At 31.4% G+C, this 71817-nt stretch overlaps 8 protein-coding genes across 12 annotated transcripts; 5 read left to right on the top strand and 3 right to left on the bottom strand.

The window, feature by feature from the left end:
- Positions 1-2050: 2050 nt before the first annotated feature.
- LOC106770624 (DNA damage-repair/toleration protein DRT100-like) lies at positions 2051-3950 on the top strand. The gene is made up of 2 exons (XM_022784826.1): positions 2051-3769; positions 3915-3950. Exons 1-2 carry the CDS (start codon positions 2051-2053, stop codon positions 3948-3950), a joined length of 1755 nt encoding a protein of 584 aa, XP_022640547.1.
- A 2188-nt stretch (positions 3951-6138) lies between these two features.
- On the top strand, positions 6139-8492 carry LOC106771102 (multifunctional methyltransferase subunit TRM112-like protein At1g22270). Its single transcript, XM_014657006.2, has 2 exons — positions 6139-6283; positions 7759-8492. The coding sequence occupies exon 2, from the start codon at positions 7806-7808 to the stop codon at positions 8172-8174; it is 369 nt and encodes a 122-aa protein (XP_014512492.1). The 5' UTR covers positions 6139-6283; positions 7759-7805; the 3' UTR covers positions 8175-8492.
- Positions 8493-11322: 2830 nt separating this feature from the next.
- LOC106770625 (probable leucine-rich repeat receptor-like protein kinase At1g35710) lies at positions 11323-14379 on the top strand. Of its 2 annotated transcripts, none has more exons than XM_014656424.2 (2): positions 11323-14037; positions 14158-14379. In XM_014656424.2, exon 1 carries the CDS (start codon positions 11402-11404, stop codon positions 14033-14035), a length of 2634 nt encoding a protein of 877 aa, XP_014511910.1. In that variant the 5' UTR covers positions 11323-11401; the 3' UTR covers positions 14036-14037; positions 14158-14379. The 2 variants fall into 2 exon arrangements, with proteins under 2 accessions (XP_014511910.1, XP_022640626.1); XM_022784905.1 differs by having other exon boundaries at positions 11323-13004.
- Positions 14380-14988: 609 nt separating this feature from the next.
- LOC106769650 (probable arabinosyltransferase ARAD2) lies at positions 14989-18287 on the top strand. Its single transcript, XM_014655357.2, has 3 exons — positions 14989-15688; positions 15807-16060; positions 17432-18287. The coding sequence occupies exons 1-3, from the start codon at positions 15070-15072 to the stop codon at positions 17981-17983; spliced, it is 1425 nt and encodes a 474-aa protein (XP_014510843.1). The 5' UTR covers positions 14989-15069; the 3' UTR covers positions 17984-18287.
- Positions 18288-20431: 2144 nt separating this feature from the next.
- LOC106772061 (putative 1-phosphatidylinositol-3-phosphate 5-kinase FAB1D) lies at positions 20432-31154 on the bottom strand. Of its 3 annotated transcripts, none has more exons than XM_022785479.1 (13): positions 30864-31154; positions 29404-29661; positions 29264-29297; positions 28524-29180; positions 27254-27398; positions 26844-27185; positions 25222-26064; positions 24674-24990; positions 24188-24314; positions 23898-24035; positions 22121-23446; positions 21567-21833; positions 20432-21032 (listed from the first exon to the last, which is right to left on the bottom strand). In XM_022785479.1, exons 2-13 carry the CDS (start codon positions 29642-29644, stop codon positions 20709-20711), a joined length of 4761 nt encoding a protein of 1586 aa, XP_022641200.1. In that variant the 5' UTR covers positions 29645-29661; positions 30864-31154; the 3' UTR covers positions 20432-20708. The 3 variants fall into 3 exon arrangements, with proteins under 3 accessions (XP_022641200.1, XP_014513694.1, XP_014513696.1); XM_014658208.2 differs by having other exon boundaries at positions 30859-31154; XM_014658210.2 differs by lacking the exon at positions 29404-29661.
- Positions 31155-47509: 16355 nt separating this feature from the next.
- Positions 47510-52270, bottom strand: LOC106770862 (angio-associated migratory cell protein). Its single transcript, XM_014656694.2, has 11 exons — positions 52141-52270; positions 51766-51937; positions 51518-51562; positions 51150-51269; positions 50859-51004; positions 50562-50709; positions 50380-50463; positions 49868-49983; positions 48921-48985; positions 48072-48162; positions 47510-47976 (listed from the first exon to the last, which is right to left on the bottom strand). Exons 2-11 carry the CDS (start codon positions 51893-51895, stop codon positions 47752-47754), a joined length of 1170 nt encoding a protein of 389 aa, XP_014512180.1. The 5' UTR covers positions 51896-51937; positions 52141-52270; the 3' UTR covers positions 47510-47751.
- A 575-nt stretch (positions 52271-52845) lies between these two features.
- LOC106771190 lies at positions 52846-55445 on the top strand. Of its 2 annotated transcripts, XM_014657115.2 has the most exons (6): positions 52846-53016; positions 53096-53228; positions 53337-53440; positions 53762-53933; positions 54186-54326; positions 54453-55445. In XM_014657115.2, the coding sequence occupies exons 1-6, from the start codon at positions 52967-52969 to the stop codon at positions 55122-55124; spliced, it is 1272 nt and encodes a 423-aa protein (XP_014512601.1). In that variant the 5' UTR covers positions 52846-52966; the 3' UTR covers positions 55125-55445. The 2 variants fall into 2 exon arrangements, with proteins under 2 accessions (XP_014512601.1, XP_014512602.1); XM_014657116.2 differs by lacking the exon at positions 52846-53016 and having other exon boundaries at positions 53160-53228; positions 53286-53440.
- Positions 55446-59196: 3751 nt separating this feature from the next.
- On the bottom strand, positions 59197-66035 carry LOC106771909 (somatic embryogenesis receptor kinase 2). Its single transcript, XM_014657954.2, has 11 exons — positions 65512-66035; positions 63958-64090; positions 63766-63837; positions 62984-63127; positions 62758-62829; positions 62599-62670; positions 62409-62521; positions 61881-62012; positions 61456-61797; positions 60324-60718; positions 59197-59836 (listed from the first exon to the last, which is right to left on the bottom strand). Exons 1-11 carry the CDS (start codon positions 65594-65596, stop codon positions 59522-59524), a joined length of 1875 nt encoding a protein of 624 aa, XP_014513440.1. The 5' UTR covers positions 65597-66035; the 3' UTR covers positions 59197-59521.
- Between the last annotated feature and the right edge of the window lie 5782 nt (positions 66036-71817).

Raw genomic sequence — 71817 nt, forward strand, 5'->3', positions numbered from 1 at the left:
TANGTATGACATTCAGTCCAAATAACATTCAACATTTATATTATTAGAAAATAAACAAGTACATTATTTGGTAACATATAGTCATTACAAGGATGAAATGTCACACGCAAATTGGGTTGTTGAAAATACAACTACACCCTTTCATGAAAACTTCTACGGTATTGTCATGGTTGTGATGTTGAACCTCAAAGACAAGAACGTCTCCTTCCTTCAAGCCATATTGCCTGCAAAAATCTTTCCAACCTTTTCCAAACTTTGTTGAATTTCTTGAATGTGAAACCAAGACCTTGCACATGATGCCGTCGTTATGACCAAGAAGCACAACCTCTGTGAAGCCTCTGTTCCTGATTTCATTCGCAAATGCTGTGCGCAAGTNCTGTTGAATGTTGATGATTAAGTCATTGACATTCAGAAGTATTAATATTGATGAACTGTAACATAAACAACCATCAACAAACATCAACAAACATCAACAACCATCAACAAACATCAACATTACTCAAATATATCCAACAAAAAATTATAACAGAGTTCAAAATACTTACATCTCCGGTCCTCAATATTTGTTCTATTGTTTTCTTCCTTGCATTTAACGGTTGCCAACTCCTAATCCGTGGGAACCTCCTGTGACTTGGGAACCTCCTGCATCACCCATACCCATGCCAAAAAAAACGCAATTTTTACATCGAATGTAACACTTACTTTTGGTTTTGGGGTTGCCATTGGACCTACACCAAAACAACATTTACCACAACATCGTTACACTTTGTCAATGAAACACAAGTTAATGAAGCACAGAAGAAGAGGAAAGCGACAAACCACTTACCAAAGTAATTGTTGCCGCTACACACCACCACCACGAAGCACACACAAAGGGCTCTTGAAAAAAATTACCACTGTAGCAAAACGTCTTGGCGAGACGAGACCCACACCACACCGAGACGAGACCCACACCACACCGAGACGAGACGAGACGAAACGACTACACAGAGAGGGCTTTCGATGCACCCAACACCGAAAGGGCTTTCAACGCACCGAGAGGGCTTTCAACGCACACAACACCACACAACAATGGTCGAACAAAAGAGGGTGTTTCAAGGCACACAATGGTCGATTGGAAGAGACCAACAAGGAGAGCGCGAGAGAGACGAAGGAAGACCCTGTTTCATCAAAAGCACCGAGAAATAGAAAAGAAACCGCGAAATTGAAAATAAATCTAATTTCATTCCAACTTTGCCCTTCCTTCAGAATTAAAAAGAATATATTTTTTAAAAGAAAAACACCCAATGACACATTGACACCTGTCCAGTGTCAAAGTAGTGTCAAATAAGGGTGTTGAAATATCATTTCGCCTACAAAAGCAATGTACTTGAGAGGAATTGTTTAAAGCGACTAACCAAAAATGGTTAGTGTTTGTTGCACATGTTTCAAATAGTCAAAAACAACGTGAATAACAAATGTAAAATGAATCCTATACTTAATAGACACGATATGTTACCATTTTTCTCATTAACTTTCTTTCCAAAACTAGTCAAAAGTAACACTGTGAAGTACCTCTCAGAAATAAATTGAGTTTTCAGTGTGAAAGGTTAGAAAAACAGAGAAAAAAAAATGCTTTGGTGTAGGTTTCATTGAATTACTGCTAACTCTATAATAGAGGTAGTACACACTTATGAAAAGATAATAAAACTGTCTTATTTAACCAATAATCAATATGTCTTATTTCTTTTTATTTTTCTTTCATGAATCACTATTTTATTTTGCTTCATCTTTCATGTCTCATGTTGACAAAAATAAACACTTACCTTTTATCAAGTAAATATACATAAAAAATTTAGAACAAAAAATTCTGAAGTATTGACCGGTATGGTATGGACACCACCCGATGAAATTTCTTTGTACAACTCGTTAAAATACATTTTGGTAAACATAATTTTATTATGGATAATAGTAATGATTATGAAGACTAACTTTCACTTGTATAAATATGTTACTCTGAATGAAGTTGAAGTCCATCCCTCCTACCTTGCCTTTTCTTTCTCTCCTAACCATGGATACATCTTCTTCTCCATATGCATTCATCTTTGCATGTTTGCTATGCACAATGATGTTTCATGCTGGCACTTGCAACTTCAATAATCGCTGCAGCAAAAAAGATACACAAACTCTCTTAAACTTCAAGAAAGGAGTCATGGATCCATCAGGCGTACTTTCTTCATGGTCCACTCAACAAGATTGTTGTGAATGGAGAGGAGTTAAGTGTGACACAATCAACAGTAGAGTCACTCAGCTCAGTCTCCCATGTTCTACAAGTCTTCCTAATTATATTGAAAAAGAAGATAAATCACACTGCCTCACAGGTACCTTTTCCCTTTCCCTGTTAATGGAGTTGGAATTTCTAAACTACTTGGATTTGAGAAATAACGACTTCTTAGCTATCCAGTTTGATTCTGTGCATAATCAGAATTATTATAACCTATCTGTATCTATCCGTCCTCGGCAATATCTCAACTCATCAACTCTTCGTCATCTTGATCTGGCTCTTAACGAGAATCTTGTCATAAATAGTCTTCAATTTCTTTTTCGCATCCCCTCCTTGGAATATCTTCAGATCAGTTTCGTTGATCTTCACATGGAAACTAACTGGCTTCAAATAGTCACCACGCTACCATTGCTTTCAGAGCTCTACATGAGTTATTGCCAACTTAAAGATTTGAGTCCATCTCTTCAACATGCTAATTTTACTGCACTCAAAATTCTTGATCTATCAGGAAATAAATTTCACTCAGAGTTGCCTAAATGGTTATTCAATCTTAGTTGTGGTCTCTCTGATGTTTTTCTTGGGTCATGTTCTTTAACAGGACAACTTCCTAAGGTATTGTTAAATCTTCAACATTTGGAAGACCTGCATTTGGAAAACAATGACCTCAATGGATCAATACCAGATTGCATAGGTGAACTTGACCATCTACAATATCTTTTTCTCGGAGGAAACATGTTTTCTGGATTTATTCCCAAAAGTTTGGGAAATCTATCATCCTTAACTTACTTGAATGTTGAGTCCAATCAATTCACAGGAGTTGTGTCAGAGAGAAATTTTGCCAAAATGTCAAAATTAAAGAACTTGGATATATACTCTTCACCACCATTAATCTTTGATTTTGACTCCCACTGGATTCCACCCTTTCAACTTGAGAACCTAGGGCTCTCATTTTCAGGTCCCCACCTCCCTGCATGGTTATATACTCAAAGATCTATTCAAGGTTTATCTATTTATGGATCATCGTTTCAGGCCCCAGACAAATTTTGGAATTTTGTGTCAAGGGTGTCCGAACTTTCTTTAGAAGATAATTCGATAGATGGGAACCTATCAAACATATTGTTGAACTCTACAGTGGTACGTTTGTCATCAAATGGTTTGAAAGGTTCCCTGCCTCGATTATCCTCGAATGTAGCTGTTGTCGGGTTATCAAACAACTCATTATCAGGAAGTATCTCTCCCCTCTTGTGTGATCATAAGATGCTGAATGGGAAAAGCAATTTGGTGTACTTGGATATATCTCTGAATCATTTATCTGGAGGTCTTACAAGTTGCTGGGAGAACTGGAAATCATTGATTCATGTTAATTTGGGAAGCAATAATTTAACTGGCAAAATACCCATATCAATGGGTGTGTTATCTAATCTTGCCTCGCTACATCTGCATGAGAATAAGCTCTACGGAGAGATTCCTCCATCGCTACAAAATTGCCATATACTGATCTTCAATGTTCGTGAAAATAACTTTACAGGAAATATACCAAATTGGATACCGCATGCTGCAAAGGCTCTCCAATTAAGATCCAATCATTTTAGCGGTAACATCCCAGCACAAATCTGCCAAATGTCTTCCCTCTTTATTTTGGATATTGCAGATAACAGAATCTCAGGACACATACCCACCTGCCTAAGTAATATCACAGCCTTAGTTGTCAACAATGCTTCCCACAGGGAGTATTCAACAACCCTACATTACAGTTTCTCAAATAGAAGTTTTTACTTCTTTAGAGAAAGTCTTGAGCTGGTTGTAAAAGGCCGGGTATTAGAATATGACAATAACTTGAAATTTATGAACTTAATTGATATGTCAAGTAACAATTTATCTGGAAAAATTCCTGTCCAAATGTTTAGCCTCTTGGGATTGTGTTCCCTGAACTTGTCGCACAATAAATTAACAGGAAAAATACCTAACGAAATTGGCAACATGAAAAATTTGGAATCCCTTGATTTTTCTATGAATCAGTTTTCGGGTGAAATTCCTCAGGCCCTGTCCAAATTGTCCTTTCTCAGTTATTTAAACCTGTCATTCAACAATCTCACAGGTAGTATACCATCAGGCACACAACTTCAGGGATTTAGTGAACTCAGCTACACAGGCAATTCTGATCTTTGTGGACCTCCACTTACAAAAGTATGCTTCAAGTTGTCAGATAAAGACAGAAAGCCAATAAATGAAGATGGAGATGAATCTGAATTTTTTCCATGGTTTCATATTGGTCTAAAATCTGGATTTGTGACAGGCTTTTTGGGAGTTTTCTGTGCCATTCTCTTAAATCGAAAATGGAGAGAAGCTAACGTCAAGTCTCTTAATGACTTAAGAGACCGACTTTGTGTCATGGTTGTCAACAATATAAACTCCTTCTGCTAAACATGGCCATAGAGGTAAGTAAAACCTTTCAGTCGAGATTTCATTTGATTTATGTGAGATCGTTTTTGTATTATAGGATATTTTGATGCTGAGTATTTTCTTTTTATGAAGCCCTTACATAATAACATTTACAAGCCGTTGCTGTGTCAGAATTTATGAGAACAATAATGCTTTTATTTTATTATTATCTTACATCTTTTGGTGTTTCTCATTCTTTATAGGAAATATACAGTTTTTAACATCAATACAAGCCAAAAGTGGATTATTCCTTATAAAATAAAAAACGTTAAAACATCAATAAAAGCCGATCTCTTAATAATCAAAGTGTGTGTTCTTTTGAATTGATTCACTCTTTAGACAAAACATCAGTAGATATTTTGTTTTCTTTTGTAGTAAATTTAAGACTATGGAGAGTGCGGAAATGCAAGAAGATCCGTCCTTTCATCCCATCTCACGTGTTGATCAAGAAGAGATTTGTGAGTGACATTAGTCATTTGACAAAATTACCATGTGTAACACTGTCTTTACTTTTTCTCACTTATTGTTCTAAGAGATTCTTGGACTACAACTTACCTCTCTTTCTTACGCCACATTTACTATTAATTACATTTAAGAATGACTTAAATACAATTTTACTTTTTTTTTTTAAAATAAGTTCCTGATTTTTGTCAATTTTGATCACTTTGATCTTTTTTACAATAGGACAAAATAGATACTGTTAATGTTAATAATTGTACCATTGTTACAAGGAAAACATGGTTTTATACATTCCTTTAGGTGAGACACATGTTAATATTTTTAATTAAGTTTATGTTAATTAACGAGTGACTGTTATATAATTATCGTGTTTACCTGTTTTAGTGTCTTAAGAAATGTGAGATTAAAAAGTGCAAGATTTTATTCTTAATTATGAATAAAGTCAATTATCATTATATTAGCCATAACACTATTTATATTAACTATAAAAATATAAAATTTGAATACTCGGTAAATCAATAAAATTTAACGTTAAATTTACGATATACTTAGAAATTTAATTAAGATTTAAAATAAAATTATCAATAAATAATGTATCACCTCAATGATCTTTTTATTAAATTTTTCATCAAATTATTTTCGTTTAAGAATCTTATTTTTCCGAATTAAAACTAAGTTTAAAAAAAATATTATATTGAATCATTTAACACAATGAGAAATTAAACATTTTAATAATCATGACTTTCAAACTTAATACGATAATAATTGATATGGAACGTCATATAAGATTTATATTTTGAATCCTCTAAAAATACTCATAATAAGAAAAAGACTCTGCTATTATTTCTAAAAGGCCAAACTAACATAAATTTTAAATCGTAAAATATTTTTAAAAATTTAATAATCTAAATAAATCTCGAAAATATAGCAAAAAATAAGTGTATTTTTATATTAAAATAAGAATTCCTATCTCCATGGTCTTTTAAAGAACATAGATTACCTCGTTACCCATATACCCATACCACCTCGCCGCCGCACAGAGCCGTAGTGCGATTTTGGAGCTCGCAACGCTACCGCCAACTTTGCTGTCAACGCCCTTCGCCGTAGCGTAGCCTTCAGGTACCTCTATTTCTCTTTCTTGTTTCGCAGGAATCTCTTTCTCTTGTAGGGTTCAGGGATCATAGTTCAATACTTCGTGCACGAATTAATCAACCGAAAGAGGACAAGAAAATACCTAAATTAGTGGCTTTCCTTTTTGTCTATCTAAATTAATGGGTTCAAGATTTTGAAACTTGAAAATAGTGATAGACGAGTCTGTTCCCTGTTAGCTTTGATACTTGTGCTGTTCTCCACTTTTACTGCGTACGGTCTTGTAAATTAAATCGTGAAAGGTGATTGCATGCTGACCAATTCCGTATTTTGTAAATTGAACTCTATCAATTTTGTTTGATGAAAGTCTGCATCATTGCTTTGTTTATTCTGTTTATATACCTTCTTAAACGTTAAGTGGACTGAGAAGTTTGATCAGATTGTGTATACTTTCAAAGTGGATTTTGAATATGGACCTATTGTTACGGACAGTATGATTCTGTGTTGGGATTTTAATGCATCTGTAGACTGAGCGGAACATTTAGCTAGAATTGGACTGGAATATGCTTTGGATGTGTTCTGGTCTAGAGTTTGGAGATTATGAACAAAAGAACAAGAAAATGAGTAGTTCGATTCAAAAGATAAAGGGAATTGTATCTTTTACTATAATATCTTCTAAATTATGGTAATCTGTTATACAAAACCTCCTAAGAGTCTTGAACCAATAATTTTGTTCTATCTTTAAAACTCTCCAATCAGCAGAAAGGAGGTACCACATGTGTTTGGGTCGATCCATGGCCGCTTTATTCATTTTCTGAAACAAACTTCAGTATAGGGTTGGTCTTCGGAGTGTTATCTTTCTTTTTTCGGATTCGGGTTCAACCTTCCGGTCGGACCTGAGCAACCGGGATGGTACAGGATGTATTAGGTTGGTTCTCTTGAAATGCAACGGAATTAAAAAACAGAACGAGCATAAGTAAGGAATTGGGTTGGTATAAAACAATAATAAACTTTGTCGTACAAGTTACTTTGAAAGCGGTGCTGTTCGATGCAGTAAGTGGCCTAGTTTCTCTGGATAATCTAGATAGTTCTTAAGTAAATTTAATTCTATCTACCCTCTCAGATGTTTAAGTTGCGAGTTGTTACGTGGCTACGTGAAAGAAATTCATGATGCTATGTTTATCGTAAGGTTGTTATGACTGATTGATTGCTAATATGTGATAACAATGGCCACTTAAGTGATACTTGCATAAATTGGTTACTATAGATTTTCTTAAGGATTTATTTTAAAGAAAATTAATAATTTAGCAGTGGTGATAAAACTTGTACTTTGGTAAAGAATTTTTTCCTTCTTTTTAATTGCATTTATTTTTATTTTGCTTATATATTTGATTTGTTCAAACTTCTAACCCCGTGAAGAAGCAACGAAACCGAAAACAAACTTGATTCACTGGAATTAGTAGGGATGATGCTTGATTGTGTTTATTTGTATTTTGAATTTGTAGGGCTTAGTTTCAAGTGTTGCTGGTGATATTCTGACTTGTACGTAAAGATGAGACTGCTAACACATAACATGCTGTCATCGAACATAAAGGGTGTGGTGAATGGATTCCCATTGCGCATTGAAGCAGAGAAAGTGGTGGAAAAGACTGTGGAAATGAATAGCGAGTTTCTGAAAAAGATGTTTGAGAAGGTTGATTGGAAAGCTTTTGTTGATGCATCACGGGCCATGGGATACACTGAACTACCTGAGGAGGTCGACTCTTCCATTCTGGACTCTGATGAATTTCTGAACAGGTTTCACCATGCTCTCTTGGAACTCCACCTTGAGGAAGGGGCTCTTGTTTGCCCTGAGACTGGACGACGTTTTCCTGTTAACAAGGGCATTCCAAATATGCTTCTTCACGAGGACGAGGTCTGAGTTTTGTTGTTATTCATAACCTCTACCTGTTTAGTGGCACTCGTTTTTTGGACACTATAGTTAAGAATGCTGGTAATGGAACTGCAGACTTTAAAAGATGTGGCTGTCAAGTTTACCTTCTTTTTACCAACGCATGATGTATCCTTTGGCTGGGCTGTACTGGATAGTTTGACTATTCCTGAATGCAGGTTGCATTAAACTGCAGCATTAGAAATTAGCTTAAAAAATTTCTTTACATGCTTGTGTTTTTTAGTACTATTTACTGCTTTTTGTGTTGATGCTAATGCCTATTGATTGGAGTTTCTTCCCTTTTGATCATGTCATCCCCAAAGGCATAATGCAGTGACAGTTTTGCCTGAATGCTTCTTCATTTCTTTAATCGCTCTTTATGAAAAAGCATCTGCTGGATTTTTATTGAAAAAAAAAATCAATGAAGTGGTTTATTGCTTAATAGTGAAAGCTTTCATTTTATAAGTATCATTATAATTTTGTAATTGAAAATGAAAAATCCATATAGAGATAGGAAGAGTAAAAGACAAAACGTAGAAATGAATATATATGAAAATATACCCAAATAATAAGAAAAAAAAAACACACACTCCTTTCCACTATAAAATGGGTGAAATTAAATTTATCAGTAATTGTTTCTATTTTTGAAATTATTTTAAGTATTTTAGAGATTAATATTTTTATTTTTATTTAGTTATTTATCACTTCGGTAATTAATGTTTGGAGAGAGAATTCTGTAATTTGTGTTTATCGTACGTATTCTCTTATCTGAATAAAAAATAGTTTATTCAAAAAATATTATTAGTTTATCATATTAATTATAATATTTATCATTTTTCTTCAAAAAATATTAATTAGTTAAGATTGTTTGAAGAAACACTTACGCAGTGAACAGATAACATTGTTCAAGCGAATTTGAGAGTTCGGATGAATTTTGAAATCGTGTTCGCTTGAGCCAATTTCAGAGAGCGGAAATGCGCTGATTTGATTGGATGTTCTATATTTTGCACTGTATCGTGGATCTCTCTAATATGTAAAGATTTGAGCTGATTTCTACTTAAAATACCTAAATGCCCTCTGCCAATCTTAAAAATTTCAACCCATTTTAATAATAAAAAATCCTAATATTAAAGTAAATAATAAAAGACCAAAACGCATGCAGAAATGGGGGGGAAGAAGTTTGCGGTGAAGGAAGGGAGCCTTATCCGGATACAGTGTTAACGTATCCGGATCCACGTTTTGAAGAAGAATGGAGAGGGATCCTTATCCGGATACAAGTTCCCGTAACCGGATCCGGGAAACGTTCTGCAAATGGTACCTTATCCGGATACGGTATTGCGGTATCCGATCCCACGTTCCGTTTTTGGATGGCAGGGGCTGTTTGCGGTGGCAGTCACCGATTGCCGGTGGTTTCAGACTTTGCTCCGTCGCAACAATGAAGATTGAAGATGTGTGATATCATGTTGAAATCCATGCAGCGTCCATTATGAGGAGGAATTTGGTTGTTGCGTGAATGGAGGAATTCAAAAGGGGGTAAGAGGTTGGTTGGAGATAATCGGAGATGATGGTGATTTGTGGATGCCGGTGTGGTTACAGTTGTGGAGTGTGTTGGCCGGAGAGTAATTGGCAGATGTTGTTGGGTTGAATGCAGAGGATGGGTTGTCTATTGATTGAAGGGACAGTGAAGTCTGAGATGAATTTTTGGTGGTGTTGAGGCGGTTAGTGATCATTAGAGATGAAGAACTGATGCACCCCATTAGAACCTCTGTGATTGTTGGCATTTTAAAAATATATTACATTTTAAAAAATATTTATTTTACTATATTATAATTTTTATAATATTTTAAAAATTAATTTTAATTATTATTAATTAATTTCCTTTCTTTATTAACATTTATACATTTAACTATAACATTAAAAAATAACATTTTATATTACTAAAATAATTAGGGACATTTTGGTAATCTTTCATTTCTATCAATTAAACAAATTTTTTAATTCTATCACATCAATCAAATCCTACACTAATTCTTACAAACTTTACCCTCAAATCCACTCTCAATTACCCACAAATCTACTCAAAAAAACAACAAAAAAATTACTTTCAAATCCACTCAAATCATCTCCCCCAAATCATCTCCCTCAAATCCATTAAAAAGAACACAAGCTTAATCTGAAAGACAATTTAAACAGATCTATGTTAACAAATTATTTTCAGTAAGTAATAATTGTAAGTACATATATGAATTGATAAAAAGGATAGACAAATGAGAATTTTACTGTGTATTCTAGTTTGTATATAAGAGCGAATTAATATAAGATATTTTATCGGTTATGACAAAACTCAAAATAATAAAAAAAGAAAAAAAGCATAACTTTTTCGTTAGAAAAGTTAATAACTAATAACAAATGTAATTCTATTGGTGATTTGTAATTGCTAAAAATGTCGTTATTCTATTAGCTGAAGGAAATTGATAATTTTGGGAAGACAGTTTTGTTTGACTGTAACACTAATTACCCTGCAGCAATCTTAACAATATTACACATCCAACCATTCATATAAGGTTATTGCTTGTACACTCTATCAAATTTCTGTCTCACCCCATCAACAGTGGGATTTATCCTACATTTACATTCTGTTATAATACTGAATTAAACTACTTTGATATTTATGTTTTAATTGAAATTTAAATATTAATTATAAAATATAACTTGATAGAGCTATTAATTTACATACTATCGCTGTAGAGAGGAAGACTTTGATTTTTGAAATTTCTCACTCCATGTGACTTGGGCATCATAATAAATGAGGTTTTAAGGATTGAAATTTCTCACTCCATAGTGTGGGGAACATATTCTGTCATGCGCGTACAAATACAGGGAGATTGAGCTGCACAAACAGTTGCAATGGTAATAATATTTTCTCATTCATCCTGTTATCCAGATATGAACATGAAAAATGATATTTTGACCGACACAAAAATTTTGTATTCATTTGAAATTATTTATTATTTATTTTTCACTTTTATCTTTTTTACAAAAATACAAAAGTTCATTCTACCTTTACTAAAATATAATGCGTCAAAGTCCAAACTTTTCAACAGTATAAATAGAGTTGTTCTTTATCAACTCATCCTCCCTAACTCCTTCATTTTATAATATCAAGACAAACTCAGAATGTTACAAGTGTAGAGTTCCACTCAATCAAGGTTCAGACCATGAATACATTTCCTCCTCTGCTTGCAATTATCTTTGCCTGTTTGCTATGCACAATCATGTTCTATACTGTCACGTGCAACTCCAATATTCGCTGCAACAAGAAAGACAAGGATGCTCTCTTAAAGTTCAAGCAAGGAATCGAAGATCCAGCAGGTGTGCTCTTTTCATGGTCAACTCAACACGATTGTTGCGAATGGAAAGGAGTCATGTGTGACAATTTCACAAGTAGAGTCACTTTACTCAGTCTTCCTTGTAACACAACTCTTCCAACTTACACTGATAAAATGGATAAATCACACTGCCTCACAGGTTCCATTTACCTATCCTTGTTTGTCCTGGAGTTTGAATTTCTATATCACTTGAATTTGAGTAATAACAACTTCTCAACTATCCAATTTGGTTCTCATGTGTATGCCCAAAATTGTCATAATCTATCTACTACTACTCCTTCCCATAGATGTGTAAACTCTTCAGTTCTTCGTTATCTTGATTTATCATTCAACTTTGATGCCAACACTAGCCTTCAATGGCTTTCTCATTTTTCCTTCTTGAAATATCTTAACCTCGATGGCATTGATCTTCACAAGGAAACCAACTGGCTTCAATCAGTCATCAAGCTTCCATCACTTTTAGAGCTCCACATGCATCATTGTCATCTTAAAGACTTGAGTCCGTCTCTTCAATTTGCCAATTTTACAGCACTCAAAGTTCTTTCTCTTCCTGGAAATGATTTTCAGTCAGTGTTACCAAAATGGCTATTCAATTTAAGTAGTGGTATCTCTTCCATCGACCTCGGGTCAAATTTTTTACAAGGTCAACTGCCTAAGTCGTTGTTAAATCTTCGACACTTGGAAATCTTGGACTTGCACGGTAATTACTTCAACGGACCAATTCCACATTGGTTAGGAGAATTTGAACATCTGAGATATCTTAATCTTAGAAAAAACATGTTTTCTGGATCTATTCCCATAAGTTTGGGAAATTTATCATCCTTAGATTTCTTGGCGGTCACCTCAAATAGATTGACAGGAGTTGTGTCCGAGAAAACTTTTGTCAGACTGTCAAAATTGAAGAAGTTAGGCATATTCATATTACCACCATTAATCTTTGATTTTGACTCCAACTGGATTCCTCCCTTTCAACTTGAGCGATTAAATATTGCATTTTCAGGAACTAAATTTCCTGAGTGGTTATACACCCAAAAGTCTCTTGAATCTTTAAGTATTTATGAATCATCATTTGAGGCTAGCGAAAAATTTTGGAATTTTCTGTCAAGAATGAAAGAAGTGAATTTAGAACAGAATTCGATAGATGGGAACTTGTCAAACGTGTTGTTGAACTCTACTTTCATATCTTTGTCATCAAATGATCTGAAGGGTTGGTTGCCTAGATTATCATCGAACGTGGTCGTTGCACGGTTGTCAAACAACTCATTATCAGGAAACTTGTCTTCTCTCTTGTGTGATGAAAAGATGTTGAATGGGAAAAGTAATTTGGTGTACTTGGACGTATCACTTAATCGTCTGTCGGGAGGACTTACAAATTGTTGGGGAAATTGGAAATCGTTGGTTCATGTTAATTTGGGAAGCAATTATTTAACAGGTAAGATACCACCATCAATGGGCCTGTTGTCTAATCTCACATCATTCCATGTACATGAAAATAAGCTCTATGGAGAAATTCCCTCCTCGCTGAAAAATTGTCACTCTTTGTTAATCTTCAATGTTCGGGAAAACGACTTTTCAGGAAATATACCAAATTGGATGCCAGATGCTGCAAAAGTTCTCCAATTAAGATCCAATCATTTTACAGGAAATATCCCACCACATATATGCCAAATGTCTTCCCTCATTGTTTTGGATATTGCAGATAACACAATCTCAGGACATATACCCAACTGCCTTCACAATATCACAGCCTTAGTTTCCGGCAAAACTTCACCCCACATGCTTTCTTTTGCCTTTCCCTTGCCTGATGGTCGCTACTACACCTTTGAAGACAATCTTGAGCTGGTTACAAAGGGTCAAGCAATAAAATATGGAAAAAACCTGCACTTTATGAACTTGATTGATATGTCAAGTAACAATTTTTCTGGAGCATTACCTCCCCAAATGTTTAGACTCCTTGGATTATGTTCCTTGAACTTGTCTCATAATAAATTAACCGGAAAATTTCCAAATGAGATTGGAAACATGAACCAGTTGGAGTCCCTTGATTTTTCAGCAAACCAACTTTGGGGTGAAATTCCCCAAACTCTATCAAATCTGTCCTTTTTGAGTTACTTAAACCTGTCATTCAACAATTTCACAGGCAAAATACCATCAGGAACACAGCTCCAAGGTTTCGGTGAACTTAGCTATATCGGTAATACATATCTTTGTGGACCTCCACTTACAAAAACATGCTTCCAAGATTATGTAAAGCAAATAAAAGAAGATGAGGATAAATCTGAATTCTGGTCATGGTTTTATACTGGAACAGAAACTGGATTTGGCATGAGCTTTTTGGGAGTTTGTTGTGCCCTTTTCTTGAATGGAAAATGGAGGCACGCTTACTTCAAGTTTTTCTGTTGTTTGATAGATCGACTTTATGTTATGGGACTCATCACTATAAATTCCTTCCCTTTTGCGTAGTGGTAAGCAGAAACTTTCAATTGAGGTTTCGGTTTATTTTATTTATTGATTTGATCATATTAGAGGCTTTTATATTACATGCCTGTCATAATGATAATGCTTTTATTGTATTACACCTTCAGGCATTCCTCATTCTTCAGAAGGGAAGAGAAAACAAAGACAGTGATGCAATTTTGATGGCAACGACGACCACTGTCCATTAGCTCAAGATTTAGATTTTGTTTTTATTCCATCGGGAGACTGCGATTATACTTCTAGACTTCTCTTTTATTTCTTTATTTTCCTACGTAAGGATCTTACAGTATTACGTAATTAATGGTGTTAAACGTATAGATTGAATAAGTTTCTGAAGATGTATCCATTTTCATTTTCAAAAACCTTAACTTTACTCTCCCAATTTAAGTTTCTTGTTCGTTTACAATCATAGTATTTTGTTTTTATCTGAAAATTCTTTAATTTATCTGCCACATTTTACCCTTCTCATGTTTTTCATTAATTAGTTGAAACTTCTTTATATATCTGAAAAAAATTATGTTTTAGGAAATTTACAATGTTTAAAGCTGTATTAGTTTGATTTATTTTTTATTTTTTATTTTTTGTTTTAATAAATTCCTTCAGTTTTTTAAAATTTTAAGTTCTTAGTTTAGAAAGAATAGTTTATTTTCTAGCACATAAAAAGTTAACTAAATACTTTCAAAATTTGACATTATAATATTTATAAATAAAATTCAGATAATTTAAATGTTTAATCATTAAAATATTAAAAAATAATTAAAAAGTACGTGACATTTTACTTCGATATTAATTATAAAGGAAGAGAAATAAAGAAAAAGAACATATAAAATGAAGAAGAGAGGGAGATAAAATAGAAGCTAAAGAAAGAGTATAATATAATAATATCTCTAAAATATATGTTAGATAAAGTAATAATTTTCTTTAAAAAAAAAAAATACACAGCATCTTGTTGTTTTCTTCTACCTTATGTCACCTTGTGTTCTTACAGGGAGGCCGAGGGAGAGAACAGTGAGAAAGGGATGGCAATGACGGCGAAGAGTAACAAGAGCAGCACCTCCTTAACCGTTCCGAATCTGTTTCTCTTCTTCACCCTCCTCTCCCTTTTCTCACTTTTTATATTCCTTTTCTTTCCCACCGCCACAACCCTACACTCTTCTCCCTCCCCTCACGCTTCTACCACCATCAACGTCTACGTTGCCGACCTCCCCCGATCTCTCAACTACGACCTTCTCCACCGTTACTGGACCTCGTTCTCCGACTCCCGACTCTCCACCGATGAAGATCACCGGCATCCCCCCTCCCTACATCCAGTGGCCAAATACCTGCCTTACCCGGACAACCCTCTCATCAAACAGTACAGTGCCGAGTACTGGATCATGGGCGACCTTATGACCCCACCTCAACATCGCGTCACATCCTTCGCCAACCGCGTCCTCGACCCGCGTCTCGCCGACGTCGTTTTCGTTCCGTTCTTCGCCACGCTCAGTGCGGAGATGCAGCTCGGAGCGAACAAGGGCGCGTTCAGGAAGAAGACCGGGAACGAGGATTACAAGCGGCAGAGGGAGGTCATGGACGCCGTTAGAAGCACCGAGGCCTGGAACCGTTCCGGAGGACGAGATCACGTGTTTGTGCTGACGGGTGCGTTTTGGAAGCAGTTTTTGTTTTTTTTTTTTGCGTTGAATGTGAGGGTGTTTCGGCTTATGAATTTCTAGTCTTTGGATTCTCAGGGTATTAAAACTGAAGCGTTGTTTGGCAGACCCGGTGGCCATGTGGCATGTCAAAGATGAGATTGCCCCTGCTATTTTGCTCGTTGTGGATTTTGGCGGTTGGTATAGGCTTGACTCCAGAGGTTCTAACTCTTTTGAGAGTGGTGTGGTTCCTCATACTCAAGTTTCTGTGATAAAAGATGTGATTGTGCCCTACACGCATTTGCTTCCGAGGTTGGATTTGTCACAAAACAAGGAGCGTCACCAGCTTCTGTATTTCAAAGGAGCTAAACATAGGCACCGGGTAAGTATTGGACTATCCGTTTTAATTTGGGTACATTTCGTGTGTTTTATGTTGTGCTTGCTGTTACCATCATTGGAATTGTGGGACATTGCGAACAAATGTGGCTGATGCAGCAACAATTGTAGTTGCTTGATGTTGGGATCGCAATCGAGCTTGTGGATTTTTTTAAAATCTTGTGACTTCTGATTGAGTGAGTGTTGTTCCTTTTGTCTAATAGTACTTGTTCTTGATGGGATTTTCACATCAGATACATATGGTTTATCTTTTTTTGACTTAAGATTGTATGAAAAATGCCTCAGCTGCTGCTCCTTGGTGAGGTTGAAGAAAGTTACAAATTTGAGCAGATCTGCCATCTGTGTCTGCGTTTCTACAACTTTTTTCAGAAAAGACAAGTTGTGTTGGCCACCTCTATTCTTTAGAGTATTGTTGTTGCTCAGAAATTTTTTGAGGCAAAATGTCCTCCTTTCTGTCTCTGATCATAAGACACACTCGTCCATGTTTTGGACGTTCTTTGTGATAAGAATTTTAATAATCTTAGTGTACCTATACCAAGATATTTGGCCACTTCGTATGCAACTTGAACGTCAAGTTATTATCTGTGACTGTGATGTTGCTCTATTCCTGCCTTTTTCACAAAGAGTGGGATATGTTGCTATATAGATATAGATAATCACTTCAAAGATTTTAACATAATGCTTGTTTATAATTTATAGTTGCAATATGAGCATTATGGTTTTTCCCTTTCATCGTTTAGTTTCCTACATCCACTAGAAGTTTTAATCAATCTGTCATCTGGGCAAATATAATTCATGACTATTAAATGGCATTTTGATTTACTGAAAATTCTGTTGGTGAGAAGTGTAGCGTTGTTTTCTTTGTTCTAAATGTATGATTTACCCTTTGAGAACCTACCTCATGCATCAAACCTACCTTTAGGCACTGCAAAGATATTTACTTTAGATTTTTGCAGCTGTATTAAGAGGTATTAAGGTTAAGAATTGATTTGACCTATATAATTAACTTAACTAATATATCTAGTTTTGTTAACAAATTTTATTCATGTCTTCATTTGGCCTTGGGGGGCTAGTTTGTAACACTTCATCGTCATACTATAGTGTTGGTGATAAATATTTAACATGCTTGGAGGATTTTTTTTCTCATGATCAAATATAAAACTTAAGCTAATTCATTCCACTCAACAAAGCATTTGAAAATTTTATTCCATGCCTTATTTTATTGTAAAGAGAAGCCAGCAATTCATTATACTCATCCAACATACATATGGTCATTCTGGTCCTTCGAACTGTGAAACCCAAAAACCATATCTGTTCCATGCTTTTCACATTCATTGACAAATATTTCAATTTTCAGGGAGGTATGATTAGAGAGAAGTTATGGGATCTAATGATTGATGAGCCTGGTGTTATAATGGAAGAAGGTTTCCCTAATGCAACTGGGCGAGATCAATCAATAAAAGGGATGAGAACATCAGAATTTTGTCTGCATCCAGCTGGAGATACACCGACTTCATGCCGACTTTTTGATGCAATACAAAGTCTTTGTATACCTGTCATTGTCAGTGACAACATTGAGCTGCCATTTGAAGGTATGGTGGATTATTCGGAATTTTCTGTTTTTGTGGCAACTAGTGATGCCCTGAAACCCAACTGGCTGGTCAATCATCTTAAAAGCTTTTCAAAAGAGCAGAAAGCTACGTTCCGCCAAAATATGGCTAGGGTGCAGCCCATTTTTGTCTATGACAATGGTCATCCAGGTGGTATTGGACCAGTGCCTTTGGATGGTGCAGTGAATCACATATGGAAGAAAGTTCACCAAAAATTGCCAATGATAAAAGAAACCATAATTCGAGAGAGAAGAAAGCCACCCGGTGTTTCAGTTCCACGACGTTGTCATTGTACCTGAATTTAAGTAGTTTTTATTTTTTCTGTTTTTCTTCTTTTAGAGGGACGAGATATAGGTTAATATCTGGTTCGGTTTTGGACCAATTTCTATTCTTTTGGTGAGAAGAGTTTGTTAAATCTTTAGATAGTGAATGCTTATATGTATGGTGTAGAAGTTAGTTGCCATTGACTGTGAGTAGTGTGGAACTAAGCATTTGAATCTCACAGCACCTGAATTGATATGTTTCCATGGTTCTCTTCACTTTGTATTGTAGATTGATAAGTTTTTCAGGGTGAAATGTTGATGGGTAATTTTATTGTTTATAGTTTGAGTCGCTGATTTCTCTTTTAAAAGTTCTGTTGTAATGAGAATATTTTCAATATTTAAATAAAGGAAACAATTCCATATTTTTTGTAGGTTCCTTCCTTTGGAATGAAAATTCTTGTAGGAATATACTTTTCCTTCTACAGAAACAACTTTTGGTGGCAATTTGCTTTTAATTCGGGCAATGTTTATACCTTTGAATCACTGTGGTTATATTATAACTAATTGCCTATAGAATATAGTTTGGATTGGGACAATGCTGTTTATAATATTGTGTGAAATTCTAAAAAACTTCATAAAATATTTTTGTGAATTATAATTTTGAGTTTCATTGTTATGCTGTGCATACATTTGTTTTTAATGTCATTCAATATAAGAATCTTATTTCCTGTAATCTCTTTTAAAATAATCATTATAAAAGTTGGGACACCAGATAATATGGGATTTATAATTCCAAAGTAATAATGTGGTAACATGGAAATGACAAAGTTACTGGGATTCAAAAGATCCTAAAAGTAATCCTAATGGGAATTTTTTTGGGCAACCCCATGTTTTTTTCCTGGACCTATACTTTCTAAAATTCCAATTATATATATATATATATATATATATATATATATATATATATATATATATATTGAAATTAATAGAAAAGGATAGATTTTGATTTTTCTCCGTGCTTTAAGATTATAACATCCATAAATATTTTAGATTATACAATGTATAATATAAATTTTAAAAACAATTTTATAATATAAGTTTACATTTTGAATTATATAATTTATAACAAAAATTTACATTTCGAATTATAATTTATAATATAAATTTAAGGGTTAAATATGTTTTTAGTTCCTATACTTTGAGGCGATTTTGGTTTTAGTCCATTTTCAAACTATAGTACAATTTAGTTCTTAAACTTTAGAAAACTCTGGTTTTAGTGTTTTTTATCAAATTTTTTTAACTTTATTTGTTGTTTCAAACACGTTTTATTATAGCATTTGGATTGTTTACACTGTTTAACACATTTTTACTTCAATGTTAACTGAGAAACGTGCTTAAAACAACAAATAAAGTTAAAAAACTTTGGTAAAAAGGACTAAAACCAGAGTTTTCTAAAGTTGAAGGACTAAATTGTACCATAGTTTGACAATGGACTAAAACCAAAATGGCCTCAAAGTAAAGGGACTAAAAACATATTTAACCCTAAATTTAAATTTAAATTATATAATCTCTAATACAAATTTGTAAGTCAATATAAGATAAAAAAATAAAAGAAATTTAATAAGTAACTAAGTCATTTCACTACACAAGTAGCCTCTATTTAAACATGTCTTGTTAAATTTTTTGGAGCAAATTACTAACTAACTTTGATGATAAAGTTTAAATATGAGGAAAAAGGCACATCAAATTATAGCCTGACTCGTGACCCCCAAAAAAAAACAAATAATAAACGGCTTAAATGAAAAAAAAAAAAAAAAAAAAAACCGACCGAAAAACAACGTCCGTTAGTAAAAATATAAAATATTTTTCGCATAAAACTTTATATAAAGGTAATTTTTTTTTTAATTTGATATATCATTTAGGAGTATATGTAAATAAAATATGCTTTGAAAAAAAAAATATCTATCTCTACGTTTTATCTTTGGAATTCGTTATCCATCACTACCTTTGTATTTAAACTTATTATAAGTTTCTCCTTTAAAACATATTGAAAAATAATAATCAATCATCCTTGATATAGAATAATAGTAGAATCCATTGTTCTTAGCTTATTTGATCTTAATTATTTCCCTAAGATGGATTCAAAACTTTCCTGTCACATGTCACTAAACAAGTACAAAGTCATTCATCCTTAACTCGATAAGATGAAACTTTCAATTAAAAAACCTCAATTCAAAGAGTGGCTTCATTAATATTAAACTTCACAAGGGGAAAAAAAAATTTAAAAGATAATTGTTTAATCGGCAAAGAGGATTCTATAAAATTTCCTATCACTTTATTCTATCTAAGTTTCTATTTTCTATTTCTTGTCAAATCCTAACTTGCAGCTTTTCTTCAATGTAGCAGGACTGTTCATACAAGTAGTAATAATAATTTGTAAAGAATGTGGTTTCACTGTAATATGTAAAGAAGCAAAAACCAAGATTGCAAAGGCAAGCTCTCTTCATTGATTAGATAAACCTTTACATTTACCATAGGCTTTACAAAAATTTACTTTTCTCTTACAGGGAGAGGATGGACCTGTAAATGACAGCATCCCTAGAAATTCGCTAAAAAATGCAGAATAGCAGGGCTAGGTTTACAATCAATATTTGACTGTCTATATACAGTGCTAACTACTTGCATAAATTCTCAAATTTGTATATATATTTTGGAAAGAAATCAATAGATTTGGACAGAGAAAGCACTCGTCACTCTTGTACTAGGGCTTTTCTGGGGAAGGATGATCATCATCTTCTTCCCCTGAGCAACAAAGTTTGCAAGGATTGGAAGATTTCTGAGAACACCAGTGATCTGGAATACTAAAAAAATATGTAGACATAAACTTTCTGAACCTCTTTTTGTATTCTTTAGGAGAGATTACAGTTGGCAACACATTTCTTGGCACAACAAGTGATGACTTCATCCATGTCTCAAGATGCTTGTCCCATGTATATTGCCTGAGATAATCAATGATCCCGCAGACTAGCTCGCGCTTCTGAGAATCTACTCCAACAAGCAAGGAGTAATCCATCACATTGATTGACTGCATATTGAGCAAGCAATGAAATAAACAATGTCAGATAATCAGGAAAAGAAGTCCAAAACAAATACAAATTCAAGAATAAGGGTAACGTAATGGCATGATATATATGCTTTTTATGAAGAATTTAGGAACGAATACCACGATGGATTGCAGGGGCATTTAGTAGGGAGAACTAGGGAGGAATTGTAAGAATTCCCATCATTTGAAAATATGGATCATATTCAAATAAATTGTGCTACCAAATATACTATTGGGTTTTCATTAAGGAAAACGTGGGGAAGGTTCAACACCAATAAGTTATGAACATTCCATATAAGAAAATCAAGATACTATTTCTAACTTAAAATCTTAAAAGACAATGGATACGTGGATCTTATTTCTTATATGTTTCTCATTACTACTTAATGTGACCAAACTCATTTGGAATCCTAACATATACTCCATGTATTAATTCAAGAAATTAGTTCAGAGAAATACTACAATTCAATCAGAAAAATTAAGCTTACAGGCAAAATGCTTGCAATGCAGACTTACATTCAGAAAAGATGTGTCATTCCAAACAGCGCGTTGAAGAACACGCTTTGCTTTATGACTGACATATAATGGGGAAGAGTTCATGTCATTCACAAAGTTCTGATCCAAAAGAACATCTCCATCACCATCAGCAGCAGAATTGTACCGGGCAAAAAGAGCACCTTTAAGATCATACTGGCGAGTAATATTTCGATTGTAGGTAAGATTTTCCATCACCATGAGGTCATATCTAACCTCTTTTCCACTTTTGACATGTCTTTTAGTAACCTACATTCAGATTGACATGCTTAAAATTCCCTGAAGCTAGACAATGTAACAATATTTTAATTATATATGGCTTTCTTTTGCTTTAGTTCCCCTATCTATTTGCTTTTATTTCAGCTTTAATCCCAAAAGAACTACGAAAAGCAAGATCCCTGTTGAGGGACTATAATACTTTGTTAAATGTAGGAACTAAAAGTGAAAAAAAAAACGTAAATAGGGACTGAAATTTAACAAATTGATGAAAAAGTTAGCCAATGGAAAAGAAAAAGATGCTCAAACAGCTGACCAACCTGATAGATCCCCAAGACTTTTGCAAGACAAGTTTGACTTCCAGACTCAAATGACTCTCTCATGTGTTTGAAATACAAAGAAGAAAACCCCAAAAATGAATCAAGTTCTGTCTTCTTTATTTCCTTTATGATGAATCTGTCATCAAGTGTTTTTGCAAAATAGGACTTGCTTTTTCCACCTTTGGCATCCCAATTCCTACAGCGGCTTAATGAAGCAATAAAATCAAGCTCAGATGGGCAACACCAGTTTCTAAGTTCACGAAAATGCTTGAAATAATGACATATCACTGAGTATTTTTCCCTGCCAAGTGATTTTGCACCACCCATTGCAATCTCTATGCTATGGTTTTCTGTAGCACGAGAGGCTCGTGACTCTTCTGAACTGCTTGCTGCAGAATGTACAGACTCGGAATCTGAAGAACTCCTTGAAAATGATTGTAAAGAAGTTAAGGTACCATTAGTCAAGCTATGCAAACTTTCTGATGAATTGGAAGTTATACCAGTTTCATTTCTGTCGTCCTCATCATCAACTTCTGATACCTGATATGTATCTTTCAATAAGGCCAGTGCACAAGCAATAATACTTGAGGGTTCACCCTCGAAGTCAGACACAACATAATTGTCGGTCTTGAGAGGGATATGCAACCGTGTACCTTCCTCGGTGATTAATTGATTGGCTGTGGGTATATATTCAGCAATGGAGCTGCTTACAGATTCAAATTTTGGCAATAATCTTTTCTGGAATTCCCTTATGCCTATCTGCCGAATGTCGGTAAATGGCTTCCAGAGCCAATCATTTGAATCCAGCAAGTTGGAAACTGGTGAGTTGGAAGCACTTTTACTTAATAGCTTCAAATCTGCAACTGGATGATTAGCTGGAATATCGGTAGAAACTGGAGAATTCTTGCGTACTTCAAGATGATCTGGTAACTGAGTGGAAACATCCAGACTCAATTTCAACTTTTGGTCAGAAGATCTCCTTGATATCAAATCATCAACAACAGGTACTTTCACATCCTGTGTGTTAGATGAATCATCTTGTTCATTACAGTCCAGAAGAGGTCCTCCAATTGGAATTTCCTTTACTGTTAGTTCATGTACTTGAACAGGTGTGTCAAACATAATTTCTATATCCCCATCTTGCATGACTTTCTCAGAGACATCAGATTCAAGTCTTAAGCTATCAGGTGAGCGTAATGGGTACAACCGTTGAACCCACACATAGGATTCAATCAGAAGATCCCACATTAACCGGTTCAAAGTGAGAAGTTTGAAGGAAGCCTGGTCTGGATCCCCTTTTTTAGCAATGGCAGTCTTGACATTTTCCTGTTATCAGAACACAAGAAGTCCGAGGAAATTAATACTCATCATAGTAATCACAATATGTAAGGCTTCCATCCGGAGGAAAACTTGACATGAAAATCCAAAACTCTAATGTATCACTAGCAATAAATTAAACCTGTCCACATTAAACAAAAAACTAAATCTTGCATTGGCAGTGAAACTTTGGTTAGAGCTCTACTAATAGCAATGTCAAACTTCAGACTTTTATTGCACTAATACCATCACAGACTAAAACTTCCATTCTATGTATTATTATCACTATTGTTAATGCATTCTAGCATATCAAATTAAACAAATACAAATACAAATGTAAGGTTATAGCTAGAAAAGAGAGATTTGGGGCCTGCAACTCTTATAAACACATTAAAATTAGGACTTGAGTTGGTTCCATGTAAAAAGAAATGTCTCAATCATTTCCAAACAGAAAGCTAACCTCAAACTCTTCTTGCTCTTGCTTTAACATCTTCTCAACCTCAGAAAAATCTCTAATTGATCCTCCAAGGCCATCAAATTGTATTGTCTTCAAACAGTTTGCAACTTCTCTGAATAATGATATGCCTTTCATATACACCTTAAAACAAAGAAAAAATAAAGATACTTTACATGCAGGTAATGTATGATAATTAAGAACAAAACTATTCTCAACTTATGTATATTATATTTCAGCCACTACAAACGAAAGAAAGAAATATCTATATGAAAATAGTCTAATAGGAAGCATACATTCTTAGTCTCTTTTAAAAGCCATTCTTGTCTCATTGCACCATTGAACTCCAGTTTCTGAGGAGGCATAGACACAGTGTATGTGGTGACAGAAGAATATCTGAACATAGCAACCATGTGACCTAATCTGCATGATAAGGAAAGACAGAACGAAACCCAGCATCAATAAAACCCTCCTTGAGTTTATCAAGTCACAAATCATGGAGTCTATACTTAGCACAACACAGAAATAAGCACCTTACAATAAGGAACATTCCTAAATCTTAAGAGTACTTGGGTGGCACTTCAAATTTGTATCAGCACAAAAGGAAATAAACTAAATTTTACTTAATAGCCTAATTCATAATCATCAGACCTTAGAAGTCAAGGTGACATGTCAAACAATGCATCCGTTTCTCTAAAACAAATATTGAACATGTTAAAGATAAACCAAAACAAGTACAAAGCCGATTATAATATGAAAAAGGAAAAAATAGATAGTTTTACCCAAAGAAATAGAGAAAATCCCTATCAAGAGAATGGCCACAACTCAATTTTCTGCTAGAAGAATAGCGAGAAAGGCCAAGTTCCAAAAATTTTCCAAATGATAGACTACGGGCAGTGGTAGATATCAACACTCTCTTTGTAGAACCAGAACTGCATTTTCGACAACGGCTCCACATCCAAATTTTCCCTTCTGCCTCCCCAGGCAAAAGTTTTTCCAGGGGCAACCGTTTAACTTGTATTGTAAGCTGTTTATTGTGATGAGCATAATAATAAAAGTGAGCATCTGGCAATTCTTGACATGCATCACAAAGTCTTGTCTGTATATAAAACAACAATCAATTAGAACAAAAACCTAGTCCAACCTTGTTTTACAGAGAAAATACACACAAGAATGATATTGCATTTTGAAACTTCAGTCCCTACATACTATTTAGCTATCTGTAATGTAACTATACCTTTATAAAATGATTCAGAATCACACTCTATATCATATGATTACCAATAGTCAACTAAATAAAGTAGAGGAAGAGAGAAAAAGCAATGAAAACCTGATTGAGCAAGTTGTCCTGAAGAAACTTTCCAAGTGGAATATCAAAATTGTTGTAGAACATAATATGGGAAAAATGACTTTGCTTGCATACAGTCCCTCTTAAGGCATTCCGGCTAGACATCAAGACCAAAATACTCTGAGAATCCAATACTGAATTGATATCATCTTTACTTTGGAGTTCTTTTCTATCATTATGGCCGTCTTTACTTATATTCCCACTGGAATCTATGTACACGGGGGAAGACAGGGATTGCCCATCATTAAGCGACTTCACTTCATTAGAATGATTTTTTCCTTCAATCATGGTAATTCCATCAGCCTCTGGAGAGTTTAAAACAGAAATTGACTCATCAACCTGACCATCAGGCTTCCTTCCATTGAAGCCAAAGTATGCTGATAAAGATTGATAAGGAGCAGAAGAAGCAAAGGGAAAACTATCCCCCATAACTTTCTTAAGAGAAGATGAAATAGCTGAGAACCCAGAAAAGACAGCTGGATTATATGGTTCACAAGAGAATGGAGAAAACTCCTCTCCTGAATTGTTTCCATTTGTGTTTTGTTCTTGAAGTCCATTGCATATAACAATATCAGTACTAACTATTCCATTTTCACCAGAATACTCAAGAGATGGAATGCTTGAATTAGTCGATGCTAAATCACAGGAATCTTTATTTGTTGGCAAGATATCTGTGACACTCGAAGATGGAATGGTAGAGAACATAGCTTTCTGATCAACAAGAAATGAAGTTTCAAGAATTAAGTGATATGCCATGACAACTGCACAGCGCAAGACACATTTAATCCTCTTCAGCTCATCACTATGAGTTCCTTTCAGTAAAATCTGCAATGGCAGGCAAAGCAGCAGTTAACAACATCCAAAACTCTAGACGGGAAGAAAGGCCAAACTATAATTTCATGTTCATAATGACAGATGATGGTAGAATATAGGTCAATAATAGTTGAGATACACCTAAATTAAGCACGGATTAGACAATAAATACCCTATAGGAGCATCTTAGAAATAAAGGATTATAACCAGCTTTTAACTTACTAATATGCTGATAATAATGAAACAAACATTGTTTGAAATTTCCTGCATCTAAAGTCACTCACTCAACCAATACTCCTCAGGCATTTTACAGATCTACCGAAGCAATTCAAATTTACTATGTGAAGGCACAGGAGTGGTTTTATTTTAAATATAACTAGTCATGGGTGTGAGGTTTGTTAAGATGTTCAGCATTGGCCAGGAATATAAGTGGAATACTTATTGTGAGACTTGACCATCTAGCCAAAATACACCAATGGTTCTAATCTCATTTCTAATACTTTCAAAGTGAAAATCGGTATCAATTACGTGAAAACTGCTACTTCATTGTTCAATATATTGCCATATACTGTAAGGGTAGTATGGTATCCATCCAAATTGAGGCTTCATTATCATGGCATGCTAAAGAGACAAAATGATCAACTATAGAAGCATGTGTACTTTCAAATAAATGCACGTAAAAGTAAACACGAAAATTTGCAACGTCACCAAAGAAAAGGAGTTTAGTTTGAAAGATTAAGAACTAGAATAAATAAGAAAACAGAGATTCCAAGCAACAGATAATAGCATACTGTGCAGCCCAAACGTGTAGGACAGCCCTCAATGAACATCAAAGTCTTGGTGGGCTTCTTTCCTCCTTCACCAACCCCATCATGTTCCTCCACAAACTTCTCAAAATAAACAAAATCACAGTGTCTTAGCTTTTGACCATTCAAATTATCACATGATAAAATTGGTGAACCAGTACAACGTGCAACTCTTTCCAGACGGTGAAGCTTCATATCAAACACAAGTGTCATTCCCTTTGCCAAAATTGACTCTTGTACATCACGAGAGACAGTTTTCTCCACTAATATAACATTTGGATGGCACATTTCAATACGATCCATTTTAGATTTCAGATCATCCTTCTCCTGTAAGTAAAGAAACAATCAGCTAGTGAATGGAATGTGAATAACAGAATGTAATCTAATTAAGTTACCTGGTCCATGGAGTCAAATGAGGACAGGCCATCAATAGAATGACCAAGCGCGCCACTAATCAGTAATAATCTAGGATTTTTATACTTAGTTGGCATATGCTTGTGAGCAGCATGTTTTTTGAAGACCAAACCTCTGATTAGTTGACTGCAGCAAAAAATATTTTCATTAAAATTTGCTATTATGAATCAAAATGGCAAGCTAATTTTATATGCTAGTTCATTACAAGAGATGAGAGGGTGTAATAGTAACCATTAGGCCTAAATCTACGATCCAAACTAAAAACAGTCATGTGACCCTCTTTCACGTTCATCATTAAGTTCTCTTTCAGTTTTCACGTCTTCCTTTCTGTATTTCTCACTTATCGTTTTTTTCTGCTATTTCCTTCTTTTGCATTGCCCTATATGTGGGAATCAAAAGATAAATTTAAATTTTAAAAACATTTCATAAGTCTCATTAATTTGAAAAAATTAAGAGACACGTATCAAGAATTTTAAATATCAAATATTTAATAAAAACACGATTAAAGTGTTAAAATTATATATCTATATATATATATATATATATATATATATATATATATATATATATATATATATATATATATATATATCATTAAATAATGATATAAACTTAAAAATCACTATCATGAGTATAAATAAATATAAGTATATAAAATAGTATAGTATAATAAAATTTCAACACTACATACCATTTTAGAAGGAAACATAAAAAACTTACATATAAAAGAAATCACTGGCCACAGATAAAAATATAAATGTATTTTAATTAAAATCTATTTTTAGTGTTAAAATATTAGCAACAAATATACATTTTTTATCCATGTAGGAATTGGTATTCATATTAATTTGGGTGAAGATGTGAATAAAAAAAAATATTCAATTTTAAGGAAGAAAAAAAACACAGTGCTCATTTTATATTTTTGGCCCTGTTGGAATTTGGAGGTTGGTCTTTTAAGCTTCACATAAACCTATCCTTCGGAGTTTATTACGATCAGCCAAAACCATCTTCTGGATAAGTCATAAGGTATTTTCATAAACTCTCTCAAACAGACACATAAACACTCACAACATAAGTCCGACTAAGTTGTTGATAATCTCTTCCAAACAAGACCTATAACCATTATGAATTTGAAACAAAAATTCTCTGAAGTAAAAATTCCACCATTTCCTAACCTGTTAGTGGGAGTATATGTAAAAACAATAAATAGAAATGTAGAAAGCAAATTCTTAATGAACAAAATACATTTACCTTTGGCCACGAGAACCAGCAGCAATGCACTTCACTTTAACATATCCATCAGGATTCATTGTACTACCTCCTACTGCATCAGGCTTCAAAAAAGATGCGGCTTCCCATGATAAAGATGTAACTATGTCCACCCAACACTTATCACCTTCGTCCGAAGAGGAAACACCTACAGATTTAAGAAGCTGACCAACAAGTGCCTTGAATTTCCCATTCATCATTTCTTCCATTGCTCTTAGTTTTTCCTCTTTGAACCTATAGGTCCCACTTAATTCATCCTCGGAACTATTGATAGAAATTGGCTCACCCAAGTTTGCAATCTCCATGCCGTGGTCTTCATCATCGTCATTACAGGTCACACTATTGTCCATGTCATCCTGTGGGTTCTCTGGCTCAGGAGGTTCCCAAGTTTGGACTTCCAGATCATCGGGAAGAGAATATTCAGTTTCCTCGACAGAGGATTCAATAGGGTCTTCAGAATGATAAGCTTTTTCTTCTTGAAAGTTATGCCCTTGTGCAATTTCCACATCTCTCACTGTGTAACCCTCATTGTTGTTATTGCTTTCTTCGGAATAGCTTTCCATCGCTTTTTGTGAACCATTCACCTGATAACCGAGATCTTCCACGCCACCTTCAACTGTACTCTCTTCTTGACTAGTCCTAGCACAAGAAACAAAGCAAGTATTTGAGCACAGCTAAGTTAAATATTTTATTCACAACTCTGTTTGGACGTAGCTAAGTACCTGTCACATGAGTTCACATCAACTGAAAAGTCACCTGAAATGTCAGATATTCAAGAATAACTCAGTTATATAAAACCATCTTGCAATATAAGACAAACATCATCGGCATTATAGATGAAAACAGAGGGATGGTAATTTACTGCAGGTGGAGACACAGCTATCAGTACTTTGCAATGATGTAGTTGGACTGACATATGGTGTCACATATGGACTATTACTACGCCACTTCGCATTTGCTCGCTCTAGCTTCTCTCCACAGGATTTGCAAGGCCTAATGGAAACTTTGGCATTGAACTTTAGACTACTCTCATTACCCTCTTTTTTATTGTCAAAATTTGATTCTGACAAGCCCGCACCACAATAATGGCACATAATACACATCCGATCCAACACTAACTCTGGTACAACAAAAAGTATAAGTACTGAATGAGATTTGACATTCTTTTTTCTCTTTGTTGAACTAATTCATAATCCTACTCCTACATAAAGCCCAACTAGAATAAAATAAATTCTCCAAAGAAAAGAATGTAGATGCATAAAACTCAATTTCAGTTCACTTTCCTTTTCACAAAAATGATAGTCACCAAACACAACATCTACAAATTAAAACGTGTACATAAATTAAAATTGTCACATAATTTGAAGATTGAAAAGAAAGAGGAAAAGACATATCTACCTAAATAAATAAAAGCTGAAATTCTCAATAGCACTCAATATCAAAGTTCTTATATAATCCTAGAATCAAAACCAATTGTTTAAAGACCCTAACTGTTATCATAGAGTATGCAGGATCGTGGAAAATTAGAAAGAATTGCCTGGAAATAATTAATTTATTTTAGGGAAAAGATTTTCAGAGAGAAAGAGGGAGAAAGCCCCTTGGTAAAATATGAACACGTTCAAATTCATGGACAACAGGAAAATTATCAAACATCATTTTAAGAAGTGCACCTAAGGTAAGAAATCAGCTTTTTTTGTTGTATGGATTGATGCAATAAACAAAGGAAATACAGGACAGTTTTGCAGTAAGTTGAATCAAACAAAGCTTGAGGGAAAGAAAGCATGGTTTCCATCGGGAGAGCGAAAATATAAAATATTTATATTATGACAGTGCACACAAAAAAATTATCAATTGAGGTGATATGTTTGCGATAATAATTTCTAAACAATAGCCAACATTCCATACAAGATCAAAAGATTTAGTAGAAACAACCGAGATGGCTCAGATTCAATAGTCCCACAGAAATCAATGAAGAACTACAGTTGTAGATTTATTTGCAAACAATGCATTGACAAAGAGTTGAGAACACAAAATCTCGAATTGGAACTTTTAAAATGGCGAGCAATGCGAACAGTAATGAATAAACGAATCAAAGCTCAATGTAGAAACAAAATTAGTAGACAAAAGGAAATCCACATACGACTGATCCACCAAAATCAGAAAAAACACTCAATCAAATCTTCTGTTTCCAATCAAATCTTCCATGTTAAACCGAGATTCATCCAGAAAACTGCCATTTTCAACTCCCATCAAGACTTAAAATAAGTGCATAAAATTTGATTTTTAAAACAAAAAAATAAAACTAACAAATGCACACCTTACCGTCAAAGCAAACCCAAAAACGAATACAAGGATGTGACCTCCAAATGAATCCGAACTCCTAAACCCGCAAAAATGCACTGTTTTGAGAGATAAGCAAAGAATTTAGTGTGAACGAGTCAAAGAAAGCGAGCCACATAGGCAAAGTCGCAATCTTTTTTTAGGAAAGAGAAGAGGGTAAGCAAGAGAAAGGAGAGATATGAAGAATGGAAGAATTGTTGAATGGAAGAAAAATAAGCAATGAGAGAACTGTGTGAAGCCGAGGAGAAGAAGAAAAAACGAAGAAGAAAAAAAATGTCCAAAAAGAATAAGAAAACACAAGAAGAAATTTTTCCCTCTCTGGGACCCACTCTATTTGCTTGCCTCCGAAAAATATCAAATAAATTATTATTATTTTCAAAATTTCTTATCTACAGAAAAAGTGTTACACGGTAATTATTTATGTGCTACTTGCTGGGTCGCGTGTACTCTATACTGACTGCTACATACGCTAGATTTTTGGGCTAATCTTTGTCCAAATACGTGATTATATACGCGTCATCGTCGCCAAGGGTACTTTTTCAAATTGCAACCACAACTTTCATCTTTTTAATATTGCAAGACTCCCCCATTTTCGTATAGCATACCATTCATGATTAAACAATTCTACATAAAAGACTAAAATGTTTGTAATGGTTCTGTTATAAGATAGCCTATAAATGTTTAAAAAAAATAAATAAAAGTAAAAATATTATTTCAATAATTTAACAATAAAACTCAGATCAAATTTTCCAACATCCATGAGATATTACTAGAATATTTACCATTTCAAGATCTCAGAGTCTAGTGATGCAACGAACAACAATAATTAAATCATTTGAACCAAAAGCTTACTTTTAACGAAAAAGATAATAAATAAACTTTAACATTCATGAGACCATAAAATAAATAATAAATAATCTTTAACATTTGCAACAGAATTATAATAACAAGTTCTTTTTAAGGGAAAAAGCTAGTCTTTTATAAAATCATAAGTTAAATTGTTAAGACATGTGTTTGCATTTACAGATCAATTATGTGATTAAAATATTTAATTTTTCCAAATGCACCGATATGTTTTCTGTAATAATTGATCGTTACAATATATTATTTCCAAATAATACTATTCCTTAACTTAAATATATATATATATATATATATATATATATATATATATATATATATATATATATGTATGTATGCGCATGCACAGTAAGAGACAAATGAAATCATTAATTTTCCTAATATTTTATATAATCATACTTAAGAGACGACGGTGACACAAATTTATGACGCAAATGATAACTAGAACATCGTCAAAGTAAGTGATTCATGAAATACGTTAATAAACTGAACTATATAGATTAGTTTCAATCACATGATTTCTCAAAACGGTTTTAAAATAAATCAATATTTCACATAAACATCTCAGCAACACTGAATTAATTAACTCTTGTAGAAAAAAGTTAGTGATATGAAATATGGTAAAGAAAATGTTTATTACAAATAAAATACATGAATTTAACCTAAAATATAATTATTAAATTATATAAACATTAGGAGAGCAGCACTTGATTATTCCAAAATTTTCAAACTCTGTAAAGTTTAATTTCATGGTGAATAAAAAAAAAATAATCATGAGTGTAATTTGATTTGTAAATAAATTTAGAGGGAAATTGATAAAATTACGAAGACACATGACATTGAAATGTGTTGCGGTAGATCCAAAACTATAAAACAGGAACTAAGTTTGAAATTCAAAAAAAGTAGCTACATGTTGTGAAGTGGGACCAATAAGAGAGGTCCTAGCAGATCTTTAAGTTTGAATAATTATAATAATAATAATAATAATTAACTGGTGAAAGTTGACATTATTAAGAACTTGTATAAATTGGAATTAATTGTGTTCTAACTTTTATTAGAAATTTTGTTCCTCTGATTTTGTCTTACATCTACAAAATATCGTAAATTTTTACATTTTATTAAATATGAAGGAGGTTAAGGACGTAATTTTATTTTTCAGTTTTTAAATGTAATAAATTCAAACCAACTGCTTAGTTTTAAAATATTAATGATTAACGAAAATAGAACTTTACAAGCTATGTAATATTTTTTTTTCTTAATTATTTTTCATTTCAATGTAGAATGAAAAGATAACCTAAAAAAAAAGTCAATTTTAAGTTTTAAAGATTATTTATAAAAGAATCTACACATGAGTTTAAAAATATGCCATTTGTTGGGAGAAAATTAATTAATGGATAGTTAAACTGGGCCTAATTTAAAAATAATTGTTAATATCTGGATTGCTTCTTAGATTAATTGTTCACCAAGTGTGGCCTTTTAAAATAAATTCATACTTTTCCTTTTCCAATCGCCGGTGGAAGCGCGTTTAAGATATATTAAAACCTGCACTTTCTTTTTTAGATCTCTTTTTTCAAAACTATGAACACGAGTGGAATCATAAGCCATTTGTTGTAAATCTCCTGAGGGTTTAAAATTTAAGCATCCTATTATCATTGTCAAAATAAATTAAATAAGATTACTTTGCATTATATATATATATATATAACAAAATAATTACCATTACTTTTCATATAATACTCTAAAATAACAGGTTTATGGATATTTTTTATATAATGTTTAATTCTCTCATTTTTATTTAATATGAGATTTCTGTGTGATTTAGACACGTGTCTTAATTACTCTCAATAAAAAAATAATAATAAACAATGATAAAATAACATAAATAATGTATAAAAAAATAATAATACATAAAGTTAATATTTAAAACATACAAGTACTAGTATAAATGTCATGTCTCCTAAAACTTTAACAAAAGCATATATTACATTAAACTCTGATTCGATTGAATATGATAGAATTCACATTCTTTATATTTTAATAAAAAAACAATATCTTTCACAATCTTTTTATGACTTAATTACTTGAAATCTTGTTCTATGCTGTTTAAAGTATCAATATAACTTATACCAATTTCATATGTTATCCACAAAAATAATATTTATATTATGTTCAAATACAATCAAGTCAATTTTTAATGTCGTTTAAATTGGACAAGATTTACCCTGAATTTAAAAAAAAAAAATAAATAAAAAATTGGACCTTTTGGTAAATTGCATACTTAAGTACACCATTTCAACAATAAATAAATAAATAAAACTCTATTATAAGAATTCGAGATATACTTTTTAAAAATTAAAAGTTTAAATCTTTTTTGGTCCCTAAGTTAAGTTATGATGTTTAGTTTAGTCTTCGCTCTTAAAAATGTCAACCTTTAATCCTTATAATAAGAAAAATGTATTAAATCAGTCATATTCGTTAACAAATCACAAGTTTTTTATTAAGTGATTTGTTGTTTATAACAATTTCTGTTCACAAATCACAAAATATTGGATACTTAAGTATGAAAATTTGTGATTTATTATTATTTAAAAGCAAAGAATAAACTGAACATCAGGACTTAACTTAGACAAAAAAAGTTTAAACCCAAATTAAAAGAAACAAACATTAATTAAAACAAAAACTTTGTCATATTAAAAAAAACAAATCAAATTACAAATCTTAATTAAAATCTTACCATGTGTAAAGACCGGTAACACGCCAACAATTCAAAACCTCACATCAAAGAAGTTTATAAATTCATGGTCAAAATAAAAAAGGCCACTCAAAATTCATATAAAATGAAATTTAAGTGCATATAAGAAGCAGTGTATAAAAGCCGATTAATTCAACGATTATCGGCTCATCAAATCATTTGCTCACATGCAAGATTTATCTTTGAAATCATAGATTCTAGAATGTTTGGTTTTGTCTTTTGTTAATAAGAAACTAATGCAATGAAATAATTGATATTTTAAATTTACATAATTAGTTAATGTATAATTGATCAACACTTAAAAATTAGTTTCTGGCAAATAACTGTTTATCGATTGTATCGATTATGGATATGAAGGATTGATTAAGTTTGGTATGCAACATAACATAAATGATAATATAAATGAAAATGTACTACTTGTTACATTTTCTTTGAAGCATCTTCGACACAATTTAATGCAGCAACTTATTGTTTACCCTTTTTTATTTATCCCACAATATTAGAAAATATTTAATATAACTAATAAATGTAAGTTAAAGTGACAATTTCAGAATTTCAAAATATGATAACATGTTCGTCTATAGCGTGGAACATAAATAATTAATAGTATATAATTTAAACTTAAAAATAACAATGTTTATTACATTATTTAGTAATGATTTACTTCTAAATGTTTTGAGTTGTTTTAAATTTCATGTTTAAATACTTTTTACATTATATTTTATTTAAAAAGGAAATTTCAATTTATTAGATGATGGTTTACTTTTAATGATATGCTGTGTCTAAATAAGAAAAAAAAAAGTAAATATTCGTAATTATTATATAGTTCAACCTTTGAAAAGTGATACCGCAATAAATGAAAGAATTACGCGCTAGCATAAAGTATTCTTTTGAAAGGAGCGTACTATACTACTGTACTACTATACTACTATACCCTACTAATTGAAATTCGTAGTCTCACGTACGCATCGATGGATAATTTAGGCAAATATGTTGAGGTACAGGGGTTAGATTTCAATTATGTTGAAGTTGAGGGGTTGAATAGAATTAAAGATTATTTGCGGTATGAAAAAAAAATGAATTTTGATTGTGGAAAGACGGCGTTGTCTTTTGCGTACATTTATTAATGAGGTTCCATGTCTCTTTCTTTTTCAACCTTTTTCAATATTTTAATTCTCTTTCACACCCTTTTCTTTGCAACTAACACCTTATTCATTTCACCATAAATCGTTTGTTGGGTAGAATTAGTCACTCAAAATTAAGGCAAATCGGCCATCTTTTTGGCCAACTTTCAAGGAACACGCACAACTTCTTATCACTGCATGATTTTAATAGCAGCCATTTTACAGGTGAAAAACATCAAAATTTAGATAATATTTATTTCTATATGCGTCAACCTATTTAGAATCTAATCAATCATCTATCCTTCAATTGTACAGATTCTTCTAATTTTTTTTAATAATATATCATGATTTCTATATTTATAATCGAGTACTAATAAAACTCATCTTTATCTTAATGTATTTTTTTTATTTTTACTTTTTTATTCATCGTGTGATAATTTTACTTATCTAAGTAAGAGTCAAAGCTTTGGCAATTATTAACACGTACAAAATATCACATCAATACATATCTATACATTCAAAATATTATAGCAATGTTCAATATTTCATATTTTACAATCAATCATGTTCATTAGTTCACAGATCATCTTAATAAAATATTTGATATATCGCGTCATCAGTGAATTAATATCTTTATTTTTTTTACTTATCTATATACACTTATGAACAATAATTATCAACTTAAAAATGCAGTTATATCACATAAATATCATATAAGCAACACAAATTTCTTCGATAAGATTCAACTAAAAAAACTAATCATTTTATACTTTATTTTCTCGAACGAGAATATCATCACTTAGACCGCAAACCATAACAAATGAAAGTATCAAGTTATTATAACAAATCTTATTTTGTAATCCATGCTAGTAAATAGATAAAATATTATATATATGGGATTAAATTTTATGAGAAAAATAAATAAATGGTAATATTTTGTTTATAATGCAAATATAATAATATAATAGTTATAAAAAAAAACTCTAAATCTGTATTATTCGTTTTTTTTAAATAAATAAAAAAATATACAATAAAAGTTAACGTTTATCCTCTCTAGTGTATTTTCTTGTACAATCTCTCTCAAATTTAACTCTATTCTTCTTCTAATAATACCTCACCAAAATATTACAAATACAATAATAAATAAAGGTATAAATACCTAAAAACCTTTAATATGTTATTTATCATACTCAAAACCTGTGCTTATGTGATTGATCCAGGGGTGTAACAAATTTTGTAAATGAAAAATAAAGTAAAATATATCATGATGAGTCAATTTAGTTTATTCTAATTAGTTCGTCGCATGTTGATTAAAGAATATACTAACTTAAACTGAATTACTTAAGAAATACACTTGTCAAATATAAACAAATATACAAAACTAAAACTTAGACGATAACATTTTGAGACACTGACTAAAAACAAACGACTTGTCAGTTGTGATTCGTATATAAACAACTTTAAAGTTTTGTAATGAATATAGTTAATTCACTTATACTAATGACTAAGAAGTACATAACTATCGAATAATATTAGTTTTAATTAAAAAATTAAATATTTACATGAAAATTGTAAGTATTTATATGTTTTAAAATAATAAATATTCATAGGATGATTTTTAATTTTTTTTTTATATTTACAGGATAACTGGAGAATTAGAAGTTGAGAAGATGGGTTGTTGGTGAAGTACGTGGAGTGATAGTATTGGTCCAGTTGTTGTGGTGTGATTAAAAGGTGGAAGAGGTGCTGATTTGTTATATCAGTTGAATGATTGGGATGACAGGTGGGTGGCCACGTGGCATTGTGCATTAATATAGGATGAATTATTGAGAAGAGAGTTTGTGAAGATGATGAAAATAGGTTATGAGACGGAAGAAGATAATTGGGTGTGATGCGTTTCGTGTGTTGAATGGAAGCATATAATTGCATCCATAATTGCCATATTGGTCACCTAATAATATTTACATTATTCACTCATATAATATATCAAAATTTGAAAATTAAAATCCAAATAAAACACGTTCCTCTTAAAAAATTAAAATGTCCCTATTTCAAATTATATTATTCAATGGTTTTTGTAATCAAATTTTAACTTCCATTTATGCCCATTTCAATTCTTTATGTTACTCGGTGTTCTTCTACTTATTTATACCAGCATTTAAAATATACCAAGCTAGTAAAAACTGTTATAACAAAGGTGTTTTCCTATAATTTCAAGCATTTAAGTTTCTGTTTTTCAAATATGTTTTCATTTTCTCCCCTCTATTAATGCTAGCTTGATTCTTAAAATAAGTTTTTAGAAAAAAAAAAAAAGTATCGCAATTGGTCAAATATATATGTGATTTGGTCAATTCTTTTTAAAGTAACAAACTAGATTATTAGATATTTATTTTTTAGAGTATGATGAATTAGATGAAAAAACTTACTAATCTATTTTTATCTATTAAAGGTATAATTAAAAATTTGATGTAATCCGATCAATCCAACTCATTCGTTATTGATATTTCAATCTCTCGAGAAATAATATTTTTTAAAATTTAAAATATCTTTAAAATACATATTGGGAAAGATATTTAAATTAAAATTTGCAAGACACATGTCAGCGTGTCTTTTTAAACTTTAACCAAAAAAATATATAATTAAATAAAATTGAATAGTATTTTTTATGCTGATGCCAGTATTGATTGTATGGAAATAGTTTACGTGTTTCTCGGATGAGTTTTGTGATATTAATGATATTTAGATAATATTTTGTTGACAATATTTGAATATGATGAATCACGATGTTCAAATGTTATAAAAAAAATAATGTTTAAGTATCATTATCCATCTTACAACATGACCACACAGCTTGCTTTACACAGATTTTTGTGATTACGTGGATCACTCATATAAAAGAATAAAACACAATTAATTATGGAATTAAATTGATTATGCTGGAAAATCCATGGAATCATAATCCTTTATGTGAATATTTGAGTATAACCATACATAACCAGTGATGTTAGTTTTTATCTCAATTATTTTGAATCTCTGATTGTAATTCGTAAACTACTTATTGGGTCTTGAATGAAATAGAGGATACTTTGAAAGTTTTATTTTTATTGTTTAGTACGATTGTTGCACTGAATAAAGCGATAATCAAAATTAAAGTGCTTACGATTATATATAACGTTTTAAAATTTGAGATTCAAAATATGAAAATAGTGTGTATTTCATTACGAGAAATTGGAGAACATTTTCATAGTAACAAGTAAAATTTTAAAGTAAAATATCTAAATTTTAACCCATATTTAATATGTTAACATATATAGCAATCACAAATAAATTTGATTTTATGAGTATTATTTGAATCTCTCGTTTTTTTATGAATAATACTTTTATTAGAACTGTAAAAACGAATAATTCGGCTCGATCCGGTTTGGCTCATCACGGATTGGTCATCTAGTTAACCAATCCAACTCGGCTCATTTTTTAGCGAGCCAGAAAAATTTGAAATTGGTTTGATTCACCACGGGTTGACTCACTAGCCTATTTAATTACAATTTTTTTTAATAAAAAAATTTACAAACTTTCTATATTCAAATTTAAAAAAATTTCACACCCAAAAAATGATTTTAAACTGAAGACAATTCAAAATAAAATAAAAAGTACAATATAATCCAAATGTTATCGAAAAACAAATACAAAAAAACATGCTCCTAAATAATTTCTGTGAAAAAGTGAGAGTGACAGTATTGTAAATGAGAGCAAGTTCTCTGAGAGTGATTTGTGAAAATAAAGTTACTTTTTTTTGTATACCCAATTAGTGAAAAAAATATTTTATTTGTTAGGGTTTCATAAATAAAATAATAAATTAAAAAAATAAAATTAGGTAGGTGGGTTGACGGTCAACCCGATCCACCACGGGTTCAACCTGTATGAACTANGTTTAAATGAGCCGAGTTGAAATCTAANCCATATAAAAAAAAANANNNTTTTAAACTCAACCTACCCCAAACCTATAGTGAACCAGATTCACTCAGGAGATTTATTGATTAAAATGTGTATAAGTATGGATAACATCTAATTTTTTCGATTGAATATGTATATATTTCTTCCGTCTTCTTTCTCATACTCACTCTATCTACTGCCATCTCCATTTAGATTACTAAAATATTTATAGTTTTTTAGATAATATATTATTATTAATCTTTTGTTTCCTAACCGTTTCTTTTTAGCTACCTTTTTTTTTTCTAATTATCATGACTTACCATAAAATCAAGTCATAGTTTTTTTCTCTTACCAAAACTCTTGTGCAGTAATCTTCAAATAAAGTATCTAAATTAAATATTTTTTGTTTTCTATTTGAATTTTTCTTCTATTTTTTTTTCATATATTTTTTTTACACGAGAATGCTTATTTATTTAAGTGTTCAATAACACAAATATCAAGTAATATAAAAAAAAAAATTTCTTATCATTAATTCTTGTTTCATTTAAATAACTCTTTTTGTTTTACTAAAACAATTGTCATTATCTTTTAATAGTTTCACTAGGTTGATGTTAATTTTTTTTTCTTGAATCTTTAAGATTTTTTTTTTATCTTATTGTATCATTAATTATACATTTTGTTTTTATTTGTGTTATTTCATTAAGTAGTGTATCAAATTGTTTTCAAGACACAAAATTTGATTATTTTTACTTCCCTTTCATATTTTTATTTGTTGCTTATTTTAGAATATTTTTTATTTCATTATTATAAGTGTAATTATCTTACTATAATTGTATAAAAAAATCATTTACTATAATATAATATTTTAACGTTATTGTGAATTTTGTTTATTATTATCCATCGTATTTTAAAGTTTTAAAAGTGAAAAATCTATGTTAAATTTTAACTTTTATTAGTTGAATATTTTTTTTTGTGATTTTAACGGTGTATTATAATTTTTATTAGTGTAAATAAAATATATTTCATTAAAAGTCGAAGAACGAGAGTGAAAACATATTTACAATTTTTTAAAATTTTTATTTTAACTTTCTAAAAATACTTTTTAATTTTTATCAAATTTATTTCATTAATGTTTGTAAATTTCCTACATATTTTGGTTCTTATAAAATTTTATTTAATATTCTATTCTAGAATGTATATAATTGTATATTTTTTTCTAAATAATTGATTTTTTAAATTAATTTGATAATATTATTTTTTTCAAGATTTTTTTTTATAAAAAATAATTAATTAATTCTAAAACAGTAAAACGAGTATAGATACACTTGTATATTCATTACTTGTGAAATAAAATAAGAAAAAAATATATATTTTATTAAATTTGAATATGAAAATAATGTAATTTTATTTAGAGAATAAATATAAGATAGGAAATCCATTTCCAACCTCACCCGTTATCATTCCTAAATATATGATTAAGTTATTCTGTAAACGTTTGCCTGTATTTAATATGTTACCATGTGATTTAGGTTTTTCTATATGGACTAAATCAGGGATTGAAATATTAAAGTAGTGTTGATATGATTTAGGGTTTTTTATGTTCTGTACCAAAATTGGAATTTTGTGAATCCATGATTGTAGTAAAATATGATTTGAGATTATTTTTTAAAGTATTATTTTTTAGCATCTTAAAATATCAGGAATCACCATGACGGAGTTAATATTAATAGAGTTTTATAATAATTGAACAAATTGTCGTGACTGCCCATACAATAATATAATATAATTAATATTTATTCTTTTATTATTTGTTAATAATTTGAATATATATATATATATATATATATATATATATATATATATATATATATATATATATATATATATATTTCCTTGGGAATCGGTGAACAATATATTTGAAAAGATATATAATAATCTGAACAGAATACGAAAGGAAGTAACCATCTTTTCTACTCCATACCAAACAAACCCTCCATTCAACATACCACCTAGTTATCCAAATTATATTTACCTTCAAAATTAAAGACACCACATCCTTATAATTAATAATAATAATAATTTATATTTTTAATTGTTTAAGTTTATTGTAGATAATATCATGTTAGATTTTGTTTGCATGAGTTTTATATAATTTCTATATAAAAATATATATTTTCTCAAAATAAATAATCAATTTAAAATAAGTATTAATCTATTTTTGTTTTAATATAATTAAAAACAATAATTTTGGTAAAAAGTACTTTAAATCTGTTAGTTTTAGTTAAACTCAAATAATAATCAAGATAACTAAATATATATTTAATCTTTAGTAATTATCATATGATGCATCAACTATTATTAAAATACTATACACACAATACGTACAATCAGTTATGTCAATCGTTAGTAGAGTTAAAGAATTAACAAAATTAATTGTTTTTCTTATTATATTTTTAAAAAGATATATTAATATCTTTATACTGATGGAATTATTTGTATTTTAGTATAACAAGTGCAAATGATGATAATTATTAAATATTTATTATCAGGTTTAATTTTGTTTTGGTGATTGAAAGTGGCGCATGGCCTAAAATTTGGTTGGAAGTTATAGAAATTTTAAAAATATTGAATTCAATTATTTGGTGACAATGGTATCTTGAAAGCGTCACCCGTGTCGCATGATTATGCTAAGATAAGATCTCAGACAGTTTTTGTCTTCCTAACTTACGCATTCCCACGTTCAATGTATTTTTTTCCCAAAAAGATAAGTAATTATACATTATTTATAAAGGGTAATGATACATAGACAATATTTTTTGACATCATTTGAACATCAATCATACGTGTCATTTTGTGATTGGTCTAAATGCCACAATAACATCACCATGAACCAATTACACAATGACACGTATGATTATGTTCAAATGTTGTCAAAAAATGTTGTCTAAGTATCTTTATTCATTTATAAATGTGTGTAATGAATTAAAAGAATAATATTAAATACCACTTTTTACTATACTTTTCCTTTTTTTTTTTCTCTCCATGGTTACAGTTAGAATCTGCTGGTGTTATTTTATCTTAATGTAATAAATAGGAAAAAAAAAAAGTAAACTTATATATATGGCTTTATACATTTCATTATTGTGTAATTATTAATGTTGTTTTGTGTGTAATTAGATTGGAAACATGATTTAAGATTAAATATCTTACATCGCTGTCACACACTTATACCATCGTTTAAAGATTAAAACAAGTGTCAACTCGATTAACCTTTATTAATCTAACTTCACTCTTTGATTACAACGTTAAGTAGATAGCAACGGATAGAAGATTCCATGAGAAAAATAGTATAGTGTGGAAAAAATAAAATGTTTGTCTTTCAATACTAACGTAAGAAAGACAAACAGAAGGTGAAGTGTTGAGAAAAAAAACATTTTACTTAAAAGTTCAAGACCTTTTTTTTTTTAATATATATAAATCATGAATATTTTTTAATTTCAGTATTAATCGATAAAATAAATCACCAAATAGTTACACTTGATTTCATACTAAACGAAATAACTTGAAGTTGAAAGTAACTATTTTTTCACTTATTCACAGCCACTCACAACCATAACTAGTCATTAAATTGAAAATTATTAATAAATCGATTTTTTAAAGATCCTACGTCTGGTGCTTTTAAGAGGAAAAAATGTTAAAAAAATTTCAGTATAGTAAACAAATCCATATGAAATATTAATACATTATTTTTAACTTAAAACTTTCATGAATTTTTCTACTTCGAAGTAATACATTTATGAAATCTTTTACTTATATATTAATTATCTTGTATTTTTACCTCATGAAAAAACTTTAATTTATTTTGAATTTCTAACAATTTGTCTCGAACGAGTCTTTTTACATTAAAATACCGTATTTCAAACACAATACGTTAGAAGTGTTCAATCTTAAATTTTAGAAAATTTTCATTCACTTTATACCACGTAATAATTGTCTGAACCATCATTAAGACGAACTATTAGTTTTAATACTATTGTAAAGGATTTTATAAAAAAAAAAAAAAACACGTGAAAAATTTAATACCAATAAACTGTGAATATATCTATATAAAAAATCAAAAACCATTTATAAAAAAAAAATTGTGGATTTTTTTTCCTTATATATTAATTATTTTATTTATTTATACCTAAAACTTCGTCTTAAGTTCCTAATATCATGTATGAGCATATATTGCTATAATACTAATCAGATTGAGTCAGTGATCGAGATTTCAGTTAGCAACCGAAATTACTATTACAACAATGATTATTATTCATTAATATGATAATCTATTATAATTTGTTTTCATTTTTAATTTACTCCTAAAATTCATAAAAAAAAATGATGTATCTAAATAAAGAAAAGGACAATGATATTTTGACAACATTTTTTGACAATTTTTTTGACAACAGAACACGTGTCATCATTTTATTGGTCTATTTAAATTTATGTTTAAAAAATATTTAAAACAGACCAGTTACAAACTGTCACGTATGCGTTGTCAAAAAGTTGTTAAAAAAGTGTTGTTAAAAGAATAATAATCATATTAATGAATAATAATCATGTTAATAAATAATAATCATTGCTATAATAAAAATGAGGTTTAATGTCTCGATAGGTCCCTATTTTCGTTAAGAATTTCAAAGGTCATTTTCTTTTTGGGCGTCTCAATTAAGTCCTTATTTTCTTAAAATTGAATCAAATAGAACCTTTCCGTATGACACCGTTAAGAAGGGTATGTTGGCCGTGTAGTTTTTTATTACGTGGCATTGAAAATGTGACTGAATTGTATTTTTTTAATTTTTAAATTAAAAAATGAAGTATATTTTGTATATTTCATTTTTCAATTCAAGAATAAAAAAATACAATTCAGTCATGTTTTTAATGTCACGTAATAAAAAACTACACTGTCAGCATACCCTTCCTAATGACGTCATCTCAATTTGACGAAAAGGTCCTATTTGATTCAATTTTACAAAAATAAGGACTTAATTGAAACACCGAAAAAGAAAGGGACCTATTTGAGATTATGTACGAAAATAAGGACCTATTGAGACATTAAACCTAAAAATGATGTATCTAAATAAAGAAAAAATGTCTTCCAAGAAACTACAGTGTTTCTGGAGCCGAAGAATGAGTGGGGAATTGAATTGTCAGAAAAAGTATGATTGGATATTTGACGAAACTTTCGAAACATAAATGTTGTTTAGTTAAATGTCAACATAGTTATCTTGTGTAGGAAAGTGAAAGTTGCAAGTTGGAAATTTTCTTTTCTGTTGTGTAGAGTTGGACACAAATAACATAATATATGCAAGTTGCCAATAAATTAAGACACAAAAATGCTAATTTCATGGCACATTGCCTTCCATTTGGGAAATTAAGGATGCTTTCAAATTCTCCATTTCTTTATCTGCCTTCATCGTCCTTTGAATTGTCACCATCACTTCGTTTGTGACAACCCACAAACAATTAGGTTCAAATTTTCATGCATGTTTCTTATTTCACTCTAAAATGAAAATAACAAAACAATTTATAATTTAGTTGCCTTAGAAAATTTAAATTTGATTATCAAAATGCATTGTCAGATAGAGATTACAAACTTTAAGTGTGATTAGATCTCAATCAAAATCAGTCACAGAAATTTTTTAGGTTTTGTTTCTTGAGTGGATTTGAAAGAGAGTGATTGAGTAGATTTAAGAGGATTCGAAGATAATTTTTTGTTATTGTTTATTTGAGTGAATTTGGAAGTAAACAAGACTGGATTTAAAAATAAAGTTCGTGAGAATTAGTGTAAGATTTAATTTACGTGACAGATTAAAAGAATTTACTTTCAAATCGACTCTTGTTTACCTTCAAATTCATTAAAATAAACAACAACAAAAATTACTTTCAAATCCTTTCAAATCCACTCAATCACTCTTCCTCAAATCCACTCAATCACTCTTCTTCAAATCCACTCAAATGAACAAGGTCTTAAAATGAAAAATGATACTTTAACGCACATAACTTTTTTAAATTCATTTGATGCTATTTTTTCATATATTTTTTTCGAAAAATTATAAAAATTTACTTTTTAAAACCATTTTACTTTGTTAGATGTGTCAAATAAATGTCAAAATATGTAATATTCTTCTTACTCTTTTAAAATACTAAACAGTGATTAAAAAAATCTCTGCATGAAATTGAGTTTGACACGTTATTTTTTCTTTCAGAAAAAAAAAAAATTCAAATAATCTAAATTAAGTAGTGCATTAACGCGTTAAATTTTTACACAGGGCCTAAGAAAGATGTTACATAAGGCAACAAACTTCATTTACAAGATTGAAACAAGTCTTTTTCTTTGGACACAAGATATGATATTCTATCCATAAAGCTTAATGTTTAAATTGTTGTCATTTTCAAACAATATGTAAATAAATTACAAAAACAGTATATGAAATTATTAGGGCCGAATTGATTACTTTTTATTTTAAAAAAATCATTCTCAAAAATGGAAAACAAAAAATACCTGTTTGATGTTTTTTCTTTTTTGTTTCCGAACTTTACAACATTTTTCAAACATGTCTTTTAAAAGCCGAAAAACGAGAACAACGTAACTATTTTTAATGAACTCATAAATAATCTATTCTGTTCTTTCATTCTCAATGTATATCTACGTATAAAATAGATTTTTTAAATTATTAACTCTAGATATATTTAAAATTTTATAATTGTATGATGAAAATAATTTAAGATAATCTATTTTGTCGGAGTTGTCTGAAAACGACACCCTTTAAATCAAATTTTAAATTTGAAACAATCAATCACTTGAAATGAAAAATAAAATAAAATAAAAGTTAATTGTAATTAAATTAGCTACAACTGTTAATCGGACTCTTTAATTTTTTTTAAGAAAAATATTTTCTAATAGAAAAACAAATATTATATTATTTTGATGAATGCTATCAAACAAATGAGAAGAGAGTTATAAACATCATTTTTAAAGAAAAGAGACTATTAATCATTGATTATAACTTATACCGAACATATCCTTAAAAAAAAAAAAAAACTGGCAATGCTTCTCCTCTTGGATTATCAAACCTCAAACACCATAAATGAAGACCATACTCTAGTACTTTTCATACATAAGTTTTAAACTGAATTCTCAGTTTTAAAAAATTCTATTAAATGCACGCTGATATGATACAGTGTGAGTTTTAATAAGACTTGGCTCTTGAAAGCAAATAAAAATTAATTCAACAATTAATTATTTTCTGAGTTGTAAAAGATTAAAATTGTAAATACACTATTCTTTTAAAACTGTAAAATTTGTACGAGAGTTTTATAAATAATATGATTAGATTAAACTCACAACTAAAAAAATTATAATATTTTTGCATTGGAACCGTTATAGTTTTTTTTCTCATCACAAGTAAAAATGGAATAACTTGGTGCTCCTTGCCTTCGACACACGTCAGACCTGGAAAAATGGATGAAATAGTGGGAAGATAGAAAGCTTTCTTGATGATAGTGGAAATAGTGGGAATTTGGCTTTTTTTCTTTGGAAATAGTCCTTATAATCATGTCATCAAACGTCATTTTATTTCTTTCTTTTTCTTACAAAATGTATAAATTTATTTTACGACATCATTTTGAAAAATGAAGCTTAATGATCACGCACAGTTAATACCATCAAGTAGGGCTGCTATTAATAATGGGCATCTAACAGCATTCATTGGGCTTTAGCAGAATTAGGACTACTGATCGAAAAATATCCTTTTAAATTTGGCCCTTTTTTAATTTGTGAACTGCATCAACAGTTGTTATAAATTATTTACTTTATGGACGGCAATGTGATTTGATAAGATGCCGAAGCATCTTTTACAAGATTCGTATTTTGTTTTCCGGTCCATGTTAACTTGAAAATGTGAAAATCCCAATAAAAAACATGTACATCAAAGCTAATAATATGAAAATGATGTAAAACAATCGAACCTTTTGTTCTAAAATTGGCCGGGTCCAGGAAAAGCTTATGTTACTACAGTTTTTACTTTCAACATAAAAAATAACAATATGGCTTGTGTACAGTAACACCACACCTCCAAGCCAAGGACATAACATAAAGATTTTTGCTTTGATGATTGAGAACCTCAATCCTACGCAATGCTACAACAGGGATTGGTTACCGAAAATTTTCAACCTCAAAAGCACAAGCTGTTCCATCAAGCGAGGCCGAAACAAGGTAATCCCGATTAGCAGANACAGAAAGAGANTGAATGGCATCAGNGTGTCCCTTTAATGTTTTTACACATTCACCAGACCGGCTATCCCACAATCTCACCTTACCATCCACACAACCAGTAGCTACATATGATGCACCGAGCCATGCCAAACATGTCACTCCATCCTGTCCATAAGGCAAAATTCCTTTAAAGCACGAGATATAAGCAAACATACCAATCTAGTCTCTGAATGCACAAACAAAGCAAGATTACAACAAACCTCGTGTTCACAGATGGCTCGGGGTATTAAATGCTCTATATCCCAGATGATCAATTTTTTATCCATGCTTCCAACTGCCGCCCACGAATCACTATCATACAATTTCAAGGAACAAAATTATTGATTACTTAAAGCAAATTTAAGAGAACAAACTATTCAAAATTCCACCAGTATAAACTATTCATATTTGAGCAAGGTTTGGATCATTTTGCTCTCTCTTATCCCTCGGAAATAAGTAGAATTATTTCTTGAATTGGTGTTTGTACTGTAACCATGTAGCTATGGTAAGTCTAATAAATTCATGAGGCCAAGGCACTCGGTTTTCACTTATCTTAAAAAACAAACCCTATTATATTATGCCTGTCATCCTGTTATCAATAAGGGCACGCTTGTTTTGTTTCACAGTATCATTGTTTTCCCAATAATCGTATTCCTTGGAATATTATACCCAGGAATGATATTTCTATAACCATGTCTGGTTGGTATTCAATAATTTTAAAAAGAAGTAAAATTCAATTATAGCATATAAACAGAAAAGTAAGATAAGAAAGAGAGAACGATGTAGTGCAAATAGGTAGTTATTGTGGCGATAACTTCCATCCCATGGCATACCCACCCCCTTCCCACGGGAATACGCAGTCTAAAATGTGAAGGGGTCATTTTTTTGGATGTAATGTTATCAGATATATTTTCTTAATCATCTAACAAAAGCAGGAATATTTATTCTCATCATCATCATTGTCTTCATCCCTTTCAGAAAACCTCTCCGTCCATTAAAAATTCTGTTGTACACATGCGAGATTGCACATATAGATAGAATATGAGAAGTCTCTTAATCGTAACACATACCTTGGTGAAAACCCAACACACTCGATGGAATCTGAATGAGGAGCAAGGGCATTATTATCAACAACCTGTCAAACAGGAACATGTTTCTTAGAGACAAAATGGGAAGCTAATAAAATCTGTAGAATGCAGATACAAACAGACAATTAAAACAGAATAAAGAGGTGAAAGTGTAAGAATTTGCTGTCCTAAAACAGGACAAGATAGGCTACAATATTAAGGACAAAATTCTTAGAAAACTTTGGTTCCTCCATAAAACACAAAAATAGTAAAATTGAAGACCTCCTTAAGAGTCTAGCTAGGTTACAGACTGCCTAGCTGAATTAACTAATTACTCTATTTTCAAACTCAAATCCACCAAGTAACTATTATCCGTGTACATTTGAGCATGACAAAGATATACCAATATTGACCAATGTATATTGGAGAAAGGATCGCAGCTGGTTTGAAGTTAATGTCGAATTAAGCATCAGAATATTGTGAACTTTAAATTAAAACATAGGTACAATATAGTCCAAAAGTAGTCTTGCTAATCGCTCTATGATCTGATTCCCATACATGTTCATATGCTTGTTCCCTTTAGCCCTTGATAGGAAAGAGGAAATTACAAGACAACAGTAGTCAAACAAAAATTGTTCTTCAGTCAAATCTTTATAACTGACATTGGAGGCTATTATTCTTTGAATAAATGCCAAGATATTTAGCATCAATCAGTTGATTAGATGATTTTACCTCGTATTTCTTTTAAGCAACTATTGTCTCAGACATTTTCAGCAACATAATAGAACTTGAAGTCATAAGACATCAATTTTAGAAACATTATCAATAGTCAAGACACAGCCAAAGGCTTCTTAGAATAATGAGATATACCCGAAGGCAGAGACACGAGACAAGACCAATACACTAAACAAAACAGTGCAGTGAATATCAAATGCAACGAAAAGACATACTCTTCCAGTGGTAATATTCACAATATGAACAGATCCATCCTTAGAACCAGAAAGTGCGAGAGTTGAAGTTGAATTTATTGTCAAGCATGTTAATCCCTCGGTATGATATGGATGGCCTAAGCAAACTCTAGAAGGTTATCAAATGAAAATAGAAGAAAAAAAAGGGGAAAAAAAAGTTTGCAGATGACAGGAAAATTATTAAATTTTTGTGAAACTATCATGATATGATGTACATGAAGTTTTATCACATGAATGGTGTCCCTACTTCATATAAGAAAAATAGATAAAATATGCATGTGAAGTTGCTTTTAATCGATTTTAAAAATTGCTCAAACTACATCCTATCCTTTTTCCTAGTGGAAAATTCAAGATTATGTTTTCAAAATAAAATAACTACATTGAGTTGCAATGCACAAACTATTTAGACTGGAGGTATGAATAATCGGCAATATGTATTACCAGGGAATAGAAAGCGAACACAATAAAACACAAACAAAGAGCAATTTACATACCCCGCACAACATGAGTGCTTTCTGCACTTTTTGGATTCCATATTCTCAAGGTTGCGTCGTTAGATCCAGTGCATATTATTTTCCCTAAGGTATGAAGTAAAAATAAACAGACGCGTGTAAAATTATATGGCACAAATAACAACAATTAACAAAAAATGCACTAAGACGAAGAGAAATACTACCATCAGGAGTAAAATCACCGCAGCTTACACTATCACCATGACCAATAAATGTATTAAGTAAGGCAGCATTATCAGTATTCCACATCCAAATGGTAAAATCCTCAGAACCAGCTAAGAGTATATGTCCTCTTGGATGCCAACTAAGCCACTGAAAAGTTTCATGACATCTAACTTAGCAACTATTTACAACAGGGAAAAACAAGAAAAATAAGGGTGGTTTTTTCTTTACATTTCCAGTTGATATCTTCTTTTACTAATAACTACAAAATAACACCTTGTTTTGACTAACAATCTCACCTCAATGCCCCCTCCAGGACCTTCAAGTTTTTTACCTTCCAAATTTCCTGATACATCCCAGACTTTAATAATTCCATCTAAGCTTCCTGATGCCAAACGTTGTCCATCATAGCTAAAAGCTAAACTAGATACAGATTCTTCATGACCTGCACAAATTTAATAATAACGAAATCATTTGGATATTCAATAAACTGCAAGTAACATATCTTGATTTTACCAATTATTGTGCAACAGCACAGTCCTAAATGGAAAGATATCAATCCATGAGTAAACCTGGAGTCATGGAAATACCTTGAAGCTCAAAAGCCCAATCTCCTTGGCCAATCTTCCAGAGAAATCCTCTGTCATCACCACCCCCGGTAGCCACTAGGGCTGCATCAGTTGGGCTGGAGGCAACTGAGTACAACTCCCCTATATTATAAGAATTCAAGAAAACAAAGAAAATACCATAAATTCCCTGGTAATACATTGCATACATAAAAAAACACGACTTCAAAATTTGAAAAAAGAAAAAAAAAATAATAATAATGACAATATATTGTCAATAAAAACATTGAGGAACGTCTACTTAGAATCCAGAATTTGACCTCAATCTAATTAAGTCTCGGCAGAACCAGGATAGCTATGCATAAACGCAAACAAAAAAGTACAAAACTTACCAGTATGAGCGGTGAATTTGTGCACAAAATCACCGTCCTCGTCCTCTGAAATGGTTCAAAAGAATATCATTATCAAATATATCATCACATACAAACCAATACATCTAAATTCTGACACAATGAAGGTATAACAAAGAAAATAACAGTTGAAAATTTTCACATAATAGAGAAATAATACACAAGACATGCCACACAGAACCCTACTAATATTGAAATTAAGGATAGAAGGTTTTACAGCAATTCCCTACCAAGTTCAGAATCATCATCAGCGTCAGGAAGATCTTCATTATCCATTTCAACTTCATGGATAATGTCAGCCTCGTCAATGAAAGATGGTTCGTTATCGTCTTCATCATCATGAAGAGGTGGATAACTCATTGTGTTTGCTCAATTGTCAATGAAATATTTTCAATACTCAACCTGAGAAAAATTAATCATTATCATATAGCTTCTTTCTTTATCCAACCAAAATTAAATGCAAAAGTACCTTTAAGGTTTAGACTTGTGAATAATCAATAAGTACGGACCATTAATAAGTATACATCATAGAACTTAGGCTAATGTAATGATATGCAACTGATAAAGAATAACAGAATTTAGAACAGAAAGCTAAGTGAAATTACCGGAAGTGAATCTTTGGTGAAGACTTCACTTGTGGTTTGCGTGCAGTTACTTGCTTCTCTCACTTCTACAGCGACAATGGAGGGTGCTAAGTGGAAGACACGAAAACGGGTTGGCGTAGGACTGTCAAAACGACCAAACCCGCACCCGTTTGACCTAAATAGTCATAACGGACTGGGCCGACCCGGTCTATCTAAAAACTTACCAATCTAGTCCGGTTCGTTTAAGGAAAAAACGACCACAAGGATTGTTCCACCTGAACCCCCATTATTATTAACCACACCTTAATATTAATGTAAAAAGACTAAAATATTGTTCTCTACCTGAAACGGGCTGGAGAATAGAACCTCTCTGGCAATAATTGATAGGAAAATGATATTTTGACACCAATTTTTTGACATTATTTTGACACTGCACACATGTCAAAATGTGGTTGGACGATTTCAAATTAAAAAAAAAACTTTGGTTTTTCTCTTTTAAACATGTCATTGCCTCAGCTTTTTTTTAACTTGAAACCGTCCAACCACATTTTGACACGTATGTGTATCAAAATGGTGTCAAAAATTGGTGTGAAAATATCATTTTCCTAATCGAAATGTATGGCATGTTTTATTCATTTATGATTACCTTTTGTATGACTCTGAGAATACGAAGTAAGAACAGAAGCAGGTGAAGATGTGGATGTGTTTAATGAACATGAATACTACGCTTCACCCCATTCTGGTTTCTTGCTTGCTAAGCAAGGGTATCATCTTTAATGAATTCCCATTCTGTTTTCGATACTCTAATCGCTCTGCTATTTTCTATCTACACAGGTTCATTCTCACCATGCCAAAGCTTCGTTGCTTCTTCAAGAAAGCCTTTAAAGCCTCCAAATGGTACTTGCTTCTGTCTCCTTCATCTGCTCCTCCTTTTTATTTTTGTCTGTTGAAGCTATTTATTGTTTTCCATTTTCAGTGCAACCTTGCTCAAGCTCACAATTCCTCGTATAAAGTTGCTTAGAAACAGAAGAGAGGTTCAGCTAAAACAGATGCGAAATGATGTTGCTATGTTACTTGAGGCTGGTCAAGAAACCAAGGCTGTTTTTAAGGTATCAATAATACCCTTCGCTTCCACGGATGTATATTGTTTAATGTTTCTGTTTCAGGATTTTCAACACTTTTCCGCATGGTGTTGCTCATGATGATGATGATATTAGGTGGAGCATGTTATGAGAGAGGAGAACATGGTGGCTGCTCAAGATATCATTCAAATCTTCTGTGAACTTATTGTTGCACGCCTTCCCATGATTCAATCACAAAGGTTTGCAAAAGAACAAAGCAACAATCACACAACATGCACATGCATTGATAAAAGTCAAGATTCCAATATAAAAGCCTGTTTTTGATATTGGTAAGAGGGAGCAAGAACGGCATATATGAATGACCAACTTGTTTTTCGATTTGTTTGTTCTAAACAGAGCAGTTGTTAAAATGTTATATTTTGCATTTAGTTTCATACATGCAAAGGTCTCTTGGAGCTAACACTCTAGTCTGGCTGAGGACACACATTATGGCTTAATAATTTGAATGAACCAGTGTAATTGTTTTCGAGTTAGACATCTGATTTCTCAATGTTGTTCAGGGAATGTCCCCTTGATTTGAAGGAAGCAATATCTAGTGTATGTTTTGCTGCACCAAGATGCGCTGATCTGCCAGAGTTACTGCAGGTTCAGTCGCTATTTGCTTCCAAATATGGAAAGGGTTTTGTATCTTCAGCAGCTGATGTCACCCCTGACTGCAGTGTCAATCGTCAGGTTCCATGAACTTTTATCTTGGAAAAAATTTGCAATCAAGTTACTTGTATCCTCTTCATCACAATGTACAGTCAAATAATAACATTTGCATGTTTATTCAAAAACATAATGTGATAAGATGTACATTAAAAATGGAAACATATGCATATAAACATAAAATATACTCAAGTGATGATTCATGTTTAAATATGTTTTTACAAGTTGAACTATTTTCTTCATTGACATTATGCTCCACGTGAACTACAATGGCAGTTAATAGAGTTGTTGTCGGTTCAAGCACCTTCAGAGGAAAAGAAACTCAACCTTCTGAAAGAAATTGCTGTTAAGCATAATTTAGACTGGGATCCAACTGCTTCAGAAACCAAGTTCCATAAAAAACATGAGGATTTACTGGTAAGTATAGCATAGTATTACTATTTAGGATTTACTAGCCAGATGAAAAATAAGATGACTATGGTATGCTTAGTTTATTACTTCTTTTTCTCACTTCATTGTGTTAACATCTTATCTCCTTATCAGAATGGCCCCGTTAAATTTTGCAGTCAATGTGAGTCAAAACTTCCTCTTCCTGAAGAAGAACACAGTGAAATTGATCTTCACTCATCAAGCCAATTTGGATCACTTGACAAAGATAAAGCCCATACTTCATTTGGTAAAAAAGAACGTAAACAGTGCATGTCTTTCAAGCCAGCTCCCTACTTGTCTAGGACAAAAACTGAAGCCAATCTAGACTCACAGGATGTGTTGGTTGCTGCTGAAACTGCTGAAATCCGTAGTACAAAGCATACCAAGAAAAATAGAGCAAAAGTGCCAGATAGCAGCTTTGAGAATCCATTCTGTACAAGTGTTGCTAATAAATCTGAAACAGAGAAGGAACATTTCACTGTACAAAATACTGCAACTGACCATGATGGTGGTGTCATAAATGATGTGGAACATGAGCATGCCTTCTCATGCTCTCATTCATCAAGTTTTTCTTCATTTGATACGCCAAAGGAAGACTCTGGTTCTTCCCTACACAATCAGTTTGTACTGGATGACAAATCTCCTCATCAGCTTAACAGATTTCCTTCGGTGGATGCTTACTCTGATTTCTCATATCCCAACTTGCTCACCTCACAAAACCCAAATATTGGATTTCATAATTTAGATAATAGGCATTCTGGTCAAGATTGTGACAAACAATTCTAATACTACTACACATTTTTCCTTGTGACTTTTAAGTTGCTCGGGAGTGTGTATTATACTGCTGCATAAGTTATTTGGATTTTTGGTCGAATTAAATACATATTATGTCTGTCTTTGCCGTATTTAATTACCATATCAGGAGCCTCTCGTTCATTCTGAAATAATTTTTGATACGCATGTGCTTTCTGATGCATAATAAAGGCGGTCTAAATTATCGTATGCGATTATTGTAACCTTGATACAGATTATACTATTATGAAGTATTAGTATAGTTTATTTCTGTGTTAAGTTTGCGGTATGTTGTAACTGGAATAAGTCATATAAGGGACCATTAATTGATATCTACTGACATTCAGCAAGTAGTATCTTTGAATGTGTAAAGTGTTATAGGCTGTATAACAGCGTAGTTCTGAGAGGCAAGGAAAAAACAAGCACAACATTCTCATTTTTTATGTTTAAACAGATTGCAATCACCATCTTTACTGACAAATCACAATGTGCCTTAACTTGTACCAACTAAATATCTTCTTCTATTTTCCACAAAGCTTTTATTTGCCTGAAAGACGTAGCACTAAGATGCACGTTTCTTTTTATGAAGATGTGAAATGGCAAGAGAATTGCCTGAAGATGTTTTCTTTCTTTGTTTATCTTCATTCCGAAACTCTCAATCACTACAAATTTGTTGCAAGCAAAATACTATCCCATGTTTTCTGACATCATCTTTGATTAATTATAATTTAAATTTAAATTATTGTTGTGCTTAATTAAGAATAAGTTGAAAGTTGTTTTTTGTTTTTAAAGTTGTTTCCTATTTTTACATACAATATGTCATTTTGAAAAAAATGTATGAATGAAAGTATAGTATTTTATTCTCTGTTAATGCTTTAACAGTTCCAAAGCACAAAAAATTTAAACTCTCATATTTACTTTCCTGGACTTTGTAACAGGAGGCTGCATACTTCATGGTTCCTTTCTCTCTAATATTTTTTTATTAATTGAATTGCATGTGTGGTTTATATGTAGTTGTATGCTTTACCTTTTTTCTTGGTGAAGTTAACACTGATAGCTATCCCATGCCAATAATCTTTAGGTACAAGAAGCGAAATATACCAGGCTATGCCACACCACAAGCATTTAAACTTTGAATTGAAAATTTCCTGGGCCAATTATAACTACCTACAAAGGTGACACTGTCTATGTTCTTGTTTAGAACAAGACCAGATAAAGCATCACTTTACAGTGGTATTTATTACATAGTCTCATGATTTTTGTTTTCTTCTGGAGAATAAAATCAGAGAAAATAATTCTAGTGCTTCACTTTCTAATTTGCTAAAAAATCACTCAGTGCTTAGTCAAACAAAGAGGAAAATTCAAGCAGAAGATTTGCTGTTGAACTGAGGAAGGACCTTACGGTGGCATGTTCATAGTGACTGGTCAAGAGTCACTGTACATGAGACAATAATTGTGGATCTAAGACCTTAAGTCGCTGAAGACAAATCAAGTAATATATTTGTATTAGGTTTATCGAGATAGAGTTTTTCTGATAAGATATAATCTGAGTTCAACCATATGATTGACATTATTTTTAATCCAAAATTTTAATATAATGACTCAGTGAATATTCATTTTTATACGGTGTTCTGTTCTCTTAGTTCTATCTAATGTAAAATTTAAACTCATATTTGAATTTTCACTAATCTGTATACTCTCGACTGTAAACAAATCTATCATAAAACAATGTTCAACGACTTCAAATATATAAAACTAGAGACACAAAGTAATTTTTTTCAAATACTTATTAATAATTTCAGTAAAATTAGGATGTGCACATCAAGGTCCTAATATACATTGGTGCCTACCCTTTTTCTTAACTTGATGCAGATGGGTCAATCATATTGGGTAAGCCTTTACAGTTGTCCAGTCTCTTTAAATAATGAATAGTTACATAACATTTTAAAAATTAACTAAGTTTTTATTTATTTTTGTGAAGCATTATGGTGGAAGAAACATGTCAAGAAGGTGTACACAGAATTTCAAAAGATTGGAAGATGCTACCAATTTAAATAGTCAAACTGGTGGTCTGTCTCACCCTCCTCAAAATCAGGTATGAATCAATATTTGGTTTCACAAACTTTGTTGTTGTGGCTTTAATCTATTTGGTTTGGTATTTACATGTCACAAATCATTATCACTCTAACACAAAAGTACTTTATAAGGTAAGTTTACTTTCTCTAGTAAATTGCACCAAGTCATTGATAAGTGCCTACATTTGTGTACCTATAATTCCATTGACCTCAACTTTTAAATGCAGTAGGAGTGCTTAAAAATGGCTGGGCAGCTATTAGATTCAAGGATACCAACATGAAACACCTTCTCAATACAACAACAACATTAGTTTCTCACTGTTCTTCATGCTAAGTTTTTCCTCTGAGTAAGTTTCCTTTGACATTTGATTCTGCTTTTTATGTTAGGATCCTGCTTTACTGTCGTGAAGAATTTGGATAAACATTTTCTCACCTCAAAATCTTAAATTTGTGATGTTTAATTTTATTATTTGAATGCAAAGTTAAGGGTTGTACTTAGCCATTCGATTAGAATAAAGTATGAGTAGGAGTTTTGAAGGAAACTGAATCCAGTTTTCTGATTTTTGTCTTTGCATTCAACTTCATTATAGTCATCCATGTGGTGTCTCTTCTACGTAATTATTAATCTTAACACACGTGCATGTTGAATGGACACGATTGGATCTCACACGGTGTAGACATATATGTTGTCGTCTTTATGCGTGTTCTTCATTGACTTTTGCATGTCATACATGCACCTATAAATATCACACCATTTTTTATTAGAAAAAAATCACAGCATAATATTCATGATTGATTAAGAAATGAGGTTTTTTATATACCTTATCTTTTAAACACTGATTTAACATGCATTAGTGTTTTATATTCCTCTTTTTCTTTTTTTTTTATATCATTTTTTTTTCTTTTATTCTCTTGCTAGGTATGAAATAGATTTTTAAGTGACTCGAAATTATTTTTGTTTCTGAAAAGTGACAAATAAATTCTCGTGTTTATATGTATTCGACCGTTAAATTGTAATTATATATTGTTGCAGTTTAATATTAAACAAAAACAAAGAATTTATATTACATTTTGAAAAAGATACATTATGATGATTAAGATATTAAATAATTTTATATTGATAAAAAAATTGTAAATATGATTTGGATAAAAAAATAATCTAATAGTGGATTTAAAAAAAATGGAATAAGAAGAAAGTGTAATATTTGAAAAAGAAAACATAAATTAAACTCTAATTCATTACTGTTTTTGTTTTATCTTATGACAATAGTTTAACATGAATGTTTTGGGAAATTCAATATTTTAGATAAATTAAGACTTTGGAAATTTAGGGAAAAAAATCAAGAAAATAAGCTATTGCAATAAAAAAAACATGTACCTTTATTTCTGTTACTTTGATATGGTGTGTCAATTATTTAGATTAAATTATTTATGAAACATATTTAATTAAATTGACTAAACTTATAATATAAAGTATGTTTGGCCAATAAAATTTATTCATTTAAATTCCCTTTGAAATCTACTAAAATTTTGAAATTATTACCACATTAAGCTGTTTAACAAAGCTCACATGGTCACCTTTTCACTAAAATTTTCATTTTAATTTGGGAAAAACATATTTCTATTTTTCCATGAAAATAATTTTGTAGAAAAAGCCAATGAAAATATTTTAGAAAAAGAATTAGTTAAAAATCATTCCCAAAACATAGAGTGCTAAAAAGTCGACCTGATGAGAAACAGTTTTTCAATGAGGTTCTTTAAAAACATAAAAATCTCATCTCATCTTACAAGAAAAATTCCTGTGAATTACAGTCCACTTCCAAAAATCATGGCTTCAAATTTATGTCAATGTTACTATTTCCATAGTTTGGTGAAAAACTTCAACCAAATCCACATTTTACATAGGCTTTCAGCAAGAACGATCTGAATAAAATGCAACTCCCGGGGCCTTTAGGGCTACTAGTACAATCATGCAAAACATGGATGAGATGAGATAGGATATATAAACTATAGATTGAAGGAATATGAAAGAAGGGTGTACAAAAAGATTAAAGGCCATTGTTTCATCTAAGTAAAAATCACTTCATCAAATGCAGCAGATGATACAAATTGCAACTTGACAAAGCGACCCCTATGCACAAATGTAAATGAATATAATGCAGCGGACTTACAAGAGATTAATCAAGAGGATATGGCACTTGAAGGAACCAAAAAAGGAAAATGGAAAGAAAACTTTTATAGCTAAAAAACAAGTCATAAATAAATCCATTCTTTTCTTTTCTTTTTTTTTCTTCTTAATTTACTACTGTGCCCAGGTCACCTTGGACCAGATAACTCAACTGCATGCAGATTTTCAGTCGAGTCCACAATCCAGTCAGAATTGGAATGAGGGGCCAGCTCCACCTCTTGCCGGAGAACTTCCACCTTTTGCCACTCATCCCATCTCTCTGCCAAGCCATCACCTTCAAGCATTCTCACCACTTCTGACATCTTTGGTCGGTCCATAGGGGAACCTTGCGTGCAGAGCAGTGCAACCTGGATTAATTGTTCTACCTCAGCTTCTATGTAATTGTTTTGTAGATCAGGATCAACCAACATTTCAAGCTTTTTCTCCTTCAGGAGTCCTTTTACCTGTGAAAATATTCAGCTGTATTAGATTTACATACATTACAATACAGAAAAGGGAACTTTAAACAAGGGAGAAAGCTTGTTTTGGAAAATACATCAGCAGATAATTCTCAACTACTCAAACAAGCAACAACAGAAATCAAAATATAATTGAATACTTGTGATTCTGGCCTTGGCCTTGCTGAGATGCATACTTTACTGAATAAAGAAATGTTTATATTCTGAATCGTGCTTGGAAGAAGAATAGCGGTCTTAGTTTGGATTTGCAGTATTATATATTTATTGTTTTATAAGTTTTAACCATATTTGCATGTCAGATATATATCATATGCAATACACTCATCTTATGCACATCATAGATAGACACAATCATTCTTCCTAACAATAAATATAACAAGAACTGGTACTCCGGCTATTCATGAATTGCATGAAATTAACTGCATGATAAAGAGTAACAGAAACACAACATATACTTTCACGCTAAACATACCCAATCAAGCAGCATAACATCGTCGTCATTTGCAAGCCGAGCAAGGTCAAAAGCTCTCTGTCCAGTGATCAGCTCCAGAAGCATGATACCATAACCAAAAACATCGGTTTTCTCTGAAGATTTACCAGTGGATAGGTACTCAGGAGCTATGTGCCCAATTGTGCCCCTTACAGCAGTTGTCACATGGGTGTCCTTGTAATCCATGAGTTTGGCCAATCCAAAGTCCCCAACAACAGCCTCAAACTCTTCATCCAGCAATATGTTTGCAGCTTTCACATCGCGATGAATAATCTTTGGATCACAGTGATCATGCAAATATGAAAGACCCCTTGCAGATCCCAAAGCTATTCTTTTCCTAGTTGGCCAATCCAGGGGTTCTTGATGTGGAGGACGCTCTAAAATAAAGAATAATTGAATGATTAAAAATACAAGGTGAGCCAAGGATATTTACTTTAAGCATAGAATGCGTGCTACTATGCACACCTTGGGATTTCTTCCAGTTTGGCAATCAAGCTAAAAAAATAAAATTTCCATAAAACAGCATAGATTTTTTTATATCTTTACTCTATAATCTCTTTTTGCTTTGAGCATGGGAATTAAGGAATAAAGTTTCCCAATAAATGACCTATTAAAATGATAGAATTCCAAGCTGAAGGATAATAAATTTAATAATGAAGTTAATGGCAACTAACACTAGTTAAAATATATAAATTAAATATGGCCAAAATCCCAGACTCTAAATGGGTAGATGACATTAACAAGTTAAGAGAAGAGCTAAGACCAGTTAAGATTTTAGACTTGAGGAAGCCCTCGGGCTTTTACAGCTACATGTTCCTTTTTAAACCACAGGGAATAAATGTATACTTTTGACCAAATTATCGGAGAAAAAGTGCATAACTTGTTCCATTTTTTCACCATTCCCAATAGAACATGCCACAGCTTGACCACCCAACAACTGTACTACTTTGATAAGCTTATGCTAAAGCAGAACTATGGGGAAAATGGTAAATACGACAATAAGAACCTGTTCCATGCAAGATGGGGAGGGGGAGAGTGGGAAAGAATGGAATGAAGGAAATAAGAGAATCAAGGACTTGAACAACAGGTAAAAAAAATGAAACAGAAGATCTACCTCTTAAGCATGAGGCAACACTTCCGTTAGCCATGTAGGGATAAACAAGTAGCCTTTCTGTTGGTGTCATACAAAACCCACGTAGTCGAAGGAGATTTCTATGCACAGCCATGCTAATCATCTCTACTTCAGTCTGAAACTGAAGTTCCCCACCAGGTGTGCGTTCCTCTTTCAACCGTTTCACAGCCACCAATGAACCATCTGCCAACCGTCCTTTGTACACCTTACCAAATCCTCCCCTCCCGAGAATGTTCTTATTGCTGAAAGTATCTGTTGCAACTTGCAGTTCTCGTAAAGAGAACCTTTTAAGTTGTCCTAGATGAACTTCAGGATCCTCTTCAGCTGCAAACATACGCAATCAAGTCAAATTATATTCTTTAAACAAGTTCAGAAACTGTTCCACTCACTGTTCAAGTATGGCTCACCAGGCACATCAAAGAAAAACTCTTGCGGTTTCCTTCTACGCCACCAGGCAAATGCAATTGCAGGAGCAGCAAACAATAGAGCAGCACCAGCAGCAACTCCTCCAGCTATTGCTCCAGTGGCACTATTACCTCCTGGAATTACATATAGAGGAAGGTTGGATCATCACTGTTTCTTCTATCTTTATGTTTAACATAAACATTAGTATACAAATATAAACCGCGTAGGAGCAGCAATACAACCAAATCTTGAAGATATTACAAATAAAGAATTTAATCTTCAAAAGTCCACATGTTAACATAAAATGCTAGAATCTTTTCCACAGAGAACTGGAAGAGATCTTCAACACCACAAGTGAAAAAAACAAATTCAGTCCCACTAAAAATATTCATCTACGCAGGTGCGTCTCTATGATGGTCAGCAAATATAAGCCACCTTTATTATAATAAAAAAATTGAAATAGCCCTCACCATAAGCATGGAAAATCACCTTTACAACTAAAAGATCAATTGCAACAGAAGGAAGATTACCTGGGGCGGAAATTGGAGGTGGAGGAACAAAAGGAGGAGGAGGAGAAAATGGAGGAGAGCCAGGACAGGGGTGCCCAGTAACGGGTCCACATAGATCCAAGTTATTTGCAAAACTGAGACAGGAAGCACGTTCAGAAAAAACTTACAAATTAGAACCAATATGACAACAACACAAATTTCAGTACGAGACCTGATAGGAGTGAATAATGAGAAGGAGCCATTGTCGGGAACCACTCCTGAAAGATGATTATTAGACAAATCCCTACACGTGACACAAATTGAGGGGAAAACATTAGCACCACATAGAAATAATAAAGAGAGAAATACATGGCATACTAGTGGCACTTACAGAACTTGGAGAGCCGTAATATTAGTCAGCGACATGGGTATAGGACCTGACAAGCTGTTGTTGTTAAGCCGACTATCCTTAGACATAACAGGAGAAAAGAATTAAGAACCATACGGATATTAAGATCCACAACATTGCAAACACCAGATCAATCTTTTACCCTTCACCAGAAAAAAAAAAAAAAAACAGCTATTTACATGATAAAAAATTCAGAATCTATACTCACAGGAAACGCAATTTTGACAACTTGCCCAATGAATCTGGGATTGGGCCAGTGAAACGGTTTAGGTACAGATCCAAGCTCACCAGGTTAGTAAGATTCCCCAGGTCACTTGGGATAGGGCCAGTAATGTTATTGCTGTAAAGTTCCCTATTATGAAAAAAAACTTATATCAAAAAGTTACGAAGATAAAAAAATACTTAAATCAATATTCGTAAAATCAGCATCTGTCGAAAAAACAAAATATTTCGTGGAAATTCAGTAATTAGATTCAGGAGCATCCCATCTTCTGTATAAGTAAAGGATAGAGTTAAAGTAAAACAAGTTCCTGTTTTCTCATGTTTCCCTAACACCGATAAAAATCTATCCATTAGGTTGACTTGCATAGCAAACTTAAACATTAGAACACCATGTTCCCGCGAAGTAATATTCATATGAATAATCACTCCATTGAAACAACAAGACAGATAATTTTAAGTGAGGATGGAGCACCACACAGATAAGCATCATTACCTAGTCTAGCAGACTAAAAGAATTATAAAAACCAGAATAAAAGGAACAGAAACCACATATTATTGCCAACACACAACATGATCATCCAGCTGGATATTGAAGATTCAATAACCAGTACCCCATTACATCATGAACCAACTTGAGAATCACATTAATTTATAGTCCAAATTAAACAAGGAAAGTTAAGTAAAAGTTGTCGTTTCACTAACAAAGCCCATACAAAATTAATTACAAAAGAAAATAACATTGGAACATCAAATCAAGTGATAACATACAAATACTGCAAATTCTTGAGCTGACCAAGCTGCGGAACAAGTTGACCGGATAAAGCAGCATTCCCCAGATCACTGACATCATAACAAAGTAAAGATCAAAAGCAACCATTAGAGAAGTCGTCCTAAGTTAACAGAAACTATGCAGGCAAAATTAACATATATGTGACAGATATCAAGGAACAAGCAACTTACACTCTGATAACACTATTATCATTGTTGCATGTTACATGAAACCATGTACATGGATTCACGAGTGTAGGATCCCAACTTTGCAAAACATTGTTAGGGTCCTGTAAATTAGTCCTCAGACTATGCAAAGCATCTCCTGTTTCAAAGCAGGAGCACATGCAATCAGGTACTTTAAAGTTCAAAATAAGCATGTGTCAAATCCATACAGATGATTTCTTCCAGTAATAAAGTTGCATGATAAAGTAGTTAGAAATTTGCACAAAAGAAAAATATTATACCACAACGTTTGAACTAATACACGACACGCACACAAAAATAACAGGATTAAACACGCTTCAAGCACAAATTAATGCACAAATTAATGCAACACGACAATCTCCTGTAAACAAAAAATTACACTTCAAGAACATGCCATATAGGTTGGAGAAATACACTTCAAACACAAAAATCCGGATTGAAAAATACAAACAACGGGACAGGCACACACATGCGCGTAGGAATTACATTGCAATAAGATAGCATGTAGACAGATTGGAGCAGTAGGCGTTTCAAGCCCCAAAATTAAAGAAAAATTTACCTAGTTAATTGCAACACGACAGGAACAGGAACAAGCACACGCACAAATAGATACACTTCAGTGAGATAGCATATAGGTTCGAGTTGGAGCAATGCACTTCAAGCACAAAATCAGGATTGAAAAATACAGAGAAATTCACTAGTTAATACAACCTGACTGGCACTCGAGTATGCACAAAAATACACTTCAAGAATATATCACATAAATTTAGTAATACATTTCAAGCACAAAAACAGGATTATAAAATACAGAAATTCACCGATCAATACAACACGACAGGCACATGAGCGCCCAAAAAATCACCCAAAAACATATCTTAGTGATTGGAGCAAAACACTTTAAAGCACAAAAAACACTATTGAAAAACATTAAGGAGTTCGGGAGTTAATGTAACAAGACAGCACACACTGACATGTGGTAGAACACAACACAGAATATATTCTAAACGGTCTAGTAGATTATAACTAAGACTTTATTGACCAGACAGGTGAAAGTAATCATAAAGGTCGGGCACATTCCATGATAGACACTGTTACTACGCATACAAGTAATAATTCAGTACTTAATTTGAATTGCGAAGAGGTGGCCAGCAAGAAGGCATTGTCGTAAAATGGTACTCATCAATTAAGAGGAGAAAAATCTTTGAAGACTTGTTATACCAAAAATAAACAGTGACAAAAAAAGATTCCATAGGGTCACTTAGCTAAGGGAATGAAGATGGATTAAACACCCAAAGAGAGCAGTGCCAAAACAACATGAGTCTCCTTTATGAATACATAAACCCCTTCATATCCAAGAAGGAAACAAAAAAAAAAAAAAAAAGAAAGGAATCTTCTTTACCAAACTAAATAAAATCAAGGAAGCAAGAACCAAAAGTCCAAAGAAGGTTTAAAACAGCTCCCTCTTTCGGGTTTTGTTTAACAAGACATAAATAAATCACCAAACAAAGAATAATTTGACTCCATGCAAGCATTACAAACCTTCCATGTTAGCAGAAATCAGGCATAGTGGATGAATCAACAATATCCAACAAATGAAACTCAAATCCATCAACTTTCTCTCCATCAACCTATGTACTCAATAACTTCAGATCCAAACAAGACCTCCCACACCAATACACCATCACAAAAACACCCCAGTACTCTTCCGCCACCACCACTATAAATACAAACTCAAATGAACTCAAACCCTAACTCTCAAATCTCCGCCATTACCACCAGTCACACTAAACCCACACCCCGATCTCACCAAAATACGCCAATTTTCGACAACTCCAGAGATTCAAACCCAGAAACACAAAACAAGCTCTCAAAAGTTAAAAGAATCAAAACATTTTCCCTTCTCTTCAAGTATATGAAAAAATAAAAAAACTTTTTTTTTTCACTTTCGCTCTAGTTATCTTGGAAAGGAAAACACAGATACTGTTTCTCTTTCTCTCTCTATCTCTGTCAGCTGGTGAGAGTGTAAGATTGTTATCTTTTTTGAGTGAGGCGTGGAGTGAGAGTGTAAAATAGATGGATAGAAAAAGAAAAATGAAGCTGCCCGAACGGTGCTACCCGCTGCCCTAACGCAGTCAAAAACGCTCTCGCGCGAGATCGTGGAAAGTGACGTGACTCTAACATGGAGGGGCAAAACCCCGTTTTTTGGTCAAAATGCGAGTGAGTTTTCTGGGCCCAACATTACTTTTGTTTTGAGGGCCTGCCACATCACCATTTTCTTTTATTTTTTTATTCTAAGATGCTCTCTTCATTTTCCTTTTGATTTTACCTTACTTTAATAAACTCTCACTTAAATGCAATTTTATTTTTTATAAAGTAAGTTACTTTTTTTAATGCATGTGTATTTTGAAGACACTTAGAACTAATTCTCTTTAACTTAATAATAGATATTTTTATGTTATTAAAAAGTAACTTCTGTGTGTAATTTAATTTTACAAAAACAAGCAATAGTCTAACATATATATTATAAATTTATTTTATTTTTATAAGCTTTTAATATATTTTTACATTAAAATGTATATATCTTAAACAAGAGTAGGTGTTTTATAATGAGTGAAATAATAAATATTATTAAAATAAACTTTTTATTTATGATTATGATATTATGAGATGAATTTTAAAGTTAACTTCATAAAATTAATTTATAGAACAAAGTTTATATGTGTATATTATAAATTAACTTTGTTTTTGGTCAATATAATATTTATCCTAACTTTAACTAATTTGATGAAGATAGAATTGTTTGTTTTCAACCTGACATGGTTTTGCAGTCATTAAGATGGATTCCTGCCCTTGAACGTGCCTGTGATTAACCCTACCACTAGGAATGGTTCAAGCAGCATCTTTTGTTGTTTTCATCTTAAAAGTTTCTGATACAGTTCTGAAGATAGTTAAAATAAATATTTTAATTCTTTAATTTTAAATGAAGTATTAAATATCAACCATAAATTTAAAATAGTAAATAAACGGGTTATACCAGGAAACTTTACTGTGTGGAACAGATATTTGATGACTAATAAATGCATGAGCAAGTAATTTTAATGAGATCAATGGATGATTATTTTAACTCATTGTATATTAATATTTAATAGTGCAATAAATCTTAATTAACTCAAATAAATGAAATTAATAAAGCTTGTAGTCATGACTCAGTTTTTATCTTTGAATAAAACAAAAATGTCATGTGAATTACTGCTGCTATGAATTATTATTTATTTTGTCTTTCTTACCCGAAGAAAACAAGAATGCATGCAATTGTATGTATTAGGCGTGTCTTTGGTACCGTTAATATCACTGTTTCTATCGCTTCAATGGTTGCCATTTGTCATTCGCCATTGGAGCATGCAGGTGCATGCAGAGAATCATGAGAAAGCAATGATGAAAAACCTCATAGATTCGTTACTCTATGTTTGAAATTGTTTGGCATGTTGTTTTAGGTAAATAAGATGCTTAATTTGTGGTAGATGCAAAGTTAGATTATTAGATATGATTTGTTAAGCTAGGGAGAAGAATAATCAAACTTGGAATAGAAAAAATTAGGTATTGATTGAATAAAAGAAGTAACTCAAACCTTCTCTATTTTATATTTATTAAGGGCCCACCTTATTATGTATATTGTTTTAATTTATATATATTTTATTGTAATTCTTTATATTGCCATTCAATTTTTAAATGATGCTATATTTAAAAATATCCTGATAACACTATTATTATATTATTAAATATAAATGTCACAAACATTATAATGATATGTTTAATTAATGTGTAATGGACAATTTATCTACTGCATATTAGTGATGATGATTATAGTGAAGGATGTTCGGAAGTACAATTTCACTTTAGATTACAGATGTTGAATAATACCAAACAATAGTGTAAGAGTAAATTCAAATTCAAAATATTGTTGTGATTAAATCCTTAAAAAATTATAAGGTGGGTTAATATCATTTAAATTAATTAATGTTAATTTTGTGAATCAATTTAAATAAATTATTCTTGAAAGTGTTAGTTTTCTAACATTAGGAAAAGTGTTTTAAAAATGAATTAATTGTTGAGCTAAAATTAAACAACTACTAATCTGTTTAATTTAAACAGTGTATAAAAGCAATAGGGAAAGTTGAGTGGAATCTCTTTAAACCATTTGATCTTATTGCAGCAGCTATAAAGCTTGTAATAGTGTTTCTTTCACTGAATGATGATAACACATTTGACCACTCTTACACATAAATACAAAACATTAAAATAGGTAGCTTAGTCAAAGGCATGCTTGTGTATAATACATGAAATTATATGATATGATATGGTAGGTACCACACACCGTGGTACTTTAGGTTTCTATAAATAATTACTTCAAATTTTCATTTCCTCTTTAACACAATAAATACAATATTTGTACCTTAAATTTTTTTTTTTAAATATTTAATCCATTTTGATCCTCATTTGTAACTTCTAATTGCGTATTACTTAAAGAACAAAACAAGGTTTTATTTATTTCGACAAATAATTAAAATAAAAAGTAAAAGTTACATATGAATTTTGAAAATATGTAAATAGTACAAAATTGTACACATAAAATTTTAGAGATTATATATATATATATATATATATATATATATATATATATATATATATATATATATATATATATGAAATGCATTTGAATTACATTTGGGGTGAAGGGAACAATATGTTGTGTTAGATGAAATGGAAGAATGTGAAGTATGGAAACAAATTTCAATAAGTTGTGAGTGATGAGGGACCCCAACCAACCAAAATTTGCCATTTAACTTATTCCATTCTTTATGTGTCAATGAATTTTGGACACTTTGTTATTTTTAATGAATTTAACTTTTAATATAAATTTAATTTTTTATTTAAATGCCCACCTTTTCCATATGTATGAAAGATTGTCTCAAATAGGATAAATTGTTTTGTAGTTCAGTTTTTACATATTATTACTGAATTTGTACTTTAATGCTCTTACCAATTTTATTTAGATAATTTGTACAATGATTATTATAAAATTTAATAAGTTTTTTTTTTTACTATGCATTGGAAATTATATTTTAAATTCAACTTTATATTTGAATTAGATAAGACACGAAAATAATAAGAGGTTGAGGTGATATTAGTACAATATTATTAATAATTAAATTATATGAAAAATATAATTAAAAAATATAATATCATAATTTAATAAAATCTATTTATAAGAATTTGAAATTCAAACTACACATACAAATTAAATATTGCATTAATAATTAATTTAAAAGGTTGAATAATACATGATAATATTATTTAAAAAATAACAAAAATTTAAAGAAAATAAAACATATTTTATTATTTGAAATAATTAAAATAATATTTTCTTAAAAAATTGTAAAACAAAATTTACTTCTAACCCATTTTATAGTTCACATAAATCTGGATTCTAGTCCATCAATTTTTCTATTAAAATTTGATTCAATCCTTGTAACATAAATTTGTACTAATTATAGAAATTCATTGAGTTTAAAAAATATGAAAAAGAAATGAATATATATCTGTGCAAAATTTAGTGTTTTTTCTTTCTATGATGAAGACAATGTTGTAAACCCAAAATGTTAAATTACATTATTAAGATAATCACAGAACATGCAAATTTAATCATGCTTAGCTTATATTTTTTATAATAATAATAATCATTAGTGTGAAGTCGTGTTGTTGATTGAGAGCACACAATTTACCATAAAAAATGTTGTCCTGCTACATCACTGCACCAAAAGGTCTAATTCATCTACTTGATGAATGTATTCACATTATTACTAACTCATCTTTTGCAAAAAATAAAAATCACACTAGCATTGTTCACAGGTAAAAAAAAAATATAAGTAGATACCATGATTACACTCTTTAACCTTTTTAATTCTAATCTTTTTTTCATTCTTATTTTTGCTTATGAATATTTTTGTATTTTTATATCTGTCCTTTATGGATTGGTGTTGAATAAAACCCATGACTATCAGAATTATGAAAATAAGTCTGGGTGCAAATTAATATGAATGTAATTAAAATGCTCAAATTAATAAATCTATTTTATTAAATAATTATAAAATATCATATACAACCATTCATTATTTAAAAAATATATTTAAGATTTTGTAATTCATGTATAATATATTATTTATAGACATTTAAATAAACTTAATTAATGTATCCATGTGTAAATATGTTAAGTACACGGGGGAAATGATGGTGTGTGTTTTATCATCAAAAATTCACAACTGAGGGTATGGTGCTTTAGATTGTTACAACAAGAAATGAGAGAAAAATAAATTATCTTTCTTTTAACTCATATCTTAGTTCCAATATGTAACAAATCCGAGTGCTTGTAATTTTTTTTTACTGATCCTCTTAATTTTAAAGATGGACAATTTACAGAAAATATTTTAAAATAAAATTAATATCTTTAAATGTTACATAATAAATAACTATCAAATATTTTATATATGAGTGATAATATGAATATATAACCTTAACATGTGATAACTTATAAAATAGCCTAATAGTAGTGATGTTAAGAAACACTGTAATATTTAACTATAATATTTTAATATAAACAGTTATATTATAAAAGAGATTGTTAGTAAGTAAAGTTCATTTTTATAAAATCATAATTTCTCTAAAACTTCTTTATAAACTTTTTCTCTATTATTTTTTTTAAATTTGTTATCTCTATTTTTACTTTTTGAGATTTGAATATTAAAGACGGTATAATTAATCGTGATGAGGAGCTCCATGCGTTCATCTCATCAAAGAGTTGAACAAAAGTAAATGTTGTATTTGTCCTTTTAAAGTGTTTTACACTGCATGTAAACTCTAGGATTTGTATGTGACTCAAAGGTGCTATTTATAAATTTTTTTTCTACATTATCATAGTGATATGCTTGGATATCTAATTAGAGTTTTTGTTGGTAAATTAAGTTTTCCTGTATTAGATAAAAGTATAGGAAATATATTTGAGAACAAAGGTTATTTAGTCAAGGGAAATTAATTTCATTTTCTTATACTTAAATTGTGTTGTGGCTAGTTGGTATTGATATATTTATTTTGATTGTTGAATCACCTTTAGAGTAAATTAATTTGGTGAGTCAATGTGTTTAAATGTGAAATTTATTATATATGTAGAATTTGATGTTAAGGTGCAATGTTTTTTAATTTAACCTTAAATTGGATTATTTGGCTTATCATGAGCTGAATAAACTGAAATTGGTATCTTATGATGTTAAAGGAAGCATGAGATGATGTTTGTGACTATATTGTAAGATTTAAAAATTTAGAGTGATATTTCTTTTTGTTGGGTGAGTACCAAAATTGAGTTTGACAAATAATAATAAAGGGATGTCTGCTTGTTGGGTAAGAGCAAAAGCCAAAAACTCGAGTTTAACAGAGAGTTAAGGGATGAGATCTCGTTGGGTGAGTCTACTCTCACTAATCTAAAAAATCTACATTTTGTTCTAGGACTCAACTTTTTGGGTAAGACGTTTATTCACTGATCAAGGGTCCTTCTAGAAGAACTCAGAGCAAGTAATTGATCTCGCTGAGTAAGTCTACAAGTTTTTATGAAAATGTGAGGAACCTGTTGAAAATTTTGTTTCATGGAAAACGTAATGGGATTATGAATATAAAAGTGGACCGATGGAAGTTTGAAAGTTTGAATTGTATAATTGTTTGGGATTTTGGCTTCTAATGAAGAAGTGCATATATTTGATAGTTTAGTGTTATGCATTGACTATGTGTTGGTAACAA

The sequence above is a fragment of the Vigna radiata genome, chromosome 8 (genome assembly GCF_000741045.1).
Source record: "Vigna radiata var. radiata cultivar VC1973A chromosome 8, Vradiata_ver6, whole genome shotgun sequence".
In the NCBI taxonomy this organism is placed as follows: Eukaryota; Viridiplantae; Streptophyta; class Magnoliopsida; order Fabales; family Fabaceae; genus Vigna; species Vigna radiata.

Excerpts from the sequence above, each read along its gene's own strand:
- LOC106770624 (XM_022784826.1), top strand. The coding sequence starts at position 2,051 with ATGGATACATCTTCTTCTCCATATGCATTCATCTTTGCATGTTTGCTA. Across the intron at positions 3,770-3,914 it reads GCCATATACTGATCTTCAAT|ATAACAGAATCTCAGGACAC; the intron begins GTTCGTGAAAAT and ends TGGATATTGCAG.
- LOC106771102 (XM_014657006.2), top strand. The coding sequence starts at position 7,806 with ATGAGACTGCTAACACATAACATGCTGTCATCGAACATAAAGGGTGTG.
- LOC106770625 (XM_014656424.2), top strand. The coding sequence starts at position 11,402 with ATGAATACATTTCCTCCTCTGCTTGCAATTATCTTTGCCTGTTTGCTA.
- LOC106769650 (XM_014655357.2), top strand. The coding sequence starts at position 15,070 with ATGGCAATGACGGCGAAGAGTAACAAGAGCAGCACCTCCTTAACCGTT. Across the intron at positions 15,689-15,806 it reads TCACGTGTTTGTGCTGACGG|ACCCGGTGGCCATGTGGCAT; the intron begins GTGCGTTTTGGA and ends GTTGTTTGGCAG. Across the intron at positions 16,061-17,431 it reads GAGCTAAACATAGGCACCGG|GGAGGTATGATTAGAGAGAA; the intron begins GTAAGTATTGGA and ends TTCAATTTTCAG.
- LOC106772061 (XM_022785479.1), bottom strand. The coding sequence starts at position 29,644 with ATGTGTATTATGTGCCATTATTGTGGTGCGGGCTTGTCAGAATCAAAT. Across the intron at positions 29,298-29,403 it reads TAGCTGTGTCTCCACCTGCA|GTGACTTTTCAGTTGATGTG; the intron begins GTAAATTACCAT and ends CTGACATTTCAG. Across the intron at positions 26,065-26,843 it reads CTACACGTTTGGGCTGCACA|ATTTTACTGAAAGGAACTCA; the intron begins GTATGCTATTAT and ends CTGCCATTGCAG.
- LOC106771190 (XM_014657115.2), top strand. The coding sequence starts at position 52,967 with ATGCCAAAGCTTCGTTGCTTCTTCAAGAAAGCCTTTAAAGCCTCCAAA. Across the intron at positions 53,229-53,336 it reads AAACCAAGGCTGTTTTTAAG|GTGGAGCATGTTATGAGAGA; the intron begins GTATCAATAATA and ends TGATGATATTAG. Across the intron at positions 54,327-54,452 it reads AAAAACATGAGGATTTACTG|AATGGCCCCGTTAAATTTTG; the intron begins GTAAGTATAGCA and ends TCTCCTTATCAG.
- LOC106771909 (XM_014657954.2), bottom strand. The coding sequence starts at position 65,596 with ATGGAGAGAAAGTTGATGGATTTGAGTTTCATTTGTTGGATATTGTTG. Across the intron at positions 64,091-65,511 it reads GATTTCTGCTAACATGGAAG|GAGATGCTTTGCATAGTCTG; the intron begins GTTTGTAATGCT and ends GCTTTGAAACAG. Across the intron at positions 63,128-63,765 it reads CTCAAGAATTTGCAGTATTT|GGAACTTTACAGCAATAACA; the intron begins GTATGTTATCAC and ends TTTTCATAATAG.